The sequence below is a fragment of the Choloepus didactylus genome, chromosome 24, assembly GCF_015220235.1.
Source record: "Choloepus didactylus isolate mChoDid1 chromosome 24, mChoDid1.pri, whole genome shotgun sequence".
NCBI classification, from domain to species: Eukaryota; Metazoa; Chordata; class Mammalia; order Pilosa; family Megalonychidae; genus Choloepus; species Choloepus didactylus.
Window position 1 is genome coordinate 22,257,220 of NC_051330.1, and position 72,089 is coordinate 22,329,308.

At 36.1% G+C, this 72,089-nt stretch overlaps 1 protein-coding gene across 1 annotated transcript; it reads right to left on the reverse strand.

Moving 5' to 3' along the window:
- Positions 1–24,336: 24,336 nt before the first annotated feature.
- On the reverse strand, positions 24,337–25,284 carry LOC119519688 (olfactory receptor 8H1-like). The gene has a single exon (XM_037817452.1). The coding sequence runs from the start codon at positions 25,282–25,284 to the stop codon at positions 24,337–24,339; it is 948 nt and encodes a 315-aa protein (XP_037673380.1).
- Between the last annotated feature and the right edge of the window lie 46,805 nt (positions 25,285–72,089).

Here is a 72,089-nt window from a genome sequence, read left to right on the forward strand (position 1 = left end):
AAACTAAATACCAGTGTGTTAGCAGTCCCATCTCAAATATCCAGTGAAAACATATTGAAATAAAGGAAAATATGGGATGGAAATCTGAAGTATGCAAAATCCTCCTCTTTGAAATTGAAAAGGCATAAAACTATGTCAATCAAGAAGACTCATTCAGACCCATCTGTTTACTTATTGTTGTCTCTACTCTTATACTGTGACCCACCTACTCAGCTCTCCAACACCCTCCACCTAGAAACTGGGTCCTGCTTAAAACAAAAATTCTCCAAAAAGATATTTTGGACCCCACCATTTTCCTGAAAGCTGCTTTCACATTCTTGTTCCTGAGGCTATAGAATGGGGGGATCAGCATGGGAATCACTACAGTATAGAACACCATGGCCTCTTTATTAGTTTCCAGACTGTAGTTAGAACTGGCCCTGCAATAAAAGAAAAGGATTGTTCCATGGAAGACAATGATGGCTATGAGATGGGAGGTGCAGGTGGAAAAGGCTTTGTGCCTTCCCTCTGCAGAGAGTATCCTCAGGATGGTGATGAGAATAAACAAATAGTATGTGGGGATAATCATGATGGGGATGATCTCATTGAAAGTGGTCACAGTGTACACACCAGCTCATTCATAGACACATCAAAGCAGGCAAGAGATAAGAGAGGGGGTAAATCACAGATGTGATTAATCACATTTATCTATAGGATGAGATCTTAAGAGCTAAACACATATGAATAAGAGAATACACTGTTGCATAGAGATAATAGGGAGGCACCAGTCCCTAACAGAGCTTCTGGGACATGAGAACCATGTATGGTAGTGGGTTACAATTGATCACAAAGAAGTCATAGGCCATTATGTCCAGCAGGATGACCTCAGTGACCATACATGTGCACAAGTAGAATTGTACAGTGCATGCCATGAAGGAAATGTTTTTCCTTGTCTAAGATATTGGCCAGCATCTTAGGCACAATGATGGTGGAGTAGCAGAAATCCACAGGGACAAGTGGCTAAGGAAAAAGTACATAGGAGTGTGAAGCTGTTCAGTTTTGCTGAAGTTGCCATTATGCAAAATGGATTGGCTTTTATAAAGGGAATTTATTGGCATACAAATTTACAGTTTCAGGGCCATGAAAATGTCCAAACTAAGGCATCAACAAGAGGATACCTTCACTAAAGAACAGCTGATAGCATCGGGAACACCTCTTTCAGTTGGGAAAGCATGTGGCTGGCATCTGCTGCTCCTTTGCTCCTGTGTTGTGTTTCAAAATGGCTTTCTCCAAAATATCTCTGGGAATGTGTCTTAGCTACTCTCTCTCAGCTTCTCTGTGTCCTTGCTTCTTTTTCCCTGAAAGTTTCTCTCTAAGGGACTGAGGGTCCTCTCTTAGCTTCTCTGGGGCAAATTCTGGGCTTCATCTCTAAGTTTAGCATCTCAAAACATCCTTCAGTCTGCATCTCCAAGTGGCAGGTTCTGTGTCTGCTCTTGAGCTCTTAAGTACTCCAATGAACTAATCAAGACCCACCCAGAATGGGTGGGGTCCACACCTCCATGGAAACAATTTAATCAAAGATTTCACCTACAGTTGGGTAAATCACTTCTCCATGGAAACACTAAAACAAAAGTTTCCACCAAACAAGATTGGATTAAAAGATCATGACTCTTCTGGCTTCCATAAAAGTTTCAAACCAGCAAAGAAGCTGAGAGCTGACCTGGATCAGTGCGATCATGCCCAGATTGCCCATCACTGTGACTCCACAGATGAGAAAGAACACCAGAGAGAGGAAGATGCTCAGCTCAGGGAGGTCTGAAAATCCCAGGAGGATGAACTCTGATACAGTGCTGCAGATTTCCACTCCATATCCCCAATTTATTTGGGACTGGGAAAAAGAAAAAAAAAAAAAACTAAACTGAAAACTTTCCTCCATTATAGGATCCTAAATTAAGTTGTTATCAACTAAAAACAGACATGAGAATAATTGAGTGAGATTATTTCACCAAAAATGAAATAGAATTTTGCGTTTGTGAAGTTTAGGAGAAGTTCAGAACTAATGGAATACAGACAAACAAGACTCACAGTTTGGTTCACCAATCTCACAAAATCATTATAAACATTAACAATTGTAGAAGACTTTAAGACTCTTTAAACTCATCTATCACAATTTAGGGATGGAGACAAAATCATTTGAAAGAAGGCAAAGTATTATTTAATTTGCTTTATTGCTCCATGGTTTCAAATCCAGTTTTCCTCATAAGTCCTTCTATCAATTATCCAATTCTGGGATCCTAGAAAATAATATTTACAATATATATCCTTCTCTGAGTTATACATTGAATTGATGGGATAAATAAGAAATAATAATAAGAAAGTTATTTAAGACTGTCCAACAACAAAATTTCATTTTTGTTGATATCTGTAGATTTGATATATAACTTTTATTCACTAAAGCAGCATTTTTTCTAAAACATTACCATAGTGATTTTGTTAATTATGCTCTTCAGTGATTAGGGAATTGTATACTCTTACATATCTTCCTGTAATGTGACCCTTCTTTTGAAAATGACCCAAAGCCTTAAAAGGACATTTTTCACAAATCAATTTCATTGCTTTCAATCTATTGCAAGAACTGATAAAAGATGTGAATAGGAAATTATTAACAAAAATGCCTACTTGTGCACTGCAGCATTATTTATGATATTAAAACTTAGAAGTAATATGTAAAATAAGAGGTAAATGGTCCAAATTATAGCACATATATATGATGGACAATGATGCAAGTATTAAAATGAAAATTGTGAAGAATTTTTAGTGACCTGTAAAATGACTGTGGTAATATTGCAAGTTAAAAAATAATAGGCTATGTTGCTGTGTTGATGTTGTCACAAACATTGGGACTGGCGGTTTGATGTGCTGAGCCCTCGAGCATGGGACTTGCCCTTATGAAGCTCATTACCACAAAGGAGAGTCTAAACTTGCATGTAATGGTGCCTAAGTGTCTCCCCCTGAGTACCACTTTGTTGCTCAGATGTGGCTCTCTCTCTCTCTAACTGAGCCACCTGGACAGGTGAACTCGCTGCCCTCCCCCCTACGTGGGACCTGACTCCCAGGGGTGTAAATCTCCCTGGCAATGCAGAATATGACTCCCGGGGATGAATGTGGATCCAACATTGTGGGACTGAGAATATCTTCTTGACCAAAAGGGGGATGCAAAATGAGACGAAATAGTTTCAGTGGCTGAGAGATTTCAAATGGAGCCAAGAGGTCACTCTGGTGGACATTCTTATGCACTATTTAGACAACACCTCTTAGGCTTTAATGCACTGGAATGGCTAGAAGTAAATACCTGAAACTACCAAACTCCAACCCAGCATTCTGGACTACTGAAGACAATTATATAATAATGTAGATTACGAGGGGTGACAGTGTGATTGTGAAGACCTTGTGGATCACACCCCCTTTATCTAGTGTATGGATGAGTAGAAAAATGGGGATAAAAACTAAAGGACAAATGGGGTGGAATGGGAGATGATTTGGGTGTTCCTTTTTCACTTTTATTTTTTTATTCTTGTTCTGGTTCTTTCTGATGTAAGGAAGATAGATTGTGGTGATGAACGCATAACTATGTTATCATACTGTGGACAGTGGATTGTATACCATGGATGATTGTATGGTGTGTGAATGTATTTCAATAAAACTGAATTTAATAAAAAAAATAGGCCATGTTACACAGAGAGAATATTATGGATGCATTCTTAAGTTTCATTGTATGTTTAATCCTCATGGCATCTTTGAAACATTAATATTCTATTTCAATGTATTAAGGAGGAATATATAAACATGCCTGAATTTTCACTACATGTAAGTATTCATGGGTGGACTGGGGAAGATGAGAACCATTTTTCTTCAATCAGAGGTAGATTCCCTCAAGTCCTAGAACACAGCAAATGCAAACAGAGTATAAGGATGCTCTCCTTTCCTGACTTTGTTTAGTACATAAAGGGCTGTAGAGGCACAAGGTGGATTATTATGGGGGAAAGAGAATCTGGACTAGATACCAACACAACCAAGTATTTCTCCCATACTTCAGCTGATTTAGAAGAATTCAGGAATAAATGCAGAGGGAAATCCCCACTTGAAACCAAAGAATGATTCTGATCACATGGTTTTCTCTATTTCATGACCAGAAAAAAAAAATGAGTTTTTTAACTTTCCTTGAGTTCAATGTAGTACATAATATTGAAAACCTTTTCCTGTTTTCAAGACTAAAGGTTAAAATTGAGGTTCTTGCATATGCATGAAACCGTGGTTCTCACTAAGTAGTGATTTTACTCCTTATGGGTCATTGCCAACATCTAGAGACATTGTTGGTTAGGTCAATTGGGTGAAGTGCGGATGGCATGCGGATAGAAACCAGGGATGTTGTTAAGTATAGTGCAGTGTATGTACAAGACAGCCTTGCACAAAGAATCTGGCCCAAAATTTCACTATGGTATCAAATGTGAGAAGCTCTGTCATCAAAAGGCATTTCATATTACACAAGAGGAACATGATCCCTCTCCTTTCCACTTCAGAGGCTGTTCACCTGTCTGGGTCTCCCCAGGAACAGTACTGAGGGTCTCTTACTGCCACCTTCACCATCAAGGTGATTGTTATGAGGAATTCCATGCTTTCTCTTCTAGATTCCATGGTTAGAGTTAGTGTAAGAGACTGAAGTAAAAAAAAAAAAAAAACAACAAACAATGAATGTTTTCCAGTTTGTTCATATTGTTATTTTCCTCTTACTAATAGCTGTCTCAGGATATTTGGTTCTGCAGAGTAAGTTTCCATTTCTTACCTAGATTATTTCATAATATTCAAAAGGAAAGATATTTCCATCAAGGAGTCCTCAAAAACATCTTTTTTCATAAAATATTCTAGAATTAAATGGCAGCTAAAATAGAGATTTAAGAAAAATCTCTCTCTAATACAACTATTACTTTACAATTATCTCCTCTCATATGACCATATTTAATTAGCCCCATCAGGAGAAAAATGGAAGTAACCATCCAGATCTCCATAAACATCATTCCTCTGAATTCTGAAATAATAAGAATTCAGTCCAACAAACCAACTTATGTGAGAGACATTACTTCCCTTGTTTTGAAGATGCTATGATGGAAAATGCTATAGGATTTATGCATTTTTATTCATCCCAGGAGCCCACATTCTTCAGCTTTCTGAAACAATCATTTATCTCTGTGGGATAGAAACAAGAGGCCAAGAAAACTACACTCTCTTGGAACAGAAACAATTATTGATGTCTGTGCAATATTAACAGGAGGAAAACACTATAAGATCAAATATTGTAATACAGTACAATTAATTCCAGAGTTGTTGATGAATTGCAGAACACTGAGTCATGTATCTGATGATTGCCCCTGTGAGCCAGTGCTCAAACTACCATTAGGAGATGTATAAACGTGTCTTACAGTGTTGTCTATCGCATATTCAAAAGCTCCTAATATTCTGCAGGACATAATGTATGAAGTAACACCAGAGTTACATCAAATACAAGGTGTAGGGGTAATAAGCTTTCTTTGCTTGGAATAATAATAACAATAATGATAATAAAATAATAATAATTGCTCACATTACTGAGATTTTCCTATGTGCTAACTCTGTTCCAAATACAAGAATTAACTCCCTTCCTTCTTTAAAAGAATAAGTGAAATAGGTAGTTTCTTCATCTCTCCTTTATAAGTGAGATGTCTGAAGCACAAGAAGATGTGAATTGTCAAGAATCATGCAAGAAATCACTGGTAGAAAGAGGGCACATGCTACTTTTTGGTGGCACCACCCACCCATATGGCTGCATGAAAAGCAGAAGGACAGCAGAGTGCCAGGTTGGCATACATCCTAGGGTCCTAGGGTGAATTTTCAATACCAGAGGCCATTTAATAGGAATACTTCAAAAATCTTTCCCAGATCTAGTCCTTTGCTGACAACCTAATCTAAGAGTGTTCAGACCACAATTTGTTGTCTTACTTTGAATGAATTTGTCTCCAAGAGTTAAAGTATCTCTAGAATAAGAAAATATTTTAGGGCCATCATAATGAATCCAGTGATTCATTTGAGGATGAAACTGGAAAAGATACAATGACCCATTCCAAGCATATATTTATACTTCCTCCAGATAGAATACCAACCACTTTTAAACATGGGTTAATAAAAAAATTACAATTAAACACCATATAATGATAAAGTTCAAATGATAAATAGAACTGAATACCATGCCAAAATTTAATGATATCGGGGCATTAAAAAGGCAATGTAGCAAGCAAATGAATAATTTAATGTCTCATAATAATGTAAAGCAAAATTTCAAAAAGAGGGCTAAAACACCAAGAAAATCCCAAAGATCTGAAATTAGATGGATAGACATCAGAAGGATATGAAAAAGGAGTTACAGAACTCAGAAATAAACCAGAAATGAAACAAACAGAAATCTAGAATAACTTAATAAAATATGAGAGTGATTATTCACCACAGAAAACATAGCTAAGGAAAGAAAAAGAAATGAAAAGAACAGTTATGGAGAAAAATAATTTGAAATGAGAAACAGATTTAATAATTTGAGAGAAGCTGCTGGAAATAAAATGCTAAATTATAACTTTAAATATGTTAAAAACTTGACTCATATAACTTTGAAATGAATACATGGAAAATTTTATTTACTATTTTGTTAATAGGAGAATCTATAAGATGAGAATGATTCACACATATAAGTAACAGGGATTTATATAATTCACTTTAAAAAGATGCAACAAAATAAGATTTTTTCTTTCAAATATTTATTGAAGATTATATGCATATAGATAAGTACATGAATCATAAGTGTAAATGAATTTTCATGAACTGAAAATAATTGAGGAAAAGGAAGCAGAATAACACCATCACTTAATAAAACTCCTTAATGCTTCCTTCTAGTAAAGATTGGGAAAGTATTTCTCTAGGAACAATCTATGGGAAATCCTTTTGTCTGATGGCTTTGACACCCTTGATCCTCATGAAAAATTTGAGATTTTTGTATGAGTAGATACACTACCAGGCTGGACACAAGTGAACAGACAGGGAAAATGAAGAAAAAATGAGTATATGGGCAGACTTGTAGAATCAGAGGTCTGGGCCAATGAGCAGAGTTTGTCCCAAACCTTTTTGATAGGGCAGGATTTCTAACTCAGGACTTAGAGATTGTGGGCCTTGTCCCAGGTGTTAAGGGAGATTTCTGCTACCACCCAAATGCAGGAGGGAGTGTTATATACCCCAGGCTTCACAGTGAGTCTGACCATATTTCAATGCTTGGAGAAGATGAGGCCTAGGACCAACTGTTTGTAAACAGCAGGAGCCACTGTCCACATGCATAGAAAGGAGAGGGTTGCTGCACCAGCAGGCCCAGAGGACAAAGCACTGATCTACATATGACTCTCAGAACTTAAAATCTAATGGAGTTTTTCCTGCTTGATTTCAAACTTGCTTGAGGAACTTGATCCCTTCCTTCCTTACAATTTCTTTTCTCTGGAATGAGAATGTCTTTCCTAAGGGTGATCCACTATTTTGTTTTGGAATCAGATAACTTGTTTTCTAGGTTTCACTTTTCCATAGACTAGAGACACATTTTGCCCCAGGATGGTCCAAAACCACAACTGATCTTGATCAGATTTTGAGCTTAGAGTTGTTACTGAAATAAATTAAGGATTTTAGGATTTTGAGATGTGTGATGGTTAGGTTCGCTTGGCAACTTGGCCAGACGATGGTACCCAGTTGTCTGGTCAAGTAAGCACTGGCTTAACTTACTACAAGGACATTTCATGGTCTTAAACCATCAGAAAGTTGATTGCATCTATGACTAATTACAACTATAATCAACTAGGAGGAGCATCATCTACAATCAGAGATATTTAATTGAATCAGTTGGGAGTCTTTAAAAGGAGAGGTGATGAATTCAGCAGTCAATAGAGAGAATTCTCATCTCTTTTGGGGAATTCATCAAAAACCTTCATTGGAGTTGCTAGCTCGAGGCCTGACATTTGAAATTTGGACTAATGCATCCCTTAAATTTTGTGAAATACTTTTATAAAATCTCATAGTTACAGATATCTCCTGTTGGTTCTCTTTCCATAGAACTCTGACTAATTTGGCTTTGGTACCAAGAGTGATTCTTGAGAAACAGAATCTTAAAAAAGGGTTTTTGCAATTGGTTTTCTACTCTGATTATATTCGAAGGCACTAATGACTCTATTTCTAATAATCAAGATGGCATTGACAGTCCATGGCAAGAGTTGGCTGTAGAGATTTGCAAAATATCACAATTTGATTCTGCTAATCATATGTTTATATGAGGCAAGGCTCTGGATGACAGTGTGTTTGACACCTTAGAGTTCTGTGCAGTTAAAAGTTATAATGATGTTGGCTGGTTGCCTAGATATGCTGTATACAGTTATAAAGGAAAGAGGTGAGCTGAAGGCTTCAAATTTTCAACTTAAGCACCATAGGAAAGATGTAAAAGTTTCTATGTGCAACCTGAAAGGAAATCTTATTTCCTGTGGCTGCAGACTTGAGATCTTTGAAAACTAGACCCAGAGTCTCATTGTATGAGTAGCAGATTTACAATGTAAACTAAATTGCCAAACTTGTAGGGTACCTGCTGTTAAAGTGAGGGCATTGATTAGAAAGGAATACGGTCCTGCAAATTGGGATTGAGACATATGGATAATGATGGCAGTGGGAACATTGAAACCCTAGGTTCTGCTCAGTCTTGGTGAGATAAACCTGTAGTGGTCTTCCCTGAGAAAAAAGATGCCCCACCTCCAGCTTGCTCTGAAGAAACAGACACAAATTTCCAGCCTGCCCTGAGAAGACAGCTTCCTGACTTCCAGTTTGCCACAAGGAGTCTGCTAAGCAACCTCCATCTCAACAGATTAATCCTTCTGTGCCTGCTACACCTGTAACCACCTCCCCTGGATAAACAGCCCTCACTCCTCTTTCTGGAGAGATTAAGCCTCTCTCACCAGATAAAACTCCAAAGGAATGTCCTGAGGGAATTGGCTTGAAAGACACTTCTAATACTTTTCATGACACACACCCCCACCCCTCTTTTCTTCCAGGCCTAAAACTGGACTAAAGTCCCAATAAGCCCTGAAATGTGAGGTTGGAAGTGTGACCCATGAAGAGGCATGCTGTACTCTAAAAGAACTGCATGAATTTTCCAATTTATATAAAGAGAAATCAGGGGAATATGTTTGGGAATGGATATTAAGGGTGTGGGATAATGAAAGGAATATAAAGCTGGATCAGTCTGAATTTAATGATACAGGCAAACTAAGCAGATTCTGGTTTCAGTGTTGTAGGTCAAGGGGTTAGAAAGGGCATTAAAAGTTTGGGCAGCTGGCTGAAACATGGATTGAAATGTAGCTGACATCACCTGAAGTTGAAATGCTGTATCTACCTTGGTGCAATGTAGATGAGGGGATCCAAAGGCTTAGAGAGATTGGAATATCATAGTGGATTTATCATGAAAGACCTGCTCAGCCAACCCAGGAATATACAGAGGACTCACCTTTCACCAGGACTATGAAGAATAAATTTCTGAGACTTACTCCATCATTCTTGAAATAGTAACCCTTCTCTGTAGATCAGATATTACTGGGAACTAGTGTCACTGAGAGGAAATCCTTATATACAGTGAGGGTGTTCTGATCTCAGGTTGTCAGAAGCCATGTGGCAACACTTAATCTCCAAAGACAAGGTGGGCATGGTTAACGTAAGCGACAGCAGACTTAAAGTAGCAGTCAAAATAAACTGACTCAGAGGCTTATGGCATGGGCTAGTAGATCATGGGGTACATAAAAGTAAAATAGATGGACAGTCTACTAAACTTTTATATGATCTATATAAGCACAAAAATTCTAGGACAAGTGAATAAAAGTCTAACTGGAATTACAAAAGGAGAGATTCACATCCCTTTAATCAGTTCCCTGACTTCAGACAGTTACAGACCCAGAGCCCTTTAAATAGGGGAAGGCCAGGTCCCCTTGGGGAAAGACCCTGTTATATGGCCAAAAACTTACAATGTTAATCTTCCTATCAGCCTTCCCCAAGGAGACCTACAGCTTTTTATTGCATAATTCCATAGGGGAAAAGGAAATGATTAGGGATTTCAGGTATTATTAGACACTGCCTCAGAAGTGAAATTAATTCCAGGAGACCTAAAACATCACTCTGGTTCACCAGTTAAAGTGGGGGCTTATGGAGGTCAGGTGATTGATGAAGTTTTGGCCCAAGTCCATCATACAATGGGGTGGGTTCAATGGGTCCCAGGACTTATTCTGTGGTTATTTCCCCAGTTCCAGAATGAATAATTGGAATAGAAATACTCAGCAACTGAAAGAATCCCTATATTGGATCCCTAAATTGTGGACTAAGGGCTATTATGGTAGGAGAGTCCAAGTGGAATCCACTAGAACTGCCCCTACCTAGTAAAATAGTAAATCAGAAGCAATACCATTTTGCCTGGTGGCGTTTCAGAGATTAATGTTACTCTTAAGGACTTAAAGGATTCAGAGGTGATGATTCCCACCACATCCCCATAAAACACTCCTGTTTGACTTGTGCATAAAACAGATGGGTTTTAGAGGATGACAGTGGATTATTGTAAACTTAATCAGATGGTGACTGCAATTGTAGCTGTTGTTCCAGATGGGGTATCATTGCTTGAGCAAATAAACACATCCCTTGGTACCTGGTATGCAACTTTTGATCTGACAAATGTTTTTTACTCAATTGCTGTTAGTAACAACCACCATAAACAGTTGGCTTTCAGCTGGCAAGGTCAGTAGTATGCCTTCACTGTCCTACCTAAGGGGTATGTAAACTCTCTAGCACTCTGTTCTAATCTTGTCCTCAGGAATCTTGAAAATTCCTCCCTCTTACAAAGACATCACATTGACCCATTATAATGATGATATCATTTTGGTTGGACCTAGTGTGCAAGAAGCAGCAACTACTCTAGACATTGATAATGTATTTGTGTGTCACAGGATGGGAGATAAATCCAACAAAAATACAGCAGCCTTCCACCTCAGTGAAATTTCTAGGTGTCCAGCAGTGTGGGGCATATTGAGATATCCCTTCTAAGATGAAGAATGGCTGTTTCATCTGGCTCCTCCTATGAGCAAAAATGAAACACAATTCCTAATTGGCCTCTTTGGGTTTTCGAGACAATATATTCTTCATTTGGGTTTGCCCATTTAGTGAATGTCCAGAAAAGCTGCTAGTTTTGAGTGCGGACAGGAAGAAGAGGAGGCTCTATGGCCCCAGGCTGCTGTGCAAGCTGCTCGACTACTTAGACTAAATTGATCCAGCAGATCAAATGGTGCTGGAAGTGTCAGTGGCAAATAGAGATGTTGTCTGGAGAATTTGGCCACCACCTGTTGGAGAAGCACCATGCAGACCTTAGGATTTTGGAGTAAAACCATGCCACCCTCTGCAGATAATTTATCTCCCTTTTAGAAGCAGCTTTTTGCCTGATACTGGGCCTTAGTAGAGACTGAACATTTAACCACAGGCCACCAAATCACCATAATCTGGATTGCCTGTCATGAGCTACATGTCTGGCCCACCAAGCTATAAAGTTGAGCATGCACAGTAGCACTCCATTGTAAAATGGAAATTATATATAAGAAAGAGGGCTCAAGTAGGTCCTGAAGGCATAAGTTACATGCGGAAGTGGCCCAAATGCCCATGGACCCCACCCTTGCCACAGTGCCTTCTTTTTCCAGCCCAGAGCTATGGCCCCTTGGGAAGTTCCTTAGAGTCAGTTGACTGAGGAAGAGAAAACTCAGGCCTGGTTTATGTATGATTCTACACTATATGCAGGTACCACATGGAAGTGGACAGCTGCTGCACTGCAGCTCCTTTCTGAGATGTCCATAATGTACAGTGGGATAAGAATTCTCCCAGTGGGTGGAACTTTGAGCAGTGCACCTGGTTGTTCAATTTCCTTGGAAGGAGAACTGGCCATAGGTGCATTGCTAAGCTGACTTATTGGCTGCTGCTAATGGTTTGGCTAGATGGTCAGGGACTTGGAAGGAACGTGATGGGAAAATTGGTGACAAAGAGGTCTGGGGAAGATATGTGGATAGACCTTTGTAGGTGGGAATAAAACATGAAGGTATATGTGTCCCATGTGAACATTTACCAGAGAGTGATTTCAGGAGAGGAAGGTTTTAATAAGTGGGTAAGATAACCATTCAGCTGATAGCAGTCAGCCTCTTTCCCCAGCCACTCCTGTCATACCCAATGGGCTCATGAACAAAGTGGCAATGGTTGTAGCAATAGAGGTTTTGCATGGGCTCATCAACGTGGACTTCTACTCACCAAGGCCGACCTGACTACATGCACTGTTGAGTGCACAATCTGCCAGCTTCAGAGACAAACAGTCTCTGATATGGCACAATCCCCCAAAGTGAACAGCCTTGTTGTTCATTGAATCATTTCCATCATGGAAGGGGCAATGATTTGTTCTAACTGGATAGACATATATTCTGGTATGGTTTTACCTTCTCTGCATGCAATGCTTCTGAAAAAAGTACTATCCATGTATTTACAGAATGCCTTATCCAACATTATGCTATTTACCACAGCATTGCTTCTGATAAAGGAACCCACTTCATAACAAATGAACGGCAGGAATAGGCACATGTCCATGGAATGTTCTGGTAATAGAATGTTCCCAATCATCTAGAGGCAGCTGGGTTGATAGAATGGTAGAATGGTCTTTTGAAGACTCAATTACAATGCCAACTAGGTGACAATACCTTTCAGGGCTTGGGCAATGTTCTCCAGGAGGCTGTTTATGCTCTGAATCAGTGTCCACTCTTTGGTGATGTTTCTTCCATAGCCAGGATTCACTGGTCCAGGAATCAAGATGTGGAAATGGGAGTGGCACCACTCCCTATTGTCCCTAGTGATCCACGAGGAAAATGTTTTCTTCCTTTTCCTGCAACAAATTGAAGGAAAAATGTATTCAAAGACTGAACCATGGAGATTGAAGTCTGGAGTCAAGAAGCCTCAGACAGGGAGAATGGAGCAGCCCACCACGTGGAAAGGGTGAGTTTGCCCCAGATGTCAAGGGCAGGCATTCTGTCTCAATGCTCAGGAAGAGTGTTGCCACCCCAGGCATCAGAGACGGTGGAGCATATTCTCAAGAAAGTGGGGAGAGCCTGGCCACCACCCTACTGTTCACAGAGGGTAGATCCCTTGCACCAGCGATGAAGAGTCTGGGTGACACCCCAATGTTTGAGGAGAGTGGGGCTGAGAAGAAGGTGATCTCCCCAGTGTGTGGTTATGTTGGGATCACTCACCCCAGGATTTGGAGATAAAAGAGCTATTGCATAAGCCTTTGGGAAGTATGGGATTGCCACTCTCTCAAGCCCCAAGGATAAATGACTCACAGACTGAAATCTAATGGAGTTTGCCCTGTGGGTTTTAGGAACTCTTTTGGTCCCTGAAACTGTTTTCCTTACTCTTTCTCCTTAGGGCAATGGGAATATTTATCCTATTTTTGTCCCTCCTTTATATATTGGAAGCAGATAACTTGTTCTAAGTTTAGCAGGTCCACAGCCAGAGTGGAATTTTGCTTTAGCATGCCTGTAACTGATTTTGATGGGATCTTGTACTTACCTGTTGTTACAGATATGGTTTAAGCTTTTGTGATATTGTGATGGAATGAATATATTTTGTATTTGGAAAGAATATGATTTTCTGGGGTCCAGGGGGTGAAATGTGCTGGTTTGTATATATTATGTCCCCCAGCAAAAGCCATATTCTTTGATGCAGTCTTGTGGGAGCAGATGTATTAGTGTTGTCTAGGTTGGAACCTATTGGTTCAGTGTATCCATGGAGATGTGACTCAATCAACTGTGGGCAAGACCTTTCATTGGATTATTTCCAAGGAGGTGGTGCACCCCCCATTCAGGGTGGGTCTTTATTAGATCACTGGAGTACTTTAAAAAGAGCCAGACAGGCCTAGATGCAGAGCAGCTGCAGCTAAGAGAGAACAAATGCCCCAAAAGCAACATTTTGGAAAATGCCATTTTGAAATGCCACCTGGGAGCAAGCAGATGCCACCCACATGCCTTCCCAGCTAACAGGTTTTCTGGATGCCAGTGACCTTTCTCCAGTGAAGGTAGCCTTTGTTAATGCCTTACCCTGGACACTTTATGGTCTTAAGGCTATAACTTTGCAACCAAATAAACCCCCTTTGTAAAAGCCAATCCATTTCTGGTATTTTACAAAAGAGCAGCATTAGCAAACCAGAACAAGAATGTTCTATCCACATATCTTTCCCCCAGAACTTTTAGTAAATGATTTTTCAATCATTTTACTTCCAAATCCTGACTACCCAGCCAAACATGGGCTGCAATGATTTATTCATTTTCACAGCCCATGAATAAATATACAAATGCAATACTGGGTGTTTCTCCCAAACAAAATGACTAATCAAGTCCACTGCTCTGGGTTCTGCCTAATGGAAGGATTTCCCTTAACCACTGTATTTCAGTGATGACCCATAAATGGGCTATAGAGTTGCAGCTGTCCACTTTTGGGTGGAATCTGTATCATGCAAAACCCTCTGTAACCAAGGTTCAAGTTTTGTCTTTTTGTAAAGCGTTCTCCAAGAAGCCATAGCTGTGGGCTGGGAGATAGAAGGTATTGTGGTAGGAACAGGGGCCATGGGCTTTTTGACTCACTTTTTAATCCAAGTTACTTGTGCCTTCAGGGCCTGCTAGAGCCTGATCTTGCATAAACTACTTCCATTTGATGATGGGGTGCTGCACTGCATACACAACTTAATGGCTTGGTGGATCAGACAAGAACCATTTCATGATGGGCAGCTCAAGTCTGATGGCAATTAGGTGACACACAGTTAAATATTCAGTCTCTACTAAGACCCAGTAGCAGTTTTACAAAAGGGCAGTAGTAATCTGCAAAGAATGGCAAGCTTTGCTCCAAAATTCCACGTCTGTGCTGGATTTCTCATATAGAAGTCTGACAAAGGATCCAAATAACATCTCTATTTGCCATTGATACTTCCAGCATCATTATGGCCCAAGTGGCAGAAAAGCACGCACACCAAATTGGATCTGTTGCAGCACCTGTTTTTGTTCAAGACTCTACTCCAAACTAGAAGTTTTTGTGCTACTCAGGAAGTGGTACAAAGAGGCACTCCCAAATGAGAAATATGTTGCCAACAAAATCCTCAGAGGCCAACTAGGCATTCTGTTTATTTTTTGGTTGTATAAAAGGCCAGATAAAACAGCTTATCCTTTACCTTAAATGAAACATCTAGACACTGTCTTCCCACTGGATGCCTAGAAACTTCAGAGAAGTGGAATACCCCTGAATTATTGTTGGATTTATTCCCCATTGTGCCAGTTTGAATGTATTATGTCCCCCAAAATGCCATTATCTTTGATGCAGTCTTGTGTGGGCAGATGTATTTGTGTTGATTAGATTGTAATTCTTTGATTGAGTGTTTCCATGGAGATGTGACCCACCCAACTGTAGGTGATAACTCTGATTCAATAATTTCCATGGAGTCCTGACCCTGCCCATTCAGCCTGGGCCTTGAGTAGTTCACTGGAGCCCTATAAAAGCTCAGAGAGAAGGAGTGAGCTTGCTACAGCCAAGAGGGTCACTGAAGAATGCACAGGGGCTGAGAGAGAAGTAGCAGCTTACAGAGCAACATTTTGGAGATGGCCTTTGAAAGCAGACTTTTGCTCTGGAGAAGCTAGGAGATGACAAACACCCCTAAGAGTGACATTTTTGAGGAGCCACAACATGCAGAGGAACATCATGGGAGAAAGCCATTTTGAAACCAGAACTGGAGCTGTCACCAGCCACATGCCTTCCCAGTTAACAGAGGTTTTCCATATGTCATTGGCCATCCTCCAATGAAGGTACCCAATTGTTGATGACTTACCTTGGACACTTTGTGGCCTTAAGGCTGTAACTTTGTAACCAAATAAACCCCCTTTATTAAAGCTGATCCATTTCTAGTGTTTTGTGAAAAGGCAGAATTAACAAACTGGAACACTCATACTCTAACATGACAATTTTAGACAAATAAGTCTAGAGTAATTGTTATTTCTTGCTTTTTAGGTCCAATATGCATACTGCCATCACTATAATGGACCACTATGATGTCTCATGTAAGGGCAATTCAGTCATGATATCTGCAGACAAAGTTAAGTAAAGGTCTGAATATTTTCTATACCCCCAAAGAAGAGTGAAGGTGTTTTGCTGGCCCTGCCAGCTGAAAGAAAACTAATATTGAAAAAAATATTTTACCAAATCATTAGCTACATACTGAGTAGTTGGGAATATGTTAATTTGTTCAAACAATGATACCACATCTAGAGTAACTACCCTGGTTTAGTTTGTGATAATCCACTGTTATCCTCTAATATCCATCTGATTCTTGCACAGGCAAAATAAAATTGTTGAATAGGAATGTGATAGAATCACCACCCCTGTATCATTCAAGGCTTTGCTGGTGGCACAAATCTTCACCACATATGTGTGAATCAACTTCTGATTTCTCTATTCAGTTCCATTGATCAAGGTATATATCTTTGCAACAATACCACACTCTCTTGATTATTTTAACTTTTTCATAATTATAAAATCAAATTATGTAAACCCTCTAACTTTATTTTTCATTTTCCAAGTGGTTTTGACTATCTTATTTCTTTGATTTTTCATATAAATTGTTAAGTAAGCTTGCTATTTCTTAAAAAAATGCTTTATTAAATTTTAATTAAGGGTTGCATTGAATTTATAGATCAAATTGGGATTGCATTTAATTAATAGGCTATTTGTTCCCAAAGGTCTCCCTACCAATATCATATGCCCTAAGTTCTTGATTTTATTCAGATTCCATCACCAACTTTACCTATCCACTAAATTCAAATCTCTTGGTATGGGAGGCATTCATATATCTTTCATAATTATTCTGTGTTTCTTAAGTATATGGTCAGCTGTCAGTTAACTGATTAATATATGAGATCCTCAAGACAGAGAAAGGCCATATGAAACTCAAAGCATGTTACTTTTTACTCTACAAGACATCTCAAATTCTAATGTTCTATCACATAGAATATTATGGTTATCTGTCTACTCCTCCAACTCTCCTGTTACAATTTCATAAGTGTTTCTCCTCTGTGAGACTCTTGATGAGCTTAAACTATCTCTCATGCCACTTAGAAGACAAGCACTTTAAAATATAAATAAGACAAACATGAAGGAGAACAAGTTCATAAATAGTTATTTAAAGCCATGTAATCCACAGAGTGACACCACAAAACTCAATAAGTGTTATCATGTTATACTTTTAAGGTATGACACTGGCGCAGAGGGTTAACAATAGGGCAGCATATGGAAAAACTGCCTATTACATATTAATGACTATATTTAACAGAAATACCTTACCAACACTACACTAATACTAGAGATGAATAATTAGCAGCTGGTAAGAGCACTGGGATGTATTATGATAATGATTTAAAGTTGAGAGTGATAATGATTGTACAACTAAGTGAAGATAGTGTAAGAAACTGACCATTTATCTTGGGATAGAGAACATATTAAGTGAAATTAGGAACCCACCACTTAATAAATCAGTTCCTCAACTTGAGGCCTGCTCTTGTGATACTAAGGGTTACAAAAGAGAGGCTGAGCCTTCTTATAATTATGCCTAAGAGGCATCTCCAGGGAATCTCTTTTGTTGCTCAGATGTAGCCTTTCTCTCTCTAAGACCAACTTGGCAAATACATTCATTAACCTACACCCCCCCACAAACACACAAACAAGGAGCATGACTCCCAGCATAATCAATCTCCCTGGTGGTGTAGGACACAACTCCCAGGAATCAGCCTGGCCCTGGCAGTGAGGGATTGAAAATGTCTACTTGAACAAAAGGGGAAAAAGAAAGGGAACAAGCTGAGATTGCAGTGACTGAGAGTTCCCAAAGAGAGTCTAGAGGCTCTCTTGGAGGTTTCTTTTATGCAAGCTCCTGATAAACATCCCAAATGGCCATAGTTCACCATCCCCCTGCCAAGTGTAGCTCTCAAATACCTGCATCCCTACCTGAGATTGTATAGGGGATTCACTTAATTGGTTTTCTCTCCCAGAAACTTAAGTCCACCAGAGTGTTCCTATGCCAGACAGGTCCTAAAGCCCAGAGGCAAGAACAACTTCTTTAAGAACAACAATCAGATACAGCCCCCTTCCCCATATTGTTCATACCCTTTCAGTATGAACAATTATGGTGGTCACTGTCTAGACACCCCTGAAGATGGAGAAAGAGATTAAGTGAGAGGAAAATGCAGCAGCAAACAAGATTATATTTAATTAACTTTTATGAATACTGTGATGTTATAAATATATATAATATATATATTTATACATAATATATAAATATGTGTAATATATTTAAATATATATAAACATTACATATATCTATATATATCTAAATATAGAACTGAACTGTGAAACTGTAACCCATAACAATTCTTGAAATTACCTATTGTGAAAATTTGGATGTATTATAGCCCCCAAAATGCCATTATCTTTGATGCAATCTTGTAGGGACAGAATTGTTAATGTTGATTAGGTTGGAACCTATTGGTTCAGTGTTTCCATGGAAGTGTGACTCAATCAACTGTGGGTGAGAACTTTCATTGGATTATGTCAATGGAGATGTTGCCACCCATTCAAGGTGGATCTTTATTGGATCATTGGAGTACTTTAAAGAGAGCCTCACAGGCGCAGATGCAGAGCAACTGACAGTGACATTTTGAAGAGTAGCTGCAGCTAAGAGAGGACAAAACACCAAAAGAGCAATATTTGGAGAATGCCATTTTGTACTGCAACCTAGAGTAAGCAGATGCCAGCCATGTGTCTTCCCAGCTAAGGGAAGTTTTCCAGATGCCAATGTCCTTACCTTGGACACTTTATGGCCTTAACACTGTAACTTTGTAACCAAATTTACCCCCTTTATAAAAGCCAATCCATTTCTGGTGTTTTGCAAAAGAGCATCATTAGCAAACCAGAACACCTATACAACTGCTTGTTAAGCTTTACATCAAAAGTTAACAACTTTCTGTATGTATGTTATATTGTACAATAATGGAAATAGCTTACATTTTGGAACTGTGACAAAGATATTCTTTGAAGTTTTTTCTCTAACCACTTGTTGAATCAAACTTTAAAACTAGTCACTCTTATGTATGTATGTTAAAGTTCACAAGAAAAATGCATAAAAATTATAACACTGACATTTTTCAACTTTTGAGTGTCTTTTAACAAAGACTAGGGAAAATCATTCCTCTTAGTTCTTACAAAATATAATTGATTCTCATTTATTTCAAAAAATTATTGGGATTATTTTAAATTCTGCTTTAAAAATTCCATGTTTTTCTTTTTTTCTTGTAAAGTCAAATGTTATGATAAAAAATAAAATGAAATATAAATAAGAAGTGTCACAATTTTATTATACAACTATAAATTATTTCATAGGTTATTTTTCATATTGTTTTATTACATACATATTTATTGAAATTTTGAGGAAATAAAGTGGTTATATTCCCAGGAAGAACTGGATTTTATGGAATTTAAGTTATTAACCTTATGCCCCATGGATAATACATATTAGGAGTTTGTACTATATACTAGAATAATAATCATTTGATTGCTTTTCTAATGTATGCCATATGGTTTTTCCATTGAGGGATCATTTTTAACTAAAAGGCAAAGTGCATTCATATAGATTTTTATATCATGTTGTTAATTATTTCAGAAACTTTCACTTACTTATTATGGAAAAAAACCCATTGTGTTGCTTTTCTATTGCAGTAGATAGTTATTGTGTTTTCTCCTTAGGCATTCCTTGCAGAGTCAAGAAGAGCTTAATAAGCTGAGCTAAGTATCCAAGTGCAAAATATTCACTGCATATTACAACTGAGTGATTAGTTCAGTTTCAGAGTTAAGAGGAAAGTTTTTCATCACTTGCACAATATTTTAGAAAGTATAACCTTCAGTGTCAAACTACAGTATGTGTGTTAATATTTAAATTTGTGATAGTGTGTTCTAGTTGTCAGAAATTGGGATTTTCAAAATTTAAATGCCTTAAAAATAATTGACTAAAGAAGAACTATGTTGATGTCTTTCAGGGCATAATCCACATAGAAATGTAAAATTTATGACAAAAATAGCAAAAATGCTCACACCAGAAAAGTGGGTAACCTGAACAGACCTTTATCTAAGAAATCAAGTGTTTCCTTCAAAACATTCCTTGTAGAAAAAAATGTCAAAACTATTTTCAAAAGTGAGAACCTCACTTTTCTGTCAGTTTGGGAAGAGGACAGAGTGCTATATGGAACTTCTTCAACCATGCTAAATAGGACACTCTCTTGGGAAATATTAGAGCAAACACATAGAAGAAATCTGAGGGCCAGGGTTACCTCTAGAAAATAGCACCCTCAAAGCCTAGTTAGCTGAAGTCAGCATTGTTATATCAAAGGGTGATATTTTCACCTATGTTGAGCCTCTCTGTTTCTGAATCCTTTTGTTACACAAGGACAACCTGTACCTGACCACTATAAGTCCTCTTCACAGCCCAATCATATCACCTGAAAAAACTACCTTTCCTTTACAGAGTTATTTCTTTTTGTAAATAAGACTATGCATGTATGGTTAGCTGGAATTGCTAAAGTCACACTGTCTTCTCTTGGCAGCACTGGAAAATCCCTGCCAGCAATATATACCTTTAAATGACCCCTGTTAATTTTATTTTTTAAAATATTTTAAAGCAATGGATTCTATTTTTTTCCTCTAATAATAGTATACTTCTGTAGAAAAACAGTCATAAAATTGATGATGAAGAATTTGAGCTGTAAAGTCAGACTGGCTGGGTTCAAATATGAGCTTGTCCTTTAACCTGTTGTCTTACCATGAGCACTAATGTGTAATCTCTCTTGGCCCCTCTTTCCTCACCAGGAAAATTCATCCTTTTATTTATTGAGCACTGTTCTAGGTAGGTAAAACTCCTTATAGAGCTTCCATAGTGAAAGGTAAAAGAGAAGAAACAAAAGGCTTAAGGAAAAATATAGATTAATAACTTCTATAGAAAACAAATGCAGCATGTACAAGGGATGGGGGAAGATGCAATTTTAAATAGGGTGGTAAGGCATTGTCTTATGAGGAAGAGAATGATGAAAAGATTCATGCAGTTATCTGGGGAAGGGAATTTCAGTGCAAAAAGAAAATGGAGAAAGTCCTGATTCTATCAGGACTAATGTATGTAGCAAAGAATTAGGAGGTCAGTGTAGCCACTTCAAAGTGAGCAGAAGACACAATAATACAGCATTAGTTCATAGATGAAAGAAGGTGAAGCAATAGCATTTTTGATCTGGAGACTTTTGTTAAAGTTTTGATTCTTACAATTAATGTGTTGGGAAGTTTTATAGGCTTGGTGAAGGAAAGAGACATGATCCAAATTGCTTTTTAACAGAACCCTCTGGACCCGATATTGAATTAGACTCAAGGGAGAGAAGGCAGAAATCAGGGACACAATCTAGAAGTCTTCAACAGTAATTTAAAGACTGAGATGATGGATCTCTGGGCAATAGAGGTAGCAGAGGTAATGTTGAGATGCGGTCACACTACAAATACTTCTATGCATAGAATCAATATTAAATGCTGGTGCACTGTGTGTGAGGTGTGTGACACAGAGAAAAACTCTGGGTGACTCAATTCTTTGCCTGAACAAGTAGGAGGATGGTTTTCACTAACTGAGATTAAAATGTAAATATTGCAAGTACTTTCCTAAGAGTTATCTTTTGGAGATAAACTATGTTAATCATATATATTCAAGCCCTTTAATATTTTCTGGCACCCAGTAGGGGTTGAATAAATATAATTTAATATTTACCATTATTATATAACATTGATCATTTGTAAACAAATCATTCATATTTTGTCATGTATTCCATTCTTATTTTATTTATCATTACTTAAGTAGTTCAACTATTATAATACATAGAATTTGGCCATACCACCATGAACAAAAGGATTTTGTTTTAAAAATGTTTTTGGTACCATACATAAAATATGATATGCAATGATACATATAGGGAAAATAGTGGGATAATTAAAATAGTCTACTGCTTTCACATTTCCCAAATGTATTATATTTACTGAATAACATCTTTAATGTTTTCTGGAATATCTTATAAGAGAATAGGGTAGTTAGAATTTAATTCAAAATGAAGTGTACCCAGAACGTATTATTGTCTAAAAAACTGTAGGATATGTTGACCATCAATGCCAACACAAACCAACAGGATACTTTTCCAAAGTCATATAAATATACATAAGTAAATGCAAGGGCCAGCATAAAGACCAGAAAAAAGAAGAACTTAAAACATAATAGATTCATTGCATGTACAAATTGAGAGACTGGTAAAAAAAATGATATTAAAACTGAATGCTTAAAAAAGGCAACTCTAATTGCAAACATAACAAAGAGTGATTGCAATAAATACAGATTCTAAACAACAGAAAGTTCAGACCAAAAATAAGACATAATAATGTAATTTATATAGATATTTTATTTAAGTTAAAATATCCATATAAATTCAGGATGTAAAGGAAAATAATGCACATGTAAATTATTTGAATAAGTTAATGAACACTGATTAATTAGTGAAAAGTCATTAACTGTTTACTCCAAAAACAGACATTGAAATTTATTTAAATGCAATTTTATTGAGATATATTCACACACCATGAAATCCATCCAAAGTATACAGTCAGTGTCTCATAGTATCATCACATAGTTGTGCATTCATCACCACAACCTATTTTAGAACAACTTCATTACACCAAAAAAAAGAAAGTAAAAACCAATACTCAAGACATCTTGTATCCCTTATTCCCCCTTATTATTAACTCAAGAATTTATTTCTTTTAAAAGAAAATAACAAACTTATGGAAATCAGTAGAAAGGAAACTGTTTTTTTTTAAACATACTGAAATTAAGTAAAGAAGCAGTTATTAGTGAGATTTTTAACAAATTACTGAATGTTAAATTTTTCACATGGTTTGCAGGTAGACACAAACGTGATCTAATTGCATGAAGATATTAATCTCATGAATTTACAAAACTTCAGGTCTTAGAGCATTGCAAGATGGAATTTTTGATTTAACTCACATACCAAGAGAACACTCATCTCTGAAGTTTAAATGACAAAGGAATTACTGAAGTATAGTGATGAATAGAAACAAAAAGATGCAGAATAAAAACAGAAAATGTCAAAATTGCTGTATAGATATGTAATATATACATGCACGTACATGAGTGGTCTGGAAGACCATGAATAAAACAATAAAAAAGGTTAGAATATTTCTATTTTCTTTAATAATACTAAATTATTTTCCAAATTTTCTTCAGTGTTCACATACACTTATTTTATAACTTAATTCTATTAAAACATCTTACTTTTCTCCAAAAACAGAAATTGATGTGCTGTTTTGCTTTTATAGCTGTTTGTTTATGAACAAGATTAACCAAAAGTATTTGTAAAACACCAGTGTACACTTCAAAACAAAAGCTATTGTGTGCAAAATTTTGCAAGAATGTCAGTATTTTGATGATCCTTGCCAAAATGTATTAATAATGCATTAAATTGTTTACATTTACCTTCTGCTTTAATCTACACAATTCCCTATTGTTTTAAAATTGCCATTTTTTTTACTAAACAGTTGAGGAAATTAGATTTAAAGTTTCAGTGACTTACTAAGGGATATGCAACTAAAAGGATGGCACATCAGAATCCAAAGCCTGGATATTTCAGCCCAAAGCATCACATTTTATAACTGTGGTATATTTTTTTTCTCTACAGAATAAATGGAGTGAAATCAAAAAGTGCTCTATATAATTTTTTTTTCTGAATTTGGAACAGGTATATAGGTTTTTATGATACAATTTGAAAGATAAAACATTTTATTGACATTACTTGCCCTACAGAAATATATGTAAGCCACAAGTTTTACACATATTTCATGGCTTCTGATAACTGTAGATTTCTAAAAACATGTTCTTGGAAATGTACCAGATCATTAGTGGTCAAATAGAGGATGACTCAATAGAAAGGCAAACTAATTATAGGATGCTACTGAATTTAGAGAGAGACCAAGTATATACCCAAATATGAAAGAAAAGATGAGGTTAAGTATTCAGCATCACTGTTATTGCAATTGCCTGGAGCCCTCTCTCTTCTGCATAACTCTAATGGGAGCATGTTTCACTTCTTTATTCCTAAGACTATAAATGAGTGGATTCAGCATGGGGACCACCATACTATAAAACACAGAGGCCACTTGATCCCTTCCCAAGGAGTAGGACTGCTTTGGTTTTAAATAAGTAAAAATTGTAGTGACATAAAAGATGGTGACTCCCAGGAGGTGGGAAGCACAAGTAGAAAATGCTTTGCACTTTCCTGAAGTGGAACTAATTTTCAGGATTGTAGACAGAATGGACCCGTAGGACACAGAGATTGTGATAAAAGACAACATTACATTGAAAATACTGAGAATGAATATCATGATTTCAGTCTCATGAGTGTCAGTGCAGGACAGGGCTAAAATTGGCATTATGTCACAGAAAAAGTGATAGATTACATTGGATTTGCAGAAATGCAAGCTGTTCATGGAAAAAACAATAACTAATGATTCAGAAAAACCAGTCAGGTAGGACCCAGTGATGAGGGTGTAGCAGAGTCTTGTGGACATAATAACCTGATAGTTCAGAGGATTGCAGATAGCTACATAGCGGTCAGAGGCCATTGATGACAGAAGGAAAAATTCAGTGATACCCAATAAGGCAAAAAAAGACATCTGGGTGAAGCAGCCCATGAATGAAACATACTTGTTGGAGGTTAGTAAGTTCTCTAAGGTGTTAGGTGTGATAACCGTTGAGTAACTGAGGTCAATGAATGACAAATGACTGAGGAAAAAGTACATGGGTGTGTGAAGCTGGAGATCCTGGTGAATTATCAGTATCATCCCTGCATTCCCCAGCACAGTAAGCAGGTATATTAGGAGGAAGAACACAAAGAGGACCCACTGGATCTCTTCAGAGTCTGTCAATCCCATAAGGATGAAGTCAGGCACATTTGTATTATTCTTATTATCCATAATGTTCAACCTCTGTAATCTGTTGAGGAATAAAAGTTGTTTCTTGATATGAAAGATTTCAAAACAGTTTGTATTTATGGGAATTATTTGCATTTAAAAAAATTATTTTACTGATCCTATGAATATAAAACAAAGTGTAGTTTGCAAGGTATGACTGAAAAATTATCAGTTTACTATGAAATATAAATTTATAATAAATCACCATTGGGATATTATATAACAGAAACTCATGTATATTATATAATTAAAATGAACCTGACAATTTTATAAATACCTCAGTTTACTGTCATATTTTTCCATCTGAAAATATTACAACCTAGGTAGTACCATTGTGCATGATTTTTAGATTAGAAACAGGGCACACAATGTTAAGAATTTACCCAGATTCACAACCAGTAAGTGTTGGTTCTGTAATTCTAGTAGAATTGGTTGAGTCCAGAGATAATGCTCATAACAGTATAATCCTACCTTTATTTAATTACAGTTAAACAGAAAAAAATGCTAGATTTATAATAAACAGTTTTAGTACATCACTTTTTATTATTTTGTATCTAATATTATTTAATTCAAGTGACTTATGAGAAATTAAATCCTGAGATTACTTTACTGGTAACTACACATTACTATTAATTTTCAGAAAATATGTTTTAAGTGATTATTAAAAATCAAAGTTCTTCTTAAATTACATTTTCCATATATGACATTGTTGGATGGGACTCTGATTCCATGAATTTTGTATTTCCACTCTATATATACCCTGGCAATACTTAGGTAAGGCATACATGATATGTATGTGTATATTCACACATTTCTAATATTATTCCCAACTTGACATAAACTAAATCTAACTTTGGGAGTAATACTTACCAAGAGCCAAATGTGGTGGAAAATTTTTACAGCATTATTTGTCTTGAAATGTGTCTACCTCCAGTTTTTCTCACAAATAAAATATGTAAACAAGTTAAGTAGCCTGAAATTTTGACTACACAATGTTTGATTCCTTGCAGATGACTTTCGTTTAATTTTTTGTACATGCATTTTTGTTTTACTCTGAGGTAAGGTAGATCTACCTAAAATTTTTGTTCAGGTCATGATCAAATAGAAAATTCATCTGGAAATTTTATCACATAAGTATTCTAGGGAGTTACTGGAAGAAGATTGTCTCTTGTCTCTAACCCTTGAAGTTCCACAGTGCTTTTTTATATTAAGGATTGTTGATAATGCAACATTTGCTCATCTCTGGGACCAATTTCCAAGGAAATTTTCCTGGCATGATTCCAAGGATGAAATTTCAAGGACTGACACATCAATATTAGGTTTTTACAGAGAGTTGACCTTCCCTTATAAGCCATGTAATGTTGAGTAGCATTTTTTGGTATTCTTTTGTGATGCTCTAATTCATGACTGTGTAATAGAGAAGGCACTTCTACAGAAATACTTATTTAATCTGTGGCTAAAAGTCAGGTCATTAACCAGTATGGCTGGAATAGCATATTTTTCACAATGAAACATTTTTATAATTAAAAATGTGAAAGTATCTTAGGAGTAAACATGCATTACACAAAAATTATAATATAAACAATGCAAAGAAGAAATTGAAACCCATTCATAAATGTTGACATTTTGATATATTTTCTTCCACTTATTTTCTCTTTTGCATAATGCTTACTTATATGTGTATTATTACACTGTTTTTTAGTAACATCCTGACTTTACTACTAAATATTTATAATACATCTTGACATGTGTTATACTAGAATTTTGTAAAACCCATAATATCATGTCTTTTGCACTGGCTTGTGCTATGTAATTAGCTTCTATGCTGGTTTAAGACTATTGTGTATCCCAGGAAAAACCATGTTCTTTTTATCCATTCTGGTGAGTACTGAGAGCAAGGTGGTCTCCCAATGTGTGGCTATGTTGGAGAAATCACCCCAGAATTTGGAGAGAACAGGACACCTACTACTGTGAAGTCCTTGGAAAGGGTGGGACTTCCAATCTTTCAAGTTCTGAGGATAAAACATCATTCAATAAATGACTCTCAGATTTGGAAATCTAATGGAGTTTGCCCTGTGGTGTTTAGGAACTGTTTAGGTTTTGTGACCCCTGTTTTCCTATCAGTTTCTCCCTATGGCAATGGGAATGTTTATCCTATGTCTGTCCCTCCTTTGTATATTGGAAGCAAATACTTTGTTCTGAATTTTACATGTCCACAACCAGAGGGGAATTATGCATTAGGACAAACCACACCTGTTACTGACATGATTTAAGCATTTGTGGTACTGTGATGGAATGAATGTATTTTGCATTTGGAAAGAACATGTCTTCCTGGGGTCCAGAAGGTGGAGTGTGCCAATTTGAGACTGTTGTGTACCCCAGGAAAGACTACGTTCTTTTGATCCACTCTGGTGGGTGTCAGACTTATTCTGGATGGGATCTTTTGATTGGTTTGTTTCCATGGAGATGTGACCCACCCAACTGTGGGTGGGAACTTTTGATTAAATTATTTCCATGGAGATGTGAACCTGCTCATTCAAGGTGGGTCTTAGTTTACTGACATCCTCTATAAGAAGATAGAAGGCAGAGACATTTTGAAGGGAGCTCACAGACACATGTAGAGAGAAAATACCCAGAGACACTTTGGAGACAGCCATTGAAATCAGAGCTGGCAGAGACCCAGATGTTTGAAAATGCTAAGCTAAGAGATGAAGCCCACAGTTTGCCCTGGAGAAGCTAAATGAGAACCCACAGATGCTTAAGGAGAAAGCTGCTGGAGTCAAAAGCTGAAAGCAACACAATCTGGAAGCAAGGGACCAGCAGAAACAAGCCACATGCTTCCCCAGCTGACAGAGGTGTTCTGGACAGCATCAGCCTTTTCCCCAGAAAAGTTGCCTACTCTTGATGCCTTAATTTGGACATTTTCATGGCTGTAGAACTATAAATCTGTGAACTAATAAACCTCGTTGTAAAAGTCAATCCATTTGTGGTATATTTCATTTCTAGCAGCTTTAGCAAACCAGAACAACTTCTTTGTAGGAGTGTGCACCAGCCAAAGAATTGGCATTTTTGAGGCATCACAAGGAAAATATGGTAGAATTTCTCCACTAGTTTTTGCAGGCTCATCTAATTTATCTACATAGATGATATATTGTTGTATTCAGCCATAACAATATTTGTGCAACTTGCTTCATTTACTTTATTTGACTTTCATTATATTAAAAGAAACATAAGAGAGTAATGTAAAAATCTGTGCTGGGAAGAATAAACATTTTATAATTAATTTAATTGTCAAAAGCACACTTCTCTCCATATAAGCACATGAAATGCTTTCTTGTGAATCTTGCATTAGTTAATGCTAATAAAGTCATTTTGTATATAGCTAAAGCTATAGAAGTAACTTGTGAAACAAAACTATACATACTGGAATTTCAAGAGAGGATGTGGTGGTATGGATCAGGGAATTACAAAATATTTTATACTTTCACTTTCATGTTTTAGTCTCCTTGGCTGCTGAAAGTAGATACCATTAAATGGATTGGCTTAACAATGGAAATTTTTTAGCTTAGTTTTGAGACCAGGAAAATGTCCAAATTAAGGCATCATCAAGGTAAAGATTTCTTCCTGAATACTGGCTGCTGGCAATCCTGGACTCCTAAGTCACATGCAAGGCACGTGGCAGTGGGTATTTCTCTCTCTTTTCTCTTCCTGGATACATTGCTTTCAGATTCTTGTTTCTGTGGCTTTATTTTCTTTTATGATTTTCATTCTCTTATAAAGGACTCCAGTAAGAAAATTAAGACCAACCCTGAATGAGGTGGGTCATACATTAACTAAAGCAGCTTAATCAAAATATCCTACTTACAATGGCTACAGACCAACAGGAATGGATTAAATTTAAGAACATGCTTTTCTGGGCTACATACAGTTTCAAACAACCACATTTAGGAAGTGCAATTCTTCTCTTCACCAAAATTTCAGTGATACTCAGAAGAGTATATTTGGAGATTAAAATGTCATTATCAATTAACTTCACAAAGGTGACTTTGGAGCTTAAATTAAAGGAGAGAAAAATGGAGATTTTCTGTTACTGTCAGCTCAATATTGTGTGCTTACACCTTGCAAAATCTCTCATAGCATGCATTTCTTACCCACATTGAAATCATTTTAAAGTCATTAAGAGTAATTTCAAATAATATGAACAAGTTGAAGAAAGAATAATTTACAATTTTTATGAATAATCTTTTTCACTGAATCTTTATTAAGATTCCAATACATCTCTTTTAGTAAAATAATTTTAGATCATCATAGTGAGAAACATAAAGGAACTTTGACTTCATTATCATACATTTCAACAAAATTAGAACTTTATCCTTAACAATTATTTACTGCCATTTTCTTTTATTCTATTCCTCCATTTTTTCTCTCAAATTTGGTATTTTTTTTAATATCTCAGTTTAGGAGTTTTATAATTTTCTGAAAATTTGGCTCTGTTATTACTTTATACTATCCTCCACAACTTTGGAATGCAGAGGTCTACTTTTACTAATAGTAGTATACTGTTCACAGTCATGTTTATATGCTTATATTTATATTGTGCATCCTTTTATTAGTCACATTTCTCTTAAAGGATCAGATAGTTAAATTATAATTTTTAATAGCATCAATTATTATGTCTTTTAATTGGAGTGTTAAGTCCAGGTATCCTTAAAATAATGATTTATGTGCTACTACAATTTATATCATATGAATTATTTTCTTTTTTATGGAATTTTATTGAGATTTAGTCACATACCAGATAATCATCAAATTGTACAATCAGTGGTTCACAGTATCATCATATAGTTGTTTGTTCATCACCACAATTTGTGAACATTTTCCTTGCATCAAAAAAATAAAAAATAAGAATAAAAACAAAAACAACATCCAAAATATTGCATACCATTTATAACCCCCTATTATTAAGTTTTTGACTTTTTTTTTTCTTACTCATTTGTCCATATACTGGATAAGGGGAGTTAAAGTCACAAGGTTTCATGATTATACAGTCACAGATTAGGAGATATATAATTATACAATCAACAAGAATCAAGGCTACTGGATTACAGTTCAACAGTTTCATGTATTTCCTTCTATCTCTTCCAATAAACTAAAAATTTCAAAGGGATATTTATATAATGCATAAGAATAATATGCAGAATGAACTCTCCAATCTGTTTGAAATCTTAGTCACTGAAACTCTATTTTGTTTCATTTCTCTTTCCTTTTTGGCCCAAGAAGTCCTTCTCAATCCCACAATGTCATGGCCAGGCTCATCTGTGGGAGCCATGCCCCATATAGCCAGGGAGACTTTCATCCCTGGGTATTATATCCCATAAGGGATGAGGGCAGTGAATTTACCTGCAGAGTCAGCTTAGAGACAGAGGTCACATCTGAGCAACAAAAGAGGTTCTCTAGGGGTGGCTATTAGGCATACTTATAAGTAGGCTTAGATTCTCCTTTACAAGAGTACATTTTAAAAGGGCAAACTCCAAGATTGAGGGCTTGGCCTATTAAATTGGTAGTATGCAATGCTTTTGAGAATACCAGGAATTCCCCAGGTGAGGAGTTTTAATGTTTCCACATTTTTCCCCATTCCCTCAAGGGGGCTTTTAAAATACTTTTTCCTTCTCTGCCCAAATTGCTTTCAGATATATCATGGCATCCCACTAACTTGTGCAAGCCAATAAAATTTCACTCCCAATTCAAGGTTCCATGTAATTATTATGGTATTCAAATAAACTGACCATAAAATTTAAATTAGATAGTGTGGTACAGAAGATAAAAATTTTGCACCAAATAAACATCTCTTCCTAAGTTCTAAAACATGATTAATATCATCTTTTTCTGATTTGCCTTAATCTTATCCCAATCAACTTTATTCATATCTTTAATTGATATCTGACCTCTTTTTCAGTTTTTGATTGGTTACTGTTTTGGGTAATGCTGACTTTCACAGATGCAGAACTCTAACTCTTAGTCTCAGATGTCACACAGATATCAAAATTTCCATGAAACAACCAGTTTGCACACAAAGAGCTCAGTATTCCAGAATTTAGAAATAACCATTACAACTCAGGAATAGGTGTGACTGTTTTAAGAGCTTAAAATCTAGGAATCTTTACAGTAAGCATTCTCCTGATAACCTATGCTCTGAAATTTAATTCAGTTTTTCCATTACATTTAGTCCATGATAGATTATAATATTTGTCTTTTCATTTTTGGCTTACTTCATTCAACATGCTGTCCTCAAGGCTTATTTATTTAGGTGCATGCCTCACAACTTCAATCCTTCCTGCAGCTGCTCAATATTCCATTGTATGCATACACCACAGTTCACCATTCTGTTCATTAGTCAATGTACCCTTAGGCTACCTCCATCCATTACAAATCATGAATACTGCCTCCACAAATACCAGTGTCCAAATCTCCTTCATGATCCTGTTTTCAGTTCTTCCAAGAATATACCTAATAATAGGTTTGAAGAACCATATGCGAACCCTATATCTGGACTCCTGTGGAACCATCACACTGCCGTCCAGATAGGCTGTACCATTCTACACTGTCTCTCTACATTTTCTCTAGCACTTGTATGTTTCTGTTTATTTTTAAACAGTGTTATTCATGTGCCATACAATCCATCCTAAGTAAACAATCAGTGGTTCCTGGTATAATCACATAGTTATGCATTAACCACCACAATCTATATGAAGACAATTCCATTTCTTCAACAAAGAAAGAAAAGGGGAAAATGATGAATAAACATAAAAAAAGAAGAAACAGCAATAAGACCAAGATTCTGATTCCCCTCCCATATATCACCCTCTTATTCACATTTAGCTTTTGTATATTGCCTTTGTTACATTTCATGGAAGTATATTAAAATGCTACTGTTAACTATAGACTCTAATTTGCATTGATCATATATTCCATATACCATACCATTTATAACACCTTGCAGTGTTGACATACATTTGTTCTTCTTCACGTAAAAGTATTCTTATATTTCTACATTTAATCTCCATCATTGCCCACTCTAAGATTTGCTAAGTTATAAAGTCCCTGACCCAGGGCATTCATTTCTGTCTCACTCTCCCAGAGCTTTTCCTGTAGGCAGAAAAATCTTGCAGACTTTTAGACAATTTAAGAAATATTCAATTCAAATCAGCCATGGACCCAGGAATTCTGATGTTAAGACATAAAATAGAGCATCCTGAATGGAGAAGGAGAAGTTTATTTCATAGAGATAAATTAGGTTTTCCAATTCAAATAAACAGGGGAATTCCAAAAGCTCAATATAAAACAGACAATAAAGGAGAGTTCCCTTCACTTTTTCCTCAGGCTGATATTATTGATTAGCAGTGCTAAATATGAAGGAGAGTGTAAGCCAATACTGAGCCTATTTTCAAAGACAGTAAAAAGTGATTTTTCAGTTGTTTGTTTATGTTGGCTCCTAATACTCAAGTACATATCCCTCATATAAGTAGCTGGATACAAGCATAAACACCAGTCAGAGATAATATCCTGTTGTTAAAACATTAAATATTAAAATGGTATGTGTGCAACAAGGTTTACAAGACAAAGACACAACAATGTATGCCCCATCCATAGGAACAAGATAAAGCTTCAGAATTCATCAAAGAATAACATGAGATATTGAGTATACAAAAGAAAGAATCAGTGAAGTCCAAGACAAAAGACAACTGAAACAATTCAGGATGTTGAGCAGAAATTAAAAAAAAAACATGGAAAAAAGTGAACTGAACCCAAAAGGCCCATGGAACACTGTTGAAGGGACACCCCCAAATCTGGGTTCATCACATGGTATAGTCAATTAAAGTCATACTGAATAGGACTGAGGAAGAAAAAAGTTTTATTTATGCCAGTGGGAGGACAGGGCAGATTTCCCAAATCAGCCTCTCTGAATCAGTTTTTCAATTGGCTTTTATACACATCAGAGGAAAAGAGATATAATCATCTTTGTTAACAGGTAACAGAGATCTGGAAAACTTTAGTAGTTTTCTGTTGTTGTTTTTGTTTTTGTTTTTTTTTTTAATCTCAGATATTTCCTACTTTGTTTAGGATTTGCATCCTCTGTGACACCTGGGAAAGGAGCCTCAAAGTCTGGGATGATGGATGAGTCTGCCCATTTGGATGTATTATATCCCCCAAAACACCATGCTCTTTGATGCACTCTTGTGGGAGAAGACATATTAGTGTTGATTAGGTTAGAATCCTTTTATTGAGTGTTTCCATGGAGATGTGACTCAATCAATGGTGGGTGAGAACTTTGGATAATTTCCATGGAAGTGTCACTCAACCCATCCAGGGTGGGTATTAATTGAATCACTGGAGTCCTATAGAAGTGTTCACAGACAGAAGGAGGGGCTACAGCCAAGAGAGGCACTTTGAAGAATGAACAGAAGCTGAGAGGGACATTTTGGAGAAAAGCTGAGAGTACCATTTTGGAGGACAGCTAAGAGAGACATTTTGAAGATGGCTGTTGAAAGCTGATGCTGACATTTTGGATAAGGCCAATTTGAAACACAACCTGGAAGCAAGCAGATGCCAGCCATGTGCCTTTGCAGCTAACCCAGGTTTTCTAGATACCAATGGCCTTTCTCCAGTGAAGGTACCCCATTGTTGATGCCGTCCCTTGGAAAATTTATAGCCTTAAGACTGTAACTTTGTAACCAAATAAACTCCCTTTATAAAAGCCAAACCATTTCTGGTATTTTGCATAATGACAGCATTAGCAAAACAGAGCAATAAGTTTATTCATATCTTGGAGGCCTGGGGTAATAGATGAAGGATTATTCAGGTCTGAGTGCAGACTTTATATTTACATATTGCTCCTTTGTGAGACTAACAACTCACATTCACACCTTGCTTACAGCTTTAAGGTTACATCTAAAGGGTGTTTTAAGGTTACATTTAAAGTTCACTGTTACAATTTCTTCCTTAAAAGAATTTCTACTTCCAATCTTGGGAATTCAGAGATCATTCATTCTGACATCTTTTTCCTGAACTGGGGTTTCATAGTTAGGAGGCCTTTTGGTGAAATTTCTGATTTATAACTTGCAGTTATTCTCAATTTGCTTTGGGTGAAAATGATCTCTCTTGACAGGAATTCTGGGAGATGAAAAGGGTTTCATATCACTTTGAATTATAATTTGAGTACATAGAGAACAAAAGACATTTAACTGGAACAAGAATAGATAAAATGATCAGGAAGATTACAAGCATGGTTTGAAGAAGAGTCCATAACTATCTATGACCCTGTTCCTGAAGGTAGCCAACTGAAGAGGTCAAATAAATTAAACTTATCAACTGGAATAGCCATAGCCTGAACTTGATCATTTAGGTGATCTAGGAGAGAGGAATTTTAGAGGTTCATCAGGAACACAGCTACAGCATTCTGTTTTGATTACAGCACATATTCCCCTCGGGAGGCTGTGGGGATATTTGAGGGCATTCTACTTTGCAGTACTGCTTTGCACATTAAAGCTATTTCTACACTTACTAGAGTTATAATGTGAAAGCTGTTATTCAATGCTCAGGCAACAAAGGTGCTCAATGCTTCTACTTTTGCAGTTATATTTTCAATTCCTATGGATGGGACAAAAATTGCAGTTACATGATCATCAGATCTGTTGAGTTCTGTAAGGGATAACATATATTTCAGATCTCACATTCCAGTTAGTTCTATATGAATCACTAGCTAATCAAGTGATGTTCTGTTTTCAATTTCCAGGGGTTAACTGTCCCATTTTGTGTACTAATGAAGGAATTGTAGCAGGGAATTATTTTCCTATTCCCAAGAAAGTGGAGCCGTCTAGCACAATCTCCCACATCCTATAGCAAGCTAAGCTATTCATCCTAGAGTTGAACATGTCCATTTTCTGTTCTTTCATTAGAGTTCTCTCCTTTTCTGTCTGACAGTAATAACAGAAATGTTTCAGTAGTGATTTTGGCAGAGCAAATAAGACAATATTCTGGCTGGGTTAAGTTTACTAGCCAGTGACAGGATTGTCTCTAGTGATGTTATTGGTGCTTAACACACTGTATTTCTCTTGCATTTCTATAATTAATGACTTGAGAGCTATCCTCCATGGCAAATTAGAGACACTAGAGATAAACAACTGGCTAGAAATCCAGCAGTTAGCCTCGTCCACAGAAGCAGCATATGAATAGGCGCCTTGCAAAAAAAGATTCCTTTGTTAGGTTGCTACAAAAGGGCACATTAAGATTATGGAAAAATAGAAAACAAGGAACATAATAACTAATCTGACTAAGAAGATTCTTTCTTAAACAGAAATTTTAGACTGTTCAAAAGTTCACAGCTCTGTTTTCTGGGATTATCAGGAAGATTTACTGACACTACAGTTTTCCAGCTAACAGGAGGGTGTCTCCTGGAATGACTGCAGCTTGACTTTGGTGTAGTGAAGTACAGGGCTCGTTTTCTTACAACTTAAGAGAAGAATGAGTAACAATCAACACTAAATAAGGCCAACTCATCAGTGGAACTTGAGGGCCCTTGTCCTTCTAAGTGCGGAGCCAGATTTAATCATAAAGCTGGTAATAGTATAATGGGGTACCTGTGGGAAATTTAAAATGATTTGAGGCTTAATTATTAATTTCAGTTAAAGTGGCCCTTAAAGACTTTTACATATTGAATTGTAGCTGATTCTGAACTGGAATGCATATTACCTGCATATACAACCTTCAGAAATGGTCTTCTGTAAGTTATTTTATAAGGGCTCAAACTTAACCTGCTTAAGGGTGCTACTCTCATCCTCAGGAGGGCAACAGGTAGAGATTTACTCTATTTTTAAATGAGTTCTCAAGAAGATTTGGGTGTGGCTGTCTTTTAGAGTCTGATTCACACATTCTGTTTTTCCTGTAGACTATGGCTTGTAAACAGAATGTAGACACCATTCAATGATGAAGAGTCTTGAAAAAACTTTAACAGTCTTTGCTATGAAAGCTGGTCTATTGTTGCTTTGAATAAAAAGCAGATGTCCAAATTTATGAGTAATTTCTCAAAGTAAGCATTTCACAACTTCTTGTCCCTTTTCAGTCTATCAAGGAAAATGCTTCTAAATATTTAGTAAAAATGGCCAAAAATTCTAGCAAATACTTGAAGTTTCTAAACACTTTTGGCTTTATTATAAAATCTACTTGCCAGTTCTCTTCACTATCTAAGCCCTTTTATTATCCATAGATAGATGTCCTTTGCAGTGGATGGGTAAATCCTTGGGATGCATTACTGCATCTAAAGATTTAAAAATTAAATCTATATGCTTTATGTCTTTGTTGGCTGCAGTTAACAGATCATAATCTTTTTATATTTTCCTGTGAACATGAAAAACAGCAAAAGCATATCTTGAATCTGTGTAGGCAGGAGATCTGCCTTGTGCTTAGCTGGAGGGCTCTTACAAGGGCAATTAGACTTAAACTTTGTACTGGTGATCCAGGCAAGGGAGGCAATATTCACTACTGAATATCTTGGTTACTTTTTACTTTGGGTTTGTGACTACTCCCCTTGGTAAATATTTCTAGAACTGGGTCTGGTGGTGTCACATCTTTTAGCCCTGGTTTACTTGAATAGACTTTGTGTAATAGTTAAATACAATCATGCTATGGGAAGGTCAATTCATATCTCTTTTTAATTTCTGGGATAAGGGTGCCAGGATTGATTATCTAAAGTTCTTTAGAATGACATTCAGATTGTCCAGCAGCACTGCCTGATAGTGGTACAGCTTTTCCATTGTGAGCCACTGTTCTCTTGTGTTCTAATACAGTAAGTACATCATGCAGAGCTTAAGGTAAACTTTCTGCTTTTTGAAGGGATCCACAGTGGCTGCCACTGCCCTTAGACAAACAGGCCATTCTTCAGCCACCATGAAAACTGTTTTGACAGATAAGCAACTAGTGCTATATTTCCTTCAGAAGGCTGCACAAGCAATCTTAATGCAATTTACTGCTTTTCATGGACAACAGTCAAGTTCTTTTATGGGGTCAGGGAGCCCAAGGCTGGAGCTGTTATTAATTTGACTTCTAGACTTTGAAAGACAATTGTGCATTCCCATGTCCATTCTAAGGGATCCTTTAAAATTCCTTTCAGAGCCAGGTATAAGGTTTTTGACTATTAACTCAAACTGGATACCTACAGTCAACACTACTTGGCTATACTTAAGAATCTGAGTTCTATTTGTTCCTTGGAGGGTCCTTGACAAAGGATCTAGCTTGTAAAATGTCTTTTGTGGAGATTTACTCCCTCATGGTCTCTGGTTAAGGCTTGTCCAAAAAGAGTTAGGACATTTTTAAAATTTGTGGTAACACAGTCCAACTATACTGCTGTTTTATTCCTGTGTCAAGTTTTTCTCATGAGTCTTTATTTAATGGGATGTAATAAAATGGCATCTTTTAAATTTAAAACCATAAACCAAGAATATGCATCATAAATATTAACGAGGAGAGTATATGGGTTAGGTACTGTGGGATGTGTATTTTCTACAATTTGTTTTATAGTTCTTAAATCTTGGACAAATATATAATCTTGAGTTCCTGGTATTTTAGTCCTTAACTTTTTTCAATTAGCAGCAAATTACTCTCTCTGGTTTTCCCACCTGAGTGAATATTACTTTAAACATGGTAGAATAATGACTGGCTGCAATCTTACCATGGCTTCCTGTACATCTTTGGGTCACCTGAAGGATTTTTTAATGGTCCTACTTCCTTCAGAAGTTGCTGTTTTCCTGGATCTTTGTATGCAGACTGTAGGCCTTCTAATAGAGCAAGAACTTGTAAATTCATTTCACCAGGTGAGAGGGGGGGGGAGGAGAGAAAGAGAGAGGCTTGCAAAGAAATCTGTAAGTCAATTGACATTTTCCAATTTGCCATTGCTGCAGCTGTGGGAAGAATTGGTCATTAGCCCCTTCAGACACGCCCTTAAGAGGGACTGATACCTTTGAAGTGCAATTAAGTCTCATATCTACCAAGAAATTTACTAATCCCTTGCCTAATTTTGTACCTATCTGAAGTGAGTCCCAAAAAAATTGCATGGGATGATTTCCCAACTATGGAAGAAGACCCTGAGCCCTGCCACTCCAGGTCACCATTATGTCCCTTGCTAGCTATGGGGATTGGGCTGCAGGGTGGGGTGTCCTAGCTCTTTCTCTCTTTGGTGAGATCTCTCCATTGCCCTTCCCCCTTATAGTAAGCACATTGTTGGGAATTTAATGGTTTCCTTGGGGCCCCTCAGGTCTTAACCTATGTGAAGTATCTTCATAGTGCTTTCCCCATCCTGGAGTTTGAGGGTAGCCAAAATTCTTGCCAAGCCTTCTCCTAATGAGGTATGATAGAATAGGACATTAAGGCTCTGGTCCCTCATCTTATTCAGCTTTGAAAGAGTTAATGTGGAGCCACAATGAACTCCAGCTATAAACCTCATAGAACAAACATTTCCCCTAATGCTCCGAAGACTCCCCAAACCATAAAAGCTTTTACAATCATGGGCCCAAAGGACATTCTTAGTTAGTGACAGAAAGCATAGGGTCTAAATTTTGCTAAATATCTGCCCAAAGACAAATTTTGGATACATTAAAGCAGGTCACAAGTTCCAATAACTGCAATAACTATCTCCTCTTAGAACACAGAGGACACCTGGTGTTTAAAGGTCAAGATAAAATCATTGTAAAACTTCCCTTTATACCAAGCTAACCCACTGTCACTCAGTGCATCCCTCTCCCTTGAACACATCCATGTTATCTCTTTAACAAGCATTCTTTCTCTCTTTCTTTAATAAACTTTACTACTTATTCCTACTGTCCCATCTCATCTCAGAATTCTTTCCATGGCAAGAATCCCAAACCTGGAATGAGGTTCTGCTTGGTACTATTGCCGGCAGGGTGCTAGTTACACTAGAAGATTAGCTTGTAGATTTGTGATAGGTAAGTGACATGTTGTCTTGGTGTGTGTGTTTTTTTTTTTTTTTTTGTAGGCAGATTCCTGATTATGAAAAACTTTAAAGGCAATTTCTACAGGCTCCAATATTGGTCTACCTGAGCCTCCTTCTAGTTTTTGCAATTTCCAATGAATGTCAGTGGCATTATGGGTTCTTCAGGGATTATATCAGTAAATTTATGGCAAGCCTCAAATAATCACTTTAAAAACACTGATGGATTTTTATCTGGCATTTGGACAACTTCTTTGACTTTACTTAAGTTATTTTGTTTAGGCACTCCATTTCCTAGTCTGACAATTATGCATGCTTTTTAGTGACCTAATTTTGTCCTATTTGTTTGTTCATTTGGTTTCCAAAGTGTGGTTAATTGTGGAATGGCCAGATTTCTGGGGGTGTGTACTAGATTGCCTAGATTTTTATTGCTTAAAAAATCAGCATAATCATGTGCTTTTTCAATTACAATTCTCCTTTCTTCTGAGGTTAATAGCATAACTAATAAAGTTAGAATATCAGCCTAATTATGATTATGCATTGCAGAAATTAAGTTAAACAAGTTTTCCATTTTCCTGGGATCCTCTTCATAACCAGGAACCCAGCATTTCCAACTGTATAGATCAGAGATGGAGAAAGAAGTATGTCTATACATATATCCCCTAACTTGGGCCTGGTTATCTCTTCCACTGGTACCTGCCATATAGGGAATTGTCCCTGACTTTGCCCTCCAGAGATAGAGAGGCCCTGCCTAAAGGGTGTATCACTCTAAATATGAGACAGGAAAGTCATTTTGGGAGAGTTTGTAGGCACCAGGGGCTTGTTCTCAGCCTTCTGACAAGGAGCCAGAGGGAGAAGAAGAGGAGGGAGTGGTGAAGTCTGAGGCTTTTGTGGGAAGGGAAAGGGGATTGCAAAAATTGCAGACTAGCAGGAGATGGAGAGGGTACATGAGAGCCTCAAGCCTGGGACCAGAAATCTCAGCCACTGATTTCTCCACCTAGAGTTCAGAAGCATCAACTACCTGGAGGCTAGAAATCACCCTGGTGGCAAGGACCCTCCTTTATTTCCTCTGGGGCAATAAGCTCTGGAGCTTTCTAGAAGAGGTTAAGGTCTTGGCTGATAGCTAAAATGCCATGCCCAAAACATTTTCTGTGCAGCTTTTCATTCTGAGCTAAAGCCATAAAACACTGCACATACAGAATTTCATCCCTTTTTTCATTCTCTTACAAAATAAATCTAGCTATAAAATAATATTATATTTTATTGATACCTTTCTTGATCACTTGTGGCCATCCTCTAATTCATACTGAGGTCAAACTACTTCACATAAACATTCCATGCTTTTCTTTGTCATGGGCTCATACCTGAATTGCTGCCAATGCTTAAGAATGTGATTTAAAGAATCGTCCTTCTAATTTTCCTCAGATTTCTCACTCAGGTTGTTTCCCATCTTTTTTTCTTTTAATACTCTTTAGACCTCTTTTGAGAAAAAAACAGGACAAGACAAACTCAAACCAAAAACTAACAAGACTGAGAACCAAAGCCAAAATCCAGGTAACCATGTGTCCAATTTTCTTTTTTTCCATTTTGTCTGGGACTGCACAATCCAAAAAACAGCTTTAGCAGAAAGTTATGTGCCACCAAGCACCCAAATAACTGAATCCAAACCTAGGCACCAAATTCGGTGACCTTCCTTTCATGCCAGGACTGCTCCCTTTCAAATCAAGTCTCAATGGCTTTCCCTTCATGCCTGGGGCTGCACAGCCTTGGCATAAATTTGTATGACACCATTAACCAAGTGCAGGCTCCTGCTCACAGCTTTGGCCAGAATTTATGTACCACTGCATATCAAACAAAACTGGCCCATAAAAACATACAAGACAGCCATACTCACAGACCATGCCTGGTTTCCCTCGCAGCCAGCTGCTATTGGGATCCTGGATACCTGGGGCAAGAAGTTGTCTTATCCAGTTCTCAGAGAAAAGTTCCTCTGTTGGCCCAAGCTGAGACTCATGAATTACTTACTTCTGGGAATCAGGAATCCACTGAGCAGCACATTGTTCAGAATTTGTGCTGAATGTTGGGTGCCAAGTTATAGATGGGGCACTCCTAAGTCTGGGTTCATCATTCAGCATGGCCAATGAAAGTCACACCAAATGGGACTGAGGAGGAAAAGAGGCTTATTTGTACCCACTGATAGGAGAGTAGGGGAGACTTTTCCCAAATCTGTCTCTCCAAAGTAATTTTTCAATTGGTTTTTATACCCCTTAGAGACAAAGAAGGATAACTGTCTAGGGAAACAGGTAAAAGAGGTCTGGAAAACTTAGTAGCTTTTATCTCAGTTATTTGCTACTTCTCTTAGGATTTATATCCTGTATTACTTAGTGTTCTCTAGGGAAACAGAATCACCAAGAGATATCTATACATATAAGATTTTATAAAAGTGTTTCATGCAATTGTGGGTATGAATGGGTCCAAATTCAATAGGGCAGGCAGTAAACTGGCAACTGCAATGAAGGTGTTTGATCAATTCCTCAGGCAGTGAACTGGCAACTCTGATGAAGGTGTTTGATGAATGAACTCCTCAGGAAATGCTTCACTGGCTAGCCAAAGAAGAAGTGAAAGTCCTCTCCCTCTCTTCCTTAAAAGTCTTCAACTGATGGATTAAATCTAGCTGCTTGAATTCTCTCATTGCAGAAGACACATGCTTTGTTGATATACACAACACATAGCTGCAGTCAATTGACTGGTGATTTCATAAACCAGACTTCTGGTTTATTAACCAACCACAAATGTCCTTGCAGTAATGGTTAGGCCAGTGCTTGTTTGACCAGACACCTGGGCACCATCACCTGGCCAAGTTGACACATGAACCTGACCATCACAGTCTGCCCCTTGCCAACTTGGCAATTACACACATCACTTTAAACCATAATTTATCTCTAAGTAGGGAAGAATAACAGGCATATATTTTGTCTAACAATACTCAGCTGTCCTGTGTACAACCAGAAACACACTAGATATCTCCAGAATAGGGTGAAAATCCTTGGGCGACGTTGACCCTTAAACTTGATTTCCTTTAATTTAAATACTGTGAAATGAACAATACAGCTATGTCGTATGATGAAGGGATAAGATAGAGAAGAAAAAAAAGATATTTGTCTTAAAGAGAAATATAAACATACTCAAAACAAAACAAGGAGGAAATATTCATGCCATAACCATCCTTGTTTCTGTCATGTGGTTGTAGCTCATATTTATCACTACCTTCTTCCACTACCCATTCCATGTTCCCTTTACCCTCAGCAAGCACTTCACCTGGCCATGGTTCTTTGCCTTGTGGGGTGATGCAAACCTTCATTCCTGAAGTTTCTTGGCCATGGTAGCCCTGCCTGGATTGGGTTGTTGCAGTTTTCCATTGACTTTAATCACAGGGCATGGTAGTACTAAGAGATGCTCTAGGGGATATTCTGTATTCCAGGAAAACTCTTCTTTACTCCATTGTGTAGTTGCAGTGCTATTTCCCCTTGATGGTCAGGATCAATCACCCCAGCCAGTAGAGTAATACCCTTCCTTGCCTGTTGGTTCAGAGGCATAAGAAGCCCAAAGTGGCCAGGTAGCCATCTTCATTTCCAGTTACTGTTGTTTCTCCTGGTGGAAGAAATCGTCCTTTTGAAACTAAGACTTGTAGACCAGCAGAGCTTAAGCTTGCAGGGACAGGAAGCAAATATTTTCCTAGTGGATCATTAGAAGTGATAGTGAGTGGTGCCACTCCTGTTTCCACTCGTAGATTCCCGGTCCTGTGAATCCAGGCTATGGGAGAAACAGCACCATACAGTGAATAGTGATTCAGAGCATACACAGTCTCCTGGAAAACACTGCCTCAGCCCTGCAAGGTATTGCCACCTAGTTGGAACCATAATTGAGTCTTCAACCTGCCATTCCACCATTGTGTCAACCTAAATGCTTCTGGATGATTGGAAACATGGTAAGACCAGGAAATCCCATGAGAATGTGCCCATTCCCTCATTTAATTTGCTATGAAGTGGATTTCTTGGTCAGAAGCAATGCTGTGTGGAATACCATGATGGTGGATAAGGCATTCTGTAAGTCCTTGGGTGGTAGTTTTGGCAGAAGCATTGCATGCAGTGAAGGCAAACCCATATCTGGAATAGGTGTCTATTCCAGTGAGAACAAAACACTGCCCCTTCCATGATGGAAGTGGTCCAATATAATCAACCTGTCACCAGGTAGCAGGCAGATCACCTTGGGGAACGGTGCCTCATCAGGGACTGAGTGTGGGTCTCTGCTGCTGGCAGATAAGGTACTCAGCAGTGGCTGTGGCCAGGTTGGCCTTGGTGAGTGGAAGTCCATGTTGCTGAGTCAATGCATAATCTCCATCCTTACAACTATACCATTTTGTTCATAAGCCCATTGGGCAATGACTGGAGTGGCTGAGGAAAGAGGCTGATTGCTATCCACCAAATGTGTCATCTTATCCACTTGGTTATTAAAATCTGCTGAAGTCACTCTCTGGTGAGCATTTACATGGGATATAAATATCTTCAAGTTTTTGCTCACTCAGAAAGGTGTATCCACATACTTCTTCCCCAGACTTCTTTGTCACCAATTTCTCAATCATGTTCCTTCCAAGTCCCTGACCATCCAGCCAAACCATTAGCAACAGCCTATGAATCAGCATACAAATACACCACTGGCCAGTTCTCCTTCCAAGCAAAGTGAACAACCAGGTATACTGCTCAAAGTTCCACCCACTGTCATTCAGGGACATTGGGTGGTGCCTGCATATCATGTAGAACCATCTGTAAACCAGGCCTGAGTTTTCCCTTTCTCAGTCAACTGATTGCAAGGAACTCCACAAGATGCCATAGCTGTGGGCTGGGAAAAAGTAGGTAATGTGGAAAGAATGTGGGCTATGGGCATTTGGGCCACTTCCTCATGTAATTTACTTCTGCCTTCAGGACCTGCTTGAGCTCTACCTTGTATATACCATTTCCATTTTATGATGGAGTTCTGCTGTGCATGACAACTTTATGGTTTGGTGGGTTGAATAATACCCAGCTTATGATAGGTAATTCAGGTCTCATGGTAACTTGGTGGCCCATGGTTAAGTGCTCTGTCTCTGCTAAGGCCCAATAGCAGGCCAAAAGCTATTTCTAAAGAACCACTCCTGGTACCAAGTTGTATTGGTTAGGGTTCTCTAGGGAAACAGAATCAACAAGAGATATCTATAAATACAAGATTTTATGAAAGTGTCTCACACAATTGTGGGTATGCATGAGTCCAAATTCAATAGGGTAGGCAGCAAACTGGCAACTCCAATGAAGGTGTTTGATGAACTCCTCAGGCAGTAAACTGTCAACTATGATGAAGGCGTTCAATGAACTCCTCAGGAAATGCTTCACTGACTAGCTGAAGAAGAAGTGAAGGTCCTCTCCCTCTCTTCCTTAAAAGTCTTCAACTGATGGATTAAATCCAGCTGATTGAATTCTCTCATTGTGGAAGACACACCCTTTATTGATATAATCAGTCACAGCTGTAGTTAACTGATGATTTAATAAACCAACTTTCTGATTTATTAACAAATCACAAATGTCCTCACAGTAATAAGCCAGTGCTTGCTTGACCAGACACCTGGGCATCATCATCTGGCTAAGTTGACACATGAAGCTAACCATCAGATATCCTCTGTGACACCTGGGGCATGGTGCCTCAAAGTCTGGGGCATTAGCTGAAAGCTTATTCATATCTGTGAGGACCGTGGCAATAGATGAAAGCTTGTTCAAATCTGGGTGCAGACTTTGCATTTACATATTGCTTTTCTATGAGACTGGGCTTACATTCACTGCTGGCTTGCAGTTTTAAGTCTCATTCAAAAAAAACAACTATTACAACTTGAGGTGATTGGTATAGCAGTGGCTGAGGCTAAGCATGCCTCGCACATTTACAATTGTGTCTTCTTTCTATTCCTTGGTGGCTAATCACTAATGTCCTTGAGTGGGTGAAATGGATGTGGGGAAGGGGAGCACACACAAGCCTCTTGTTCCTACACATTTGTCTCTTTAACATGTGTTTTACCAACAGTCCATCCTTGGCTGCTTTCTTCCTCTTCTTTAATCTCCCCTTTAGACTGTCCAGTGAAATCAAGCATGGCATTGTGTTGTCTGTCTGGGAAGGAAGGGGATGATAATGAGAAAGAAGATGAAGCTCTGTTATTCCTTTCTAAAGTGGGCCTAAATGTGTCTGAACTTTAGGGGAGCTTGCCCTTTCCCCCCCTTTCTCTCAGCTAGGTCCTACATGAGTCAGCCTAGGTTGCAGAATATCCACAAAATGCTCTGGGGCATGCAAGTGGACATAGCATGAGAGTTCCTGCCTGCCTCATGAGGAACAATCCTAAGTCTTCCTTGTCCTGGGTGAAGCTGACTTAAAGTATGTGAGAAATATATTGGGTTGTTTTTCATTTCAACTTGAAGAGCCTGGCCTAAGTTCTTTTGGTTGTGGTGGAATGGGATTTAGAAGGGAAGTGTGGCGTCTAGCTTGTAGGGCAGTGAGCTCTTTCCTCCAGTGGCTCCCACACTCTGCCAACCACAGCCATTTCCTGCCAAAGCTAGTGACCTCTGTGTCAATACTGACATTTGAATCATTCCAGACAAGAGGCAAAGAATTCATTAAAGCTGCTTGTTATTTTCTAGGAATTTTCAACATGTTCTCCTGAAGTAAAAATATAAAATAAATTTGCTGGCACAATTTTTTTTTTCCAAATATGGATAATGATGAATTTGATCCCTCTTATTGGAGTATTCTTTTGTTCATAAGGAGAAACATCCCAGGTCATTCAATGAATTTGTCCTTGGGACCCTGAGTGGTTTAACTCTTGACTGCATTTATTTCCTTCTCTTTCAGCCATTATCTTTTACTCTGTCATTCACTTTCTCTGTGGGATTAAGTAGGAAATGTTGAGATCAGGAATTCTTAAACACTTAGTGGTCTATGATGACTCAGCCTACCCCACTAATCCCCATTTTGTATGAAAAATGTACATTTGACTGAAAAGCAAGTCTGGATTTTACATTAAATTTTAAGAAATAGGTGATTCTGCACTATAAAGGTAAGAGTAGCTGGTCTAAGAATGTTAGCTATTCACCAGGGTGTTTTTGTTTGTTTTAGTTTGATTTGTAATAGAAAATGATTTATTGTGTTTTCAAGTTAGGAGCAGTCATTAGAAGCCATTATAGAGTTTTTGAAACCTACACATGCCTGCATCCACTTAGGCTTACTGATTCAGAATCTCAAGGGGGTCAGATCTGGACACGTATGTAAGTAACTTCCCTGACGATTATGATCACTCCCCAGGTTAAGAATTCTATTTTATGGAATTGTGTGGAAAATACTGGGATTGTAGTTACTTCTACAGAGCTGTTACTAGGAATACTATCTTCCTCAGGATTCTGAAAGGAATAATCTCTGGAGTTGGATGTTGGAACAAATCACAATATTGAATGTCATAACTCCTTTGATAGCATGTTCCGGTGTTTAGAGTCATTCTAGGTTCTTTAATCTTTAATCATTCCCATTCTAGGTTCTTTAATCTTTAATCAACTCCATTCTCTGGGGTTAGAAGTTTGGGTGAATCACAGTATTAAATGTCATAAATCTTTTGAAAGCAGTTCCCTGTGTTTAGAGTCATTCTAGGTTCTTTAATATTTAGTCATTTCCATCTTTAATCTTTTTTGTTCCAGTGTGATATGGAACAAATCACTAAATTAAACAAATGCCCTTGGATAATATCTGGGAATTTAAGCATCATGGAGAGAGTTACTGGGGTAAAACCTGTAGGATGATAAAAGTTGTCAACCCAGACAACTGATCCCTGACACTGAGTTGGAAAAGTGAAGGGAAGAGAAAACTGTTGGGACTGAAATTAGTAATTGATTTCCTAGTTAACATTTATGGTCTTTTGTGGATTTTGTTTATTCTTCTCTCTGGATTTGAAAGGAATGAGAAGAAAATGAACTTTTGCAAATAATAGTGATACAGTTTGCTCACTGACCAGCAAAGGGAGTCTAGGTTTCTGCCTTTTCTGGTGGTGTTTGAATTAACACTAATGCTTCTGGGGTCAGTTTCATCCTGAGTGGGATACTATGGGCAATTTGCAAAGGCAGGCTGGGTTGAATCTGCTCCAAATTGTGTCCAAGACTTAAAGAAACTGGATATTCCAGTTTAGCCATTACATAATGTGTATGTGGTGGTTTGAAGCCACTATGTACCCCAGAAAAGCCTATATTCTTTTAATCCATTCCTGTGGGTGGACACCTATCTTAGATGGGATCTTTTGATTAGGCTATTTCAATTGAGATGTGACCCACATCATTCAGGGTGTGGCTTAATCCTCACACTGGAGACCTTTATAAGAGATGAAATTAAGGGAAACTCATAGAGAAAAGCCCCAGAGAAGCTAAGAGAGACACCCCAGAGGTTCAAAGAGGAAACCACTGGAACCAGAAGCTGAAAGCACTGAAACCTGGAGGCAAAGGACCAGCAGACGCTTGCCATGCTCCTTCCCACATAATAGAGGTGTCCTGGTTGTCAGCAGCCTGTTTTCAGGGTCCAGGTATCATTCTATTTATGCCTTGAGTTGGACATTTTCACAGCCTAAGAACTGTAAATTGTAAGTTAATAAATCCTCATTGTAAAAATCAGACCATTTCTGGTATATAGCATTCTGACATTTTTAGCAAACCGAAGCAGAATACTTTGTGTCTTTGTGGGACTTTGGGTTGGATGAGAATTGTGGTGGAGAAGGATACAAAGAAGTAGAAAGAAAGGCCCTTACCTTGAAGGAGGTTATTTTAGATACAGGGTTTATAATCTACAACAAATGAACATTTGCAAGAGTAACACTCTGAGTCTCTAAGTGTTAACTTTGGGGTTGAGCACAGATTGATTCTCCTGACTTTTCTCATGTCCTTTGGCTATGAGACTAAAGAGTAGGTAGATGAGAATGGCCCCTCCCACGTGAGAATGAGAAGTAGTATAGGAGGTACCTATGGCACTTTCATTTAAGATTGATTCATGTTGCTTTGCTTGTCTGGTGGCATCTTTTGCTCAAATGGGTCTCCAGTCTTGTCTCTTGCCAATTCAGAGCTAATTGAAGAAAAGTGGGAGCAATTTGATCCAAGGACTTTCAATGTGGGCTGTCACTTCTCTTAGCCACAGGGGAATTCTCATTCAAATAGCATTGTGCTCTTGTCATAAATGCCAGTTTTAGAGGCAGACCACTGGGATGTAGATTCTGTCTCTCAGCCTACTGATTATTTCTTCAGTATCCACTCTCTCCTAATGTTAGTCACCCAAAAGAGAAGCCTGAAATAGTTTTATTATACTCAGATAGGACTTGACAAATTGGAACTTGTCAACAAGAGTTTCAGCATCCTTCAGTTTTCAGGGGGAGATCTTTTGAGAGAAGATTCAGCAAGGAAGAAGCCAGGAGAATATAGAATGGAATATTAAGAACTTACCTTAAGTCCTAGAGAAGTCCTATTTCCCATCTTTTCTTTCCTGTTCTCCTTGCCTTTTCATCTTATGTGAACCAGTTATTAGTATATACATATTAATACAACTGTGTTTACCTCACAACCCATACAAAGAAAGAATGGATTCCAGAATATGCTTTGCTGAAGCTCTAAGTTTTGTTTTGAGAGACAGAGGTGAGGACTGGCATTTAATTCACTGGTATAAAATGGAGAAAGGAGTGTCACTTTATATTCTTTTCCTTGCTTCATAGCTGAATGAGGAATTCTACAACAGACTTGAATAAGGAATCTAAAGCAGATGTAGAGAACACACTTCTGTTTCTACTGCCTAATCACAAAATTGTAATTTAGCTGTTACTTGCTAGCTCTATTGTCTTTTATTTTGTTTTGTCTTTGCAATAAGTTAGAAAACAGTATAAGAAAATCTTTTAAGAACATGCATTGTGTGAAGGAACTATGTCATGGTATCTGTTTTTGGTTTTTTATTGTTTTTTTTTGTTTTTTTTTTTTTTTTTTTTTTTTGGTTTGTTTTTGTTTTTTTTGTTTTTATTTTTTGGTCTGTTTTTGCAAGAAGTTCAAGTTATGGATGCAATATAGTCATATCCCTAGTATGAATGAGTTTTTCATGGGAGGTTCTGGGTATCCCTTGTCATACTTACATCTGATCTTCAGAAACACTGGAATTTTGAAGAATCATATGATACTGCTGTTTGGAAATAAATCCATGACATGGTTTTCCTGTGAGTAAGAGATCCAAGTTCCAGGGAAATTCACTGGTGCTTTGTGTAGCCAAGGGACAAGGGAAAAAGTGTCCAATAATTGGGAGAGGTATATCTGGATTATGAATTATCCACATTCCATTGTCTTTCTCAAGCTCAGAAGCCATGCTGTGGATTGTCAGGAAATTTGATAAATTTATCCAGGTTTTCCAGTATGCATTTGGCTTGTTTGTATGTTAAAATATTTTTTATTTTTAAAATACAGAACATTTGAGCCAGGTTGCAACTTTGGGAAGCTAGAATTCTGTTTTCACCTAGGAGTGATACAGACATCAGAAATATTTCTAGGAATTTAATTTATATTCACAGGGTCCAGAATACTGTCTCTAGTAGTGTCTGCATGCTGGCTGATGGACAGACCCTAGCAGGGCCTTGTGCTGACTGACTATGACAGGGCCTGCATGCATACTGAGAGACTATGACAGAGTCTCTGTGCTGACTGGCTAACAGACTCTGGTAGGGTCCATAAGCTGACTGACTGGCAGGTTCTAGTAGGGTCTGTATGTTGACATTCTGCCTGTTTTCTGATTGTACTGTTTGTAGTGTGTGCACGTTATTGTAATTCTGTCTGTAGCGTGTGTCCTACAAAGGCAGGAGTTAACACTTCACATTTTTGTTTAGGAGGAAATAATAATGTACACTAAAATTTTTAATAGATATTTCTTTAAGAGTAATTGTCAAATAATCATCATTTTGTAAAAGAAGAAAGTCAAACATCACTTGTATGGTAGCTTCTGAATTCAGCTAAAGCAATGCCCGTTCAAAGCATGAATTGTTACCTCTACTTGAAATCCTCTCATTCAATCCCCTGTTTCTAGGGAGAACTTCACATTCACTGTTTCCAAACCTTCTACCTCCTCAGCTTTCCTGTTATAGCATGCCATGTTCCATTAAGTAACACTGCTATTTTTAGTCTGCCATGCATTTGGCTTTTTTTTTAACCTAATAAGTAAAAACACAAAGGAAATTTTGCATTAAAATGATTTTAAGAGATGACAAAAGTTTTCAATATGCCTTTCACTGGAGATCTGTGACACATAATTACCTCTTCAGTGTTTTGTATCTGAATTGCTAATGTGCATTTTTCATTGTGTTGAAGTAACAAGATCAGCTTATTCTGATATAATGAATGTTTTGCTGTGGCAAAAGCAAAGGGCTGATCACAAGCTGCATCCTTTGGAGGGGAGTGGGAGAGGGGCTGAGCACGGCTCAGTTGAATGAGTGTAAGCTGGGTTGAGAAGCCAAGGAAAAGAGTTCTGCAGTATTCGTAGGCACAGCACTGTTGAATTAAGGGAACTAAGCTAAGACTAACAGCATTCTGATTTAATCTGGTAAAATTCGCAGGATATGCCACTCAGATCCACATAAAGTGTGTAGAACTGCACTTGAAATACGTTTTTGTGCCTATACAGGGTGGGTTAATAAAATTGTGTAATTTGAACCTAAAAATGCATATAACTTCATAAAGTAAATATAATGGAAGTTGTAATGAGCTTGCATATGTTGTAATATATCTCAATTTGATATCTAAGGTCTTCCATCAACTAGGATTTTTAGAAGTATTAATTTTACTATACGTACACAAATTCTTTGTTGCCTTCCTTTATCCACTAACAATATAGTAATGCTACTGTATTGCTGTAATCTGTATCTACCCCCATTTAACAATTCTCCTTTTTTCTTCAGTTATAAACATTCAGTTAAATCCCAATTACAGATTTCTACCATTATCACCAAAATTGACAAGTTTTTTGGTGTCCCTAAGCTGATCCATGTTTGACCATCTCTGTGAAATATATCTAGGAGTTGATTGCTGATTCAAGAAAAATAAACAGATTTAATTCCTAATAAATCCTTTCAAAATGATGTTTACTTCTATCAACAGACATCAAGAAGAAGTTACTAAGCTGACATAAGTATCCAAATGCATAATATTCACAGAATATTGTTATTAAGTGGCTAGTTCAATTCCAGAAATAAGAAGAAAAGTTATTCAAACTTACACAATATTTTACAAAATTTAACCCTGAACCCTAAACTAGAGTATGAACTTTAATATTTAAATTTAACATAGGGTGTTCTATTTCACTTAGAGTTGTGTTAAAATTGAACTGCATAACTTCTAGGGAACATAGCTGGGGAAATAGGTCTCTCTACATACTCAGGTCAATAGAGCTGCAAATCAGAAGTGTGCTTTAATTTTCTTGATGGGAGATAATAGAATGGGGGCTATAGAAATAAGGGACTATGGTTAAATATGAGGTAAATTACTGAAGAGAGAGAAAACTAATTTTTAACCATCCACTTGGTATATGCCACTTTGGTATCATAACTTGATATTCTGACAAGATTAGAAATTAATTCAAAATGTAATCTACTGGTTAGCTAATTGGTCTAGAAGTCATTTTATTTTACTATTATTAGTAAAATTTCATTGTCTTTTAAGCTTTCAACTTTATAAAAAGAATTCAAATAGGCAAGGGATAGTTTCTATTGTTTCTAGGCAATAACAATTCCAGAATTTTGCATATCACAACAGGATTGTATATGAAGTCCAGTGGCTTAATATGTCAAGTTAAAGAAATTTGAGCTTGAATCCTGGCTCTGCTAATTGTGTGACTTTGGTAAATTATATATCTAGCTTGACATGCATTTTCTCATATATAAAAGGATACTCAATTATTTAGTTTGTAGATTGCTATGTAGATTATATAAAATAATGTCCACAAAATTCTTAACCCTAATAACCACTTAATAATATGTGGTAACTGCTATCATAGCTTTTCTTCTTCTCAAGTTTAATGTTTGTAAAACTGTTCCCAAGGATGTCTATTACTTTATGATTTCAGACTATATGAGACTTGCGGAAATGGCTTTATTTGAGTGTTTCAGATTGATCATGTTTTTTTTTTCAAACATGATCCATTATTCCTAGACTATATCATTTTAAAATGAAATCAGCTACACATACACAGAACCAGTTTAATAGTCCTGAGGTTTTAGTTAACAGGAATACCTTTTTGTAGAGCAGATTAGAAGAAATGGCTAAACTCCATACATTCTGCACCATGGAAAATCTGTAGTGGGACATGCTTTGCCAAAAATATGCCTTCATTTGTAATCCAATTTCTTGCTCCACAGAAATGATCAGTGACTAAGAACTGCCAGAAAATTATGTTGTCAAGAATAACAGCATAGTTTAAATAAAACAAACTGTTATTTCATTAATATGTCCATTAGCAGAATGTGTTGACAAAGATGAATCTTTGTGGTCTCTTAAAGCATAGAATATTGGTATTCAATGGATTTATTCTCAAGAGGCATATATATTCATAGAACAAATATACATATATTTTAGAGAAGAAGTGCAGGTCTCTATTTTAGGGCACAATTTCTCAACACTTTGATAAAAAGTAATTGATTTTATAACTTCATATTTATTAGTTTTAGATAAATAAATTGTAGATGTGATATCTCAATTTTGCTCAGCATTCACATATAATCAAAAATTTAACTTAATTTGTGTATTAAATATGTATATTTCAATGCATCTCAGAAATAAGCACTCTGCAATGGCACAATGTTCATGGGTTGAATAGGGCATGGGAAAAATTTGGTCATTGTTAGCTATTCTTCAGTTTGGAAAGGTGAAGTTACTTTTCCAAGCTTGTACTGTCAATAGGTGCTGAATCAGACATTATAATACAGGGTATAGAGTCAGGCTCTTAATTATCCACAACTGTTGTCTCTTCTCAGTCATGCAATGAAGTGCAGGTTAGAGTTGTAATGCTGCTGAAATTTCTCTGGCATGTGCAAATCATAATGTATTAGGAAATGGATTCTTTTAGTAGACTACTTATTCCAGTTTGCTAATGCTGCCATTTTGCAAAATACCAGAAATGGATTGGCTTTTAATAAAGGGGGTTTATTTGGTTACAAAGTTACAGTCTTAAGGCCATAATAGTGTCCAAGCTAAGGCATCAACAATAGGGTACCCTCAGTGAAGGATGGCCAATATTGTCTAGAAAACCTCTGTTAGCTGGGAAAGCACATGGCTGGCATCTGCTTGCTCCCAGGTTGCATTTCAAAATGGAATTCTCCAGAATGTCAGCATCAGCATTCAATGGCCATCTACAAAATGTCTGTCTCAGCTGCAGCAGCAAGCTCCTTCTGTCTGAGTTCTTATATAGGGCTGTAGCAAACTAATCAAGGCCCATGTGTCCATGGAAATTATCTAATCAGAGTTTTCACCTACAGTTGGGTGGATCACAACTCCATGGAGACAACCTAATCCAAAGGTTCTACCTTAATCAACATTAATACATCTATACCCATAAGACTGAATCAGACAACATTGCTCTCTCTGGGGGACATAATATATACAAACTGGTACACTATCTACTGACACATTTTTCAAAATTTGCTTGTCTAATTTGATTTCCTTCACTGTGCTTCTTCTGATCTTCCCAATTCCTCTTTTGTCCTTTACACTCTTCAGTAAATATTTCCATGTATAGTCCATGTCAGAGAGACAGAGAGATAGGTACAGAAAAATTGGAGTAGAAAGAAAGAGTGAGAATTTTTTTTGAACAAAAGTCTTTTTTTATGTCTAAACAATACATTAATATATAATTATATTATCAATTGATACCTTTTAAGCTATTTTATTAACATAGTTACTTAAACTAAATTAGAAATTATAAGGTTTCTTTGTGTCTTTTCATAAAACAATTGTAAGTTGCCTTAGTTTATACAGAAATTGGAATTTAGCATAATTATATAGTTTACTCAAGAATTCTCTGAGTCAAATGAGCATATGTTTTCTCTAGCCACAAAGTGATGAAGCTATTTTGTTCCACGTATTTTAGCAAATCCCCAATTAGGCCAGCCTGACCTGCCCCCAAGTTTCTTCTCCACAAAACACCTAACCACCCTTTTTCCTTGTGTTGCTTTTGTCCATTGCACCAAGCATGCCAGGTGTGCACCCTGGAGGCTGAGAAGCCACTACACCCCTTCTGAGAAAAACATGTAAGACCTAGCGATGCAGGACTATGTGGTCAGCAACATCTAGAGCAGAAATGAACCAAGCCAGGCCAAGTAAAAATATGCTGCAAATATCTTCACAATGTTTCAGGGGGTGGGGGAAGCTTATGTTAGTATAAAAGACTCCCCAACAGAAGGGGAGGAGGCTGCACTGGGGTACAGCACCCCCAGTCTCTTGTCTCTGCAGACAGAATAAAGTCTTTCCTTCAAAGACCTGTTTTGTATTTGTGCCACCAGACAGAACCCCACACCTTACGTGGTGTGTGCTACAGTATTAGAAAAATATTTCCCCTAGATCTTTGAGATACTTTATAAGAAATTTTAAGAAGATTTGCATACTCTCTTCTTGACATATGAACCTCTTAATATGACAAAACCTTAATGTGTTTCATGTTATGGATATAAAGCATTTGTAGGTCACTGAATACAACCTGGCCCAATTCATGACATGTGGTTTATCCCTTTAAATCCTGAAAAATACAGTGACCAATCAAATAATTAGATGATACCACACACTTTGGATTATGACACACTGAGGGGAAACAAAAGTTACCAAGGCAAAATCTTGTTCCTATTTGTGGGTACTGGATTTAATTGTGTCCAATCCCTAAGGCTTTCAGTTCATATGCAAGTGCCTCTTTAACAATTTTGCTTTTTTCATTTTGTCATACACTTTTCTTTCTTCACAATCCACTGATGGTGATGGCATAGGGAAGATTACCAGAAATTAAACACTATTTTGTGCAAGTATCATGATTAAATTCTTTCAGCAGTGCCTTTATAAACCATTTAATTAGTGATCATTTGGAGATATTTATTTCATAATTATTTTAGAGACTACATGAGCAACTGAAATATATAAAAAAATGGCCATACTTTCTTTTTGGCAAAAATGTGTCTCAAAAATGCACCCAAGAACACTGCAGCAACATTGAACATATGAATAGAGAAGCACTGGATATTGTCATTAAGTTAAAATTTGAACCACCATAATAATGGTGCAACAATCTGCATAGGTGAAAACGGGCAGTTTATTCATATGCATTTCAAGAAATAAAACTGGAAAATAAATAGACATGTCAACCCTTTTCTTTGCAAACAAGGTGTATCTACCTCCAGAATATATTCTGCTGCCCTGTTCACCACTATACCTGAAGGGCAAATGGAACAACATCATTGCCAGAAAAGAGAACAAAATCATTTGGAATGAAGGGCTTCTTTATAATACAAGTTGAAATGTGAGCCTACTTATCCCAATTTATAGTCATCTGGAAACATTTTAAAATTGCATAATTTTCACACTTGCTTCTGCTTTAAATTTAATTCAGTCTTGTGATGTGAATGTCATTGCTCACCTTTATAATTACAACCATGAAGAAAAGGCATACTATGTATATTGTTGCAAATATGGATAGTTCTCGATTTGTGTTTTCCATAATAGTATTCTTGGATTTAAAAATACCTATATTCACTTGTGTTTGTAAATTTTGAGTAATGTAATATGAGAACAAGATGTAGAAAATTCATCAGAAATGAACTGGAAAATAAATACTTAATTTTGCAGATTTTTCTTAAAACTCACTAAGCCAAGAAGTAAATGATACAAATTCATCCTTTAATTTACACAGGGAAATTAATCCAAATGGGCCCAACTTTGTCATTGCCAAAGGCATCAGTGCCTTGGATTTCAGGATGCCCTTTCAAGAAATGATGAGGAGAATATAATTGTGTGGACTGTATTTTCATAGGGCATTGCCTTGAGGACCTATAAATATAAACTGGAATGTCAGAGTTGCCATCTGACATTGGAAAAATTCTGAAACTCTCAAAGGTATGTAAGATGATATGGAAATATTTATTGAGTGCACAATTAAGGTTCAAGGAAAACAAACTATAGTTCAAAGAATAACCTACAACTGGCTACTGTGTACAGATGGACCGAGATCTTAAAATCCAGCTAGCCTACCTTTGGAGGTTCCTTGATGCAGATTCTTGCTCATTTCCTAGCTCGCTCTCTCTATCATCTTTAAGGAAAGAACCAACATTTTTCAACATTCCTCAAAGTTGACACCCAATGAGCAAAGCCCTGAGAAATTATCTCCCATCACCTCAACACACCCCTCTTCTGCCTCATTTATTTTTGATCATTTTTGTTCTAAGATTTGTTTATTTAAAGTGAAGTGATACTAGGAGTGAAAATTTACTTTTCCTTCAATTAAATTCACCCTTTTACTAGCAGGGATGATTGTCCTGTGAGTCCACCATAACAATCCCATGAAAGTAATAAAAGTTAGTTGTTAAATCTGAATTTGAGATCTAATCCAATAATTTTTAGGACCTCAGTTTCCATTCAGTCATATACAGAGAAGTCATATGTCTCTTTGGAACACACACATGTATGATAGTAGAGTGTGGTTTACATCTATACTCAAAATTCCTTCTGAAGAAAAAAAAGAAATTGTCAGAGACAAAACACTGAGCATAAGTAGATATTAGGTTGTCTTATAAAGAAATTAACATATTTGAAACCACAACATCTTAAAATTTACTTTCTTTATTATGATCTGTTGAAGTGATTTTTCTGTAATAAAGGAATAAGCTATTTCAAAAGTGTTTCTAAATATTAATCTCTTACAAAAATTGAAATATTTTCAGTATTCCATTTCCATTTTTACGGTTTCATACTTCAAATCCGGGTTTCAAAATATTAAGGAAAAATTTTAGTCATGGTTGTACTCCAGCTTATCAGTTTAGTTACTCTTTCAAATTAACAAAAATATTTTTCAATAAGAAAGAAAGAGATTGGCACTAAGACTAAGGATGCAATCAATTATACCTATCAATATCTGGTCAATAATTCAGTATACAATTTAGACAAATTGATATCAACTTAATCTGATGAAAAGTGCACTGTCTTCTTTTTCTCCTACTAAATGGTAAGAGTAAACAATCTCCATGATTTTCTATTCATGAGGTCAATATAATAAAACATTATATAAAACTCTCAAGTTAATAACTTCACTCTTCACATCTCAAATCAATTATCATTCCAACAAGAATTCTTCCACTTCTCTTGTTCATATTAGACCTCTCTTTGATATAACTTAACAGGGTCATCATTTAAGATTTCTTGATATGAAATTTTGATTATTACCTAGATCTACCACTACACTGACACTATAACTTGCTTAAAGGCAAGATTTTTTCTGTCTATATATTTGTATCCCCAGTACATTATGAACTTCCAAGAACATATAGTTTACTCAGAGAAAATATATGTATTTAATGACTCGTGAGTCAAGAAACAAGTAATAGTTAATAGCAATAGTTAGAACTTTTATGCAGCTTTTTAGTTACTGGACAATATATAAATGCTTTACATATATTCACTCATATTCTCATAACAACTCCAATAGGGGAGTCCATTCTTACCTATCATCACAGATAACATAGGAAGAAACAGAGGCACACAAACTTTAAGTAATACGCTCAAAGTTGCATAGCTCATATGAGTTATACCAGTATTCAGAACTAAGTTTCCTGAACAGAGTACCACTTTAAAGCAGTTTCATATTTAGAACAAAAGAACAAAATGATCTTTTCCCTTTTTCCACAGATTATTAGGCCTCCTGACCATACCTTATGAAGTAATGTGGGTCTTCATTAAATTAATGGTAGAAATAAGAGAGAAAGGAATATTTTTTAAGAAGCAAGGGAGAATTGGTTTCACATGATTGGGAAAAATCTTTCTGATGGTTGACACCTGTAAAATTTTCAAGGTTTTATCAAGGGAGATCACTAATATGAATATGATAAAATACAAGTAGAAGTTGAAAAAGATAGAGGAAGAGGAGGAGGAAGGAGAAGAAGAAAATGAGGAAAAGGAAAGGGAGAAATAGGGTGAAGAAGAACATTTGGAAAAGCAAAGGTGATCAGATAAATTATACCAACAAGAAATTCTGAGTTTCCATTAAATTTTCAAGAGACAGAACTAGAACCCTTGACAGATATTATACAGGAAAGTGTGGAGTTATCCATAAAGGAAATATTTGAAGCAAATGCACTGGTTAAAATTGAAAAGGGAATATAGAAATTAAAATTCCACTTTGAATGTAGAAATCTGCCAAAATACTATGGCTCTGACACTAACAATTTTTAAAAAGCCAGATAATGGAAAAAAAAATCATAGCTTTTCATGAGCTCACCAAAAGGTTAAGATGGCAAACATCAAGTAATTTGAATTCCAAGCAGGGACAAGATCTTCAAGGAGGACATATGACAAATGAATTATTTCCACTTTGTCAGAGAGTGGGAAAAAGAGGTGGATATAGTACATGTAGGTACAAAGAAATCACCTAAATTATAAAGAATTGATAAAGCCAATTATTATCTCACAGCTGTACCATTAGCTGGAAAAAGAAGAGAAACCTAGATTCAAGGGATTTGCCTTCATGCTCAATGTCTTCTCTGCAAGTCTTGACCAACTGTTCATGAGAATGATTGGGTACAGGCAAGATCACCAAATACCAAACATCCGTCTCTCTTACCAAATACAGGACTGCTATTACTTTGTCAACTACAGCTTTATTCTTACTTTAGTCTGCCCTAACAATAGATAATATTTATTGAGATATCTAATTCTGGAATTGTTCATTCTTTATGAGATGATGCAATCCATAATGCACCTTCACTTCCTTATGTACTCCTCCTAATCATCCAAACAAATAATCCTATCATAGTTTCTTTCTGGCACCCTCCTTTTTAGAAACTTCCCATTTCCACATGGCAGGTGTTCTTCCTCACATGACTGAGGAATAAGGCCAATGTGTTGAACCACAGGTGTTCCTAGTGGTCTTTGACTAAAGAACATTGACAATTACTAGCTTAAAATATCCAACTGAGAAGAAAACAACATGCACAGATGCATGGGAAATTTCATCAGAGACAGATACTATAAAGCAACATCCAATGAAAGGCTAGAAATAAAATTTTTAAAAGCACATGTAGACAAACACAGTATCTGAAATAAAGAAATCCTTCAACAAGTTCATCAGTAGAGTCAAAACAAATGAGAAAAGAATTAGTGAATTTGAAGATAATCACATAGGAATTATCCAAACAGAAAGAAATGTTTAAAAGAAACCAAATGGTAAAAATTATCCAAGAGCTGTGAGACAATAAAAAATATTTTACTATACATGCAGTTAAGATTCAACAAAAAGAATAGTGAGGGAATGAACCAAAATGAATATTAAGGGGGTAATGGCCAAGACCCTCCCAACAGTAAGGAAAGACATCAAATCACAGGACAACAAATGTCATAGAATTCTGAGGAGCAATTAATACAAAGAGCAAATCAACAAATAAAAAAAAGAAAACAAAATTCATCACACTCACTGCTGAAAAACAAAATAAGTATACAATTATGAAGGTAGAAAAACATATATATCACATACAGAAGAAAAAGCATATTTATTATAAGATACTTTCCACTGATAATGATACAAGCCAGAAGATAATGGATAGAGTTAAACAGTGAAAGATAAAAATGCATTCCAGAATTCAATATCCACCAAAGGTACTTGCAAATATAAGAATAAAATAAAGACTTTTGAGGAAAATTAACACACACATACACACACACAGAGAAAAATAATTTTTTGCCAGCACACTTGTGCTTTAAAAATTCTTCAGGCAGGAATATAATAATAGAAGGAGAGTTGAGTCTAAACAGACATAAATGCCACTAAAAATGTAAAATTGGAGGTAAACATATCAAATATTTGATTTGCACAATTATATTGGCTGTAAAAATAATTGCCTAAAACAAAACTATGTTGATAAATTGTTGGGTTTAAACCATATTTAAAAGTAAAATTTATGAAAAAAAACATATGAAAGAAGAATTGAATATCTACTACTTTACATTTCTAATTTTTAAGCCATTTGGCATATTATTTTAGGTAGACTATGATAAGTTAAACATGCATATAATAATCCTCACAAAAACCACCAAAAAGAGAAAACAAAAATTACAAATATAAGGGATTAAAGTAAGGATATCACTACAATCACAAATATTAAAAGGATAGTAAGAAAAATTTTTAATTGTTAATTTTGATAATTTAGAAGAAATGTACAGTTTATTAAATGCACACATCAGAAGATATGTGTAACCTTTTTAGTCCTGCCTCTATTAAGAAATTTATTTTTTCCTAAAAACCTTCCAAATGAGAAAAATCTGAAATGGTCTTCCAAATGGGAATGTCTCACATTTCCCTCATACTGGAATGTGAACAGTACAATGTGAAACAACCTCAACCAGACAAAAGTGGACAACTTTTTTGGGAGATAAGAAAGAAACAACATAAAAGAATCAGAGTCCCAGGATTAACCTCAATGAAAAGAGCCACCCACAAAGCTTAGTCAGCTAAAGTCTGCACTGTTACTACCAAGGGCAATGCTTTCCCTTTTGTTTGAGCCACCTGTTTCTGAAGCCCTTTCTCATACCAATCATCCTGTTATCTGGGGAAGGGGAATTTCAGGAAGGAGAAAAAATGGAAATATTTCAGGGAGCATCAGAAGTAATGTATGTATGGAAGGGTGATGAGGTCAGTGTGGCTGCTGCAAAATGTGTGTGATAGACCCAGTGGTAAAGGATCATTTCATAGAAGTAAGGAGTATGGGCAAAATCATGCTGGACCTGTAGGCCATTGTCAAAATTTTGATTTTTATTCTATATGTGATGGGAAATACTGTAGGTTTTGTGAGGAAAAGTGACATGATACAACCTACATTTTAACAATATCACTTGTCCTTACCTTGTAATTAGATGCAAAAGGGTTAAGGCAGAGCAGAGGGAGACAATCTAGAAGGCTTTGGAAATAATTTAAAGACTTAAGGTGAGGTTTCTTTGGCTCAGGATGGCAGCAGAAGAGGTGTTGAGAAATGGTCACACTCCAAATATATTCTGCACAGAGAATCGATATATTATGCTGATGGGCGAGATGTGAGGTTGTGCGATGTAGAGAAAAATGCCAGGATGACACTTATGTCTTTGCCTGAATAACTAGGAGGATAGCTTTTCATTGTCTGAGATAAAATTTTGGATATTGCAAGTATCTACCTGAGCATTATCTTGTGAAGATAAACTGTGATAATTATATACCTAAAGCCTTTGAATACTGTCTGGCCCTCAATAGGTGCTCAGAAAATATAATCTATTTTTACCACTATTATATAACATTGATCATTTGCAAAACAATGCTATTGTTCATATTTTCTCATGCTCTATTCCATTCATTTACTTTATCATTTTTCAAGTAGTTCAAATTTTATAATACATGGAATTTTGCCATACTAACATGAGCAAAAGGATTTTGTCTTAAAAATACTGCAGACCACATTTACATAAATATGACATGTGCTGAGATAACAGGGAAAATAGAGGGACAATATAAATACTCCAGTGTTTTTGCATTCCACAGAATTATGTGACATTTATTTACTAGCATGATAAATGCATTCTAGAATATATTATAGGAGGACAGATTAGTCTGAATTTAATTAAAACATAAGAAATTCCTGAACTTATTACTTTTTGAAAAATTAGATAATCTGTTGACCATCATTACCAACACAAAGCAACAGGATACATTTTCTAAATCACAAAAATGTACACAAATGAAAACAAGACCCACACAGCTCATTAAAAAACACTGGAAAATGTGAAGGACTTATAAATATAAGAAAAGACCCAATGCATGAGCAAGATGAGATAGTTGTTAAAAAGGATATTATTAAAAAAATAAATGGTTATCAAAGACATGGATATAGGCAAACAAAATAAAGAAGAGTTGCAATAAATATAGATTCTAGACACCATAGAATTCAGGAGCCAAATTCAATCTTAATATAGTAATTTATATGGATATAATGTAAGTCAAAAATTTTGCATGAATTCAGGATGTAGAGGAAAATAATGCACATATTAATTATTTGAATAAATTAAGTGATGAACTTGTGAGAATTTATTAAAATTTTAATCCTAAAACAGAGGTTGAACTTTACTTTCATCTTTCAAAAATCATTTAAAAAATGAAAAAATATAATTCCACAAAGAAAACTTCAATAGAAATTAAAAGACTACAAATCACTTGAAGGGAAAAAAAAACAAATCTAATAACCATTGCTTAAGCTTAAATACAAAATAATCAAATATAGGAAAATGAAGGAAACATAACTGTCTTAAATATACATTGAATACTACAGAAAATTAAAACCACAGTTTTGGACAGCATAAAGACATTTTTAAAAGGAAATATTTGCAACCAACCTGAAGAAAGTTTATGGAATGTAACAAAAGTTGGATTCACTCTCAATTCTTGGCTTTACAATGCTTCTACATTAAAATTCTTAAAACAAATCAACCAAGAATTTAATTCAATTATTTATATGTTTTAAAAAGCATATGCTAATAGAATCAAGGAAAAAGGAAATGATTTTTTAGTCATTCCAAAATTGCACAATAGTAATTACTGAAGCTTGATGCATCACAGAATGGTAGGGTTTTCAAATGGTTAGTAGATAGACACAGAAGAGAGAGAACTGCCTGCAGATATTTAACCTGATGAGTTTTCATAACTTCAAGTCTTAAAGCATTGAAAGTTAGGATTATTGATTTAAGTCACATATCAAGAAAACATTCATCTCCCAAATTTAAATGTCAAAGGAATAACCAAAGTTTATAGCGATGAGTGATGAGTGGATGAAAAGAGCTGTAAAATAGAAATAAAAAATGACAAAAAATGTATACACACACACAAAAGATTAGAAGTCCATTAATGAAACACTCAAAATTTGTTAGGATGTTTCTATTTTCTTTACTAATTTACTAGTTTAAAATATTTTCCAAATTTTCTTAAATGTTCAAATGCATATTTTCTAAATCTGTCACAATATTATACTTTGGTCTATGACTAAATACTGAAGTACATTATTTCCTTTTTAGCTGTTGGTTTACAAATATGATTAGCCAGAAGTATTTATAAAATACCAGTGAACACTTTCATAACAAAAGCTATTGTGTTCAAAATTTTGCAGCAGTGTAAACATTTTCATGATTGTACTCAAAATTTGTTAGTGTTGCATTAAATTCTTTCCATTCATCATTTGATATAATCTATAAAATAACTCTATGGATCTAGAATTATTTATCTTGTACAATTGAGGAAACTAGGGTTAATCTTTCAATGACTTACTAGGGGATATATAGCTAAAAAGCTGGCATTTCTGGGACCCAAACCTTAGAGTTTCTAGTCTAAAGTAGAACTTTTAAGATCATGCTTTATTTTTTCTCTACAGATTAAAGTGAATAACTTCTGACACAGCTCTCTGTGATAAAATTCTCTGAAATTAAGAGAAGCACGGGGATTTCTGAGATACAATTTCTCGGATAACACCACATTAAAAAATGTTTTTGCTCATTAAGTGTCCTTAAAAACACATATATTAAAATCACAGGATTAAAACCTATTTATTTCATGCCTTCTACATGCTATGTAGATTTTTAAGAACATATTCTTGGAAATACTACAGATTATGTGTAGTCAAATAGAAGATGATAACAGAAATTTAAACTAATTAAAGACTGCTACTGCAGTTAGAGAAAATACCCGAACAGGAAAGAAGCAAAAATGTTCAGCATCATTGTCATCTCAATTGCTTCAAGACTTCTCTCTTCTGCATGACTCTAATGAGAGCATTTTTCACTTCTTTGTTTCTAAGACTATAAATGAGTGGATTAAGCATAGGGACCACCATAGTGTAAAACACGAAGGTCACTTGATCCTTTCCCAAGGAGTAAGACTTACTTGGTTTTAAATAAGTAAAAATCGTGGTGACATAAAAGATGGTGACTCCAAGGAAACGGGAGGCACATGTAGAGAAGGCTTTGCATTTTCCTGAAGTGGAATTAATTTTCAGGATAGTAGACAGAATGGACCCATAGGACACAGAGATTGTGATAAAAGACAACATACATTGAAAATACCGAGAATAAATATCATGATTTCAGTGTCATAAGTGTCGGTGTAAAACAGGGCTAAAATTGGCATTTATGTCACAGAAAAAAGTGATAGATTACGTTGGATTTGCAGAAATGCAAACTACTCACATAAAGAACAATGAGTAATGATTTAGTAAAACCCAACATGTAGGACCCAGTGGTGAGGGTGCAGCAGAGTCTCATGGACATAACAATCTGGTAGTTCAGAGGGTTGCAGAGAGCTACATAGTGGTCATAGGCCATCAAAGAGAGAAAAAGAATTCAGTGGCAACCAAGAAGAAAAACAAAGACATCTGGGAGAAGCAGCCCATGAATGAAATATATTTGTTGGAAATCAGTAAGTTCTGTAAGGTTTTAGGGGTTATGACCATTGAGTAACCAAGGTCAAGGAATGACAGGTTACTGAGGAAAAAATATATGGGGGTGTGAAGCTGGAGATCCAGGTGAATTATCAGTATCATCCCTGTATTCCCCAGCACAGTAATCAGGTATATCAGTAGAAACAGCATAAACAGGACCCCCTGGATCTCTTCAGAGTCTGTCAATCCCACAAGGATGAAGTCAGTCACATTTGTGTTATTCATACTTCCCACAATATCATTCAACTGCTGTAAATTGTTGAGAAATCAAAGATGAAACTTAGCATGAATTACTTCAAAACTTTTGATTTATAGGAATTATCTGGCATTACAAAAAATTTAATTTAGAAATTCCTACTAAAATGTTGTTTGCAAAATATGACTAAAAATCTTAGTTTTTCAAATATAAATTAGTTATAAAACAATATTTGGATAATATACAGTAGAAAATCATGTATATGTTTCTTAATTAGAATGAACATCACACTGTTGTAAATACTTCCCTTTATTAACACATTGATCCAGGTGAAAATATTATACCATAGTTATTGTTATTACACACAATTATTAGATGAGATAAAGGGCACAGAGAGTTAAGTAACTTACCTGAGTCCAAAACATTAAATATTGTTGTCTCTGTGATGCTACCAGGGATGGTTTCGTCCATAGATCATTGTCATAAAACTATATTCCTCAGTATATTTAATTTTAGCAAAACAAAAAGGAAGCTAGTTATGTGATAAAAAAATGATGGAGAGTTTTAATGTGTCATTTTGATTTGTTTACTATGCTTTCCCATCCAATATTATTTAGTACAAATTACAGCTCAGCAATTAAAACTTTAGTTGTATTAATATTATAAACCACATATTACAATTAATTTTCAGTAGATCTCTTTTTAAACAGATTATTGAATCTAATTTCTTCTAAACACTGTATTTTCAATATATGAACATTTTTGATGACTCTGATCCATCAGATATATATTTCCATTTGTACAAATTCTGGCATTATTTAGGTAGGGCATATATGATAGTTATATGCATATACATATCCTTCTAATAATTTCCCCATTTTATTTAGATAAACTAAAATGCTCTTTCAGATAAATACTTATGAGGAGTCAAAGTGGGTAAAAAACTTCTTCTGGCATTAACTGTCAAGACATTTTCAACATCAAGTTTTTCTCACAGATAAAATATGTAAATCATATAAGAAGCCTGAATTTTCTGTGATATGATATTTGTTTCCTTTGAGATAGCATATGTCTAATTTTTTGTGCATGTATTTTTATTTTTGAGGTAAATAAATCAACCTAAATTTTTTATTCAGGTTCTGGTGAAATAGAAAGTTCACTTGGAAATTATGTCTTACAAATATACCAAGCAGGTACTGTGAACGCAAGCAGAGGAGAGTATCCCTGTGCATTTTACCCTGATAATGCCAGGGCACTTCTTATAATGAGGATTGCTGATAATGCAACATTTGGTCATCTCTGGGGCCAATTTGCAAAGAAGACTGCTTGGCATGATTCCAAGGACAAAAGTTCAAGGACTAATGTATCATTGTTAGGTTTGTAACAGGTGTTGCCTGTCCATTAGAAGCAACATAATGTTGAGCAAAATTTTTTGGTTTTCCTTTGAGATGCTCTAATTTATGACTTGTTAAAAGAGAAGATATTTCTAGAGAAATACTTTATCTGTGTCGGAAAGTCCAGAATGTTAACCACCATGAATAGAAGAGCATTTTACATACAATGAAACATTTTTTTATTCTTAAAAGTATGAAAATATGGGAATAAACATGGTTTATTAAGCAAAAATTATAATAGAACGAAATTCAAAGTTAAATGAAACTCATTCATAAATGTTTAATCATTGGATGTATTTTCTTCCACTACTTTCCTTTGTGCTTATCTATAAATATACTTACATGTACACATAATTTTTATCACACTGTATTTTCAGTGACATCTTATTTTATTATTAAATATTTATGATACATATTGACTGAAGTTATATTAGATTTTTTTTAAAACCCACAATTTCATGAATTTTGCATTGACTGACACAGTGTAAAAACCTCTATCTAGGAGTGCACACCAGCTGATGAATGGGTTCTTTTGAGGCATGATGAAGAAAATATGGAGGAATTTTTCCAGTCAGGTTTTGGAGTGTCAAGTAATTCATCACCAGCATATGTACTGTTATTTTTAGCCACAAAAATGTTTGTGAAACTTGTTTTGCTATTTAGTGTATTATCTTTTATTATATTAAAAAAAGAAAACATGACAGAAGAAATTAAAAATCAGTGCTGAAATTGCTAAAGGTTTTATAATTTTGTGAATGGCCAAAAGCTTACTTTCTCTATATTCAATCAGGTAAAATGCATTCTTGCAAATTTTTCATTACTTAACAATAATGAGGCCAATTTCCATGTAGATTTAGAAGCAGCTCCTACAAGGAAAACTGTTTATACAGCAGATTTTCAGGAGAGAATTTGATGGTATGGATCAAGGAATTACAATATGTTATATTATATATTTGTTAAAAATTGCATGTGCAATTCTTTAATTCATCAAACATTCAATTATACTGAGAAAAGCTATTTGGAGATTAAGACACCAGAATTGATTTATTTCACAATAGGTGTTCTTGGGGTTTAAGATTTTCTATGTCAATGCTACCTCAATAGTCTGATTACTCTTTGTAAAATCACCATGAGGGAGTTTTTCTTTCCAGAATTGAAGCCAATATTTTTATAGTCATTAAGTGTATTTTCAAATAATATATAGTCAGAGAAAGAAAGATTTACAAAACTCTTTATGACTAATCTTTTTTGCTGAATCTTTATTGCTGGGACTCTAATATATCATCTTTAATAATAAAAAAAGTCAGAAGATCAGAAGTAAGAAACAGAAAGGAAACATTACTTATTTGTCCTACATTTCCACACAATTAGAACTTTATCCCTGACAACTATTCAATGTCATTTTTTTCTTTAAAATTCTATTCCTGCTTCTAATTTTCTTGCTAATATATTTTTTTTTTTTGCTTTAAAGCACTCTTAAGGAATTTTGTTATTCTGAAAAATTGGTTCTATTGTTATTTTATACTCTCCTTCACACCACTGGAATAAAGAAGTCTACCTCTTAAAATAGTACTACTTTACAAAATTTTATTTATATGCTTATATTTAGAGGTATATATTTTAATATCCTTTTACTAATCATCTATTTCTTATATATTTGGGCCCTACCCTTTAATAAAGTCAACTACTGGGCCTTTAATTTGAGTGTTTAGGCCACTTACATTTAAAATCATGATTTATGTGCTATTTTAATTTTATGTCATATAATTTTGAAAATCTGGTTCTCTCTTTCCTTCTTTTTGGTTAATATAATATTAAATAATAAATTTTCTTCCTTGTGATGGATTTTTTAACCATACTTCATTATACTCATGCATTATATTACTAGTGTTTTATGTAGGTGATAAAATTTGCAAACTTAAACTAATTTTTGTTCTTAATATTTTTATGATTGCATCTGGGAAAACATAATGGTAGCATAAGACACTCCAGGGTCTGTTCACCCACAGAATCTTAGAAAAACTACAAGAAAAAGCCAAACTATCTTCCTCAAAACTCCAGAAAACAGGTAAAGGATTGCAGTAACAATTTACACCACCCACCTCCCTGGCCTGGTGTGGAATCAACCTGAGCTCTTATTGTGAGTCCCTGACTATGTTTTGGAGAGAGCAGAGTAACCCAATGGAGAGCATGTGTGTTGGTTCTAATCTATCCAGTGGCAGCCTGAAAGTCTGATCCAGAAAGCACATCTTTTGACCTGCAGACAGTGACACATTGGAGACAGTTAAAGCCTTGTAAGAAACAATTCAAAGTGGCTTGGGGCAAAGGAATCCTGTCTGTAAGACATACAATAGAGCACTCTGGAGGGAGAAAACTCAATTTCATAAGGCTAGGGAAGGCATTCCAATTCCAGTAAACAGGGACATTTCTAAGGCCTATAACTAGCCAAGGACAAGACACAGGCTCAGAAAAGGAGATGACCGGAACTTTTGCCTCAGGCTGACCTTCTTGCAAGGATACCCAAAATCTGAAGGAGAACAACAGCCAGAAAGTGAAAAGTGTTTTATGCTTGATTTTTTTTTTGTTTGTTTTTGTTGGTTCCTGACAATCAATAATTTATTTGGCATGTACCTACCTTGATAGAAACATAAGAAACAGACAGTTCAAGGATTAAATCTCATAGTTAAAATGTTAAAATATTAAAATATTAAATGCATGTTGCAAAGTAAAAGTTTATAAAACAAACAAAGACAGAAGAAATCATGACCAATCTAAAGAAGCAAGACAAAACTTTGGAAATCTTCAAAGAAGAAGTGAGGTTGGATATACAAAGATATCATCAGGGAAACTGAAGAAAGCAAAATTAAAATGATTCAGGCTGAAGAGAAGAAAGGAACAAAAGATGAGGAAAGGTGAAGAGAGCCTCAGAGATATGTTGGACACCCTCAAGAATAACAATATAATTATAAAAGGAATCCTAGAAGAAAAAAGAGAGAAAGGGGCAAGAGAAATATTCAAAGAAATAATGGTATAGAATTTCCTTAATTTAATGAAAAACATGCCCTCACATTCAAGAAGACCAGGAACAATAAACAGGAGAAACTTGAGGAGAACCATGCCCAGCCACAGTGTAGTAAAACTGCAGAAGGCAAAGATAAGGAGAGAGTTCTGAAATCTACAAGAGAAAAGCAGCGTGTTATGTAAAAGGCAGTCCCTGTAAAATTAACTCCTGATTACTCAGTAAAATTCATGGAGGCATGAAGGCAGTGGGATGAAATATTTAAGAGCCACCAGAAAAAATATATCCATCAGAGAGTTTTATATCCAGCAATGCTTGTTTTTTTACAAAAAAAAAAAAAAAATGAGAGATAGATTAAAGCATTATCAAATAAACAGAAGCTTAGAGAGATGATCATGGCAGGACTTGTCCTATAAGCAATGCTACAGGAAGTTCTTCTCACTGAAAAGATAGGACAGTAGACAGTGCACTAAAGCATCATTTCAATAAAAGAATAATCGTTTCTGATTATGTTACTGTATGGATAGCCATAAACCTCTGAATTGTATTGTCCTTTTGTATTCTATTTGTATAGATTCTCAAAAGCATATGCTTAAAAAGTAATTACAATTCTATGGTGCAGTGTACTTAATGTGTTAAGGTATAAATTGTAAAAAGTACAACAAAATAGTGGGGAGATGGTGGGGTATAGGAAAAATGTTTGTGTATTGAAGTTAAATTGGTATGAAATCAAATGAGATTGTTATAGATTTAGGATTTTGTATTTAAACCCAGTAGTAATCACAAAGAAAATGTTTGAAAAATAATGAAAGAAGGAAATGAGAAGGGACTCAAAATGGTATACAACAGAATATCACGCAGATATGAAAATATACATTAATGGGGGAATTGAGGGTCAAAACGCAAACTAACAAAGTGCAAATAGCAAAAAAGTCTGAAGAAAGTTCATCATTATCAGTAACTACTTTAGATAGAAATGAACTAAACTCTTCCTCAAAAGGCAGAGGTTGGATAATGGTTAAAATTTTATGCCTTTCACAATAGACTCAACTTAAAGACATAAGCTCACTGAAAGGGAAAGGATGGAAAAATATTCCATGCAAATAGTAACCAAAAGAGGGCTGGTGTACCTATACTATTATCAGATAAAATAATCTTCAAGTCCAAAAGTCCTAAAAGGACCAATGAGTACAGTGTATACTGATGAAGTGGTCAATTCAATAGGAAGACATGACAGTTACAAATATATATGCACTGAAACAGCAGAAACCCACAATAATGAAAGAAGTATTACCCTTTTGAAATGTGAAATAAGTGTTTCCATGATATAGTAATAAACTTCAACAACATTTAATAATGCATTGAACATCTAAAAAAGATTGTAAAGGAAATGCAACACCTGAGAAATACTATAAATCAATTAGAGCTAACAGGACATGTGCAGAACACTTCACACACAAGAGCAGAATACACATTCTTCTCTAAGACACATGAGTCTTTCTACAAAATAGATTATATTCTAGGTAACAGAACAAGACTTAATAAATTTAACAAGATTAAAATCATACAATGAATTTTCTCTGCCAACACTGAAATGATCCTAGAAATCAATCACAAAGTGTTAACTGAAAAATTCACTGGTATGAGTTAATTAAAAATTACACTCTTAAACAACCAATGAGTCAAAGAAGAAATCACAAAGGTAATTAGGAAATACCTTGAGACAAATGAACAACATCAAAAAAAAAAAAAAAAAAAAACAAATCTTATAGATACAGCAAAGGCAATGGTGAGAGGGAAACTTATAACTCTGAATTCTTAACCAAAAAAAAAATGGAAAAATCTCAAATATGAGGGGACTCGGGCAAGATGGCGGCATAGAGAGGAGTGGAAGCTAAGTAGTCCCCCTGGAACAACTACAAAAAACCAGAAACAACTAGTAAATAATCCAGAATAACTGCAGGGGGACAAACGAGACTGTCCACTCATCACACACCAACCTGAATTGGGAGGAATGCCTGAGAACACAGCATAAAATCTGTAAGTAAAACCTGCGGAACCAGGTTGGGAGACCCCCTCCCCCATAGCCCGAGCTGCGGAGCCGCGTGGTGCCAGAGAGAAGCTCTCTCCCAGCAAGTGAATACAGCTCAGCTGAGCTCCAACTGGGGTTTTAAGTAGCGAGTGTGAACTGCTCACTACAGGTACGCAGCCCCAAAAAACAGACAGAGGCTTTGGGTGACGACTGACCTGGGAGAGCCAGAGGGTCACCTTGACTGGGTCTGAAGGGGACTATCTGTTTCTTTTTTGGCTCAGTGGAGAAAGCCCCAGTCATTTTAAGTTTCCAGGGCTGTGACTCGGGGAAGGGCAGAGACAGCACAAGCAGAGAGAGAGAGACCATT

Coding starts and splice junctions, on each gene's coding strand:
- LOC119519688 (XM_037817452.1), bottom strand. CDS start 25,284: ATGGATAATAAGAATAATACAAATGTGCCTGACTTCATCCTTATGGGA.